The sequence below is a fragment of the Nothoprocta perdicaria genome, unplaced genomic scaffold (assembly GCF_003342845.1).
Source record: "Nothoprocta perdicaria isolate Ctin4 unplaced genomic scaffold, notPer1 scaffold_210, whole genome shotgun sequence".
Taxonomy (NCBI): Eukaryota; Metazoa; Chordata; class Aves; order Tinamiformes; family Tinamidae; genus Nothoprocta; species Nothoprocta perdicaria.
Window position 1 is genome coordinate 378,946 of NW_020455317.1, and position 72,089 is coordinate 451,034.

Here is a 72,089-nt window from a genome sequence, read left to right on the forward strand (position 1 = left end):
TATCATCAGCAAAGAAAAAAACACTTTTTTCATACTCTAATGTATTGTATAAAGGCCTATCATTTTCAGAGAATCACAGAATGTTTGAGGTTGGAAGGGACCTCAAGAGATCATCTAGTCCTGCTCAAGCAGGGACACTTACAGCATGTGGCACAGGATCGCATTCAGGCAGGTTTGGAAGATCTCCAAAGATGACGACTCCACAAATTCTCTGGGCATCCTGTTCCAGGGCTCTGTCACCATCACAGGATAGAAGTTCTTCCTCATGAAATTCCTGTGTTTTAATTTATATATATTACACCTCTTCTTGTTACTGGCCACTACTGAGAAGAAGAGTTTGGCTTCATCATCCCTACATTCTCCCCTCAGGTAATTATACATATTGATAAGATCCTTTCTCAAACTTTGCCTCTCCAGGCAGAAGAGACCCAGCTCATTTAGTCCTTCCTCAAATGATAAATGCTCCAGTCCCTTAATCACCTTTGTTGCTCTATGCTGGACCCTCTCTAGAAGCTCCACATCCCTCTTGACCTGGGGGCCCAGAACTGCACCCAATACTCTGGGTGAGGCTTCACCAGAGCTGAGCAGAGGAACAGGATCCCCTCCCTCGCCCTGCTGGCAACACTCCTCCTGATGCAGCCAGGATCCTATTGGCCTTCTTGGCCACAAGGGCACACTGCTGACTCATGGTCAAATTGTCAAGCAGGACTCCCAAATACCTCTCTACGGAGCTGCTCTCCATAGGTCAGCCTCTAATCTGTCCTGATGCCTGGGGGTTATTCCTCCCCAGGTGCAGGATTCTGCTCTTGCTCTTGTTGAACCTCATGAGGTTCCTCTGTGCCCAACTCTCCAACCTGTCTAGCTCCCTCTGATACACTTTAGTACACTTATGTGCATGAAATTTTATAAACATCATCACAAATAAGGTCTTTGACAAGTCTACTTACAAAAAGTGCCTAAGAAAAATAAGAAAATAAGCACAAGGAAGCATTCTCTAGGAATTCTTACAGGTATTATTACCACTTTTGAAAGTTTACAGACATACAGCACAGACAGGGTCAAACAGTAACTGTTTACTTCATCTAGATAAACAGAGGTGTTGTTCTCATCACTTTCATGTTTTCCAAAAAATATACATCTTTGCTTGTACTTTCCCCTTTACAAGCTTCCAAGTGCATTACAAAACAGCTTGGAACTATAGGTATTCCTATGGGAAACTGCAGAACTGTTTGCACAAATGGTTTAAGAGGACAAGGTAATATAGCAATTAAGAAGTAGAAATGATAATAACAGCAACATTCAAGGCTGTTTTTACTACCTTAATATTCAGTGTTTCTTCTATGTAAGAATATCTAAAGAGTTCTTTAGAGATCAGAGATTAAAGATGCATTTGCATTTATTTTAATGCATTCACATCACTATGTGCGATGCCCTGACATCTGAAAATAAAGAATGACAAAATCAGTCTCCATGCCATACAATCAGCCACCACCTTTCAGACCACCTAAAAACATATCCAATAACAAAACAGCATAAGACAAACTGATGCAAATAAAATAATGAAAAATATGACATGCTCGCTAAAGAGGTTTTGCAGAACATAAAAAATACGCACTAGTTGTTTAAGCATACTGCGTTGTTCTATGACAAAAAATATGGAGCTTAATTCTGCTGCAAGTTCAACAAGCTTGTACTTTAGCACTGAGAGATGGAAAGGAAAGATGATTTGGCCATTTAGTCAGACAATATTGTTTAAGATGCCAGTTGAAAAGATGCTTGTTATATCATAGGAATACAAGCTTTCAATTTCACTGGTTAAGTCTTTAGTACAGAGAAGCATTCATCAGTCAGAAAGAATATAGCTTTATTTGTGGCAATTTGTCATTGTGTGGGCTGTTTTTTTACAGTCATCAGTCATCATTGTACTGAACTTTTCATTAGTTCAGTACTCTAATTACTAAGTGGGTTCTTAATGAAAGCACAGTGGATCAAAATCTAAAAGTTGTAGCCAGGTGATGTTATTTGTAGGTTTGAGTTAATTTTTAGTTAGCTCTTAAAGTTTTGATGATAATAAACCATAGGATTGATGTAGCTAATAGTTCAAGTTACCTCAGTGTAGCTCAATGTATTTAGATGTATACCTGCTCTTTGCAGAAAAGAGAAATGAAAATGTCTGTAAGGGGGCTTAGCCTTTGAAGGTACAGAACTTACTGGCTTTGGTCCACAAGACACTTGGTATAAATTTTGAGATAAGTCATTTATGTGTATTAAATCATGATAGTGAATAGAAATAAATCCAGAAGAAAAAGTCATTAGCAATGCAGTAGGAACCAGATTAAAAATAGATGAAACAAATTAAAAATGGACTATGTGGAAGCTCTTTTTATTTGCAGATTGCTTATTACGTCACCATAGTTTCTTTTTCTCAAAAAAGTATAGACTTTAAGAATATTTTCCTTATTAAAATTCATACAAAAGTTCTACAGGCCAAGATAGAATAATAGGTATTTTTACCATCTCACACTGTCTGCTCTGCATGGAAATTTGCAACCTGTCTGTGATAAAATGTAGAGTACTTAGCTCTTTTGCTTTAATATTCCTTTCAGAGTCAGCACATTAGAAAAGATCACATATATGTATGAGAATTGAAACTCTAAAAAAAAACAAAAAAGAAAGAAGAAAAACACCATCAAATTTATCTGCCAGGTTACACTTAATACAAATGTATATTTGATCATTGATAGTATCAGTGATCATTGTATCAGTATCATTGATAAACTCTTTAGTTGCTCAAATGGTAAAATGTTTCTATATTTTATTTAAAAGTGGAAGTAAAAGGTAAATTCAGTTCTGAGCGCATGGATATTTTCTCCCTGTCATACAGATACTTATGTGCATATGTCAACATTTACGGCTTAGACAGTTATGTGTCCTAGAGCAGAGGTGATCCTTCCTCTACCAGGAAGCTCTAAGCATATACATAAACCCTAGCTCAGGATACTTCCCACTTGTTTTGTCTTCTTCCTGCACATGCAAGAAGAGAGCATTTGTAGTCATATTTCTCAGTTTACTTTGTTAATTCTGACTTTTTGCTTATTTTAGGAGTAAGAAAGGAAGATGCTTTTTGGACCAAATATCATCTATTCAGTATTTAACACTGGGAAAGAGAGGGCAAAACTACAGATGACTGAAACTGGGAATTTCCAGTTTAATGGAAAATTCTGGTATTACGATTATTCTGAATCAGAACAAACTATTTCAAAATTTCCCACAAAACAGAAATTAAAAAACTGTAAAAACAATACAGTTTAAAGAATGTTGAAATGTTTTCTATTTTTTCTTTTTTTTCATATTTTGTACTTTTATTTTGTCTATCATAATTAGACACTATCTCATGTCTGCTCATAATAAATTCCATAATATATCATACCTCATTTTTTCTTTTTTTTTTTTATTTTAATTGTAGAAACAACATATCCGATAGTTCATATATCTTTTATGGGGACAAGAGAATAAATCATTGTTTTGTTTTGGACTATTTTAAGCAGTAGTTGTTTTTAAATCCTAGGAAAACCAATGCTACTGTTGCAAGTATATTAAAAACAGYAGTTACTCTAACTTATTTCATAAAACAAAATTTTGCRGTCAAACATTTAGTTTTCATCTTCCCWAKRMWMWAACAACTTTCTGTGTATCCTAGTTGCCAGCAATAGAGAAATTCTTTGCCTTCTGGTGATGTGAACAGAGCTATTATTCTCACTTTGCAGAACAGGAATACTACTCTTACTACTACCAGCTCACAAGTGCATGGATTAATTCTGACATGTTCTTAACAAGATCTCTTGTTTTTACGACTGTTTCCCATAAGCAGAGACTGTGGATTAAGGTTCTCACAGATCCATTCCCCTTTGGAAACAACCTTTTTTTTTTTTTTCATTTTTTTTTTTCATCAGGGAACACGAGAGATTTTAATTTATTTGACCATCATTTAATCAGGAAACTTGAATTTTGCCTGTTTTGCCCTGTAGAGAAACGACTCTTCTTTTCGGCCTCCTTTCAATTCTACCCGTGCAATGATCATTCAACTCACATGGTTTCACCCTCACAGTTAAATTTGTTCCTGATTTTTCATGTAGTGATGATGCTAATTATACCACCATGAACAAAAGTATCTTGGATTTCCTTTTTTAAACAGTTCGTTAGTTCAAATGAAGGAATAAGATGAATTCTGACTTCATTCTCTAACTTCTTTTAACTTGATAAAGGGAATTTTCCACTATATACCTGACCTTTCATGAACTTCAACATAACATTCCATTTTAATAAAATATCATTCCCTTTTACCCCTTTCTCCAAAGTTCTTCCTAGGAGAGAAAGCTAAACTTCTTCAATAGTGAACATAAAATATTTTGCAAATAATTCACTAGAGACTATATGAGCTAAACAATCATTTTTGTGTTTCATAAAACAATAATAACATTGTAAATAACATTTTTATCTTATCTAGAAGTAAGCAAAAAGATTTATGAAGCAAATAAAAAGAGATAGCTCCAATCCCAAACAGCTTAAGCTGGAGCTAAACAGAGGAGACTAAGGAAAATATGCACTCAGATCATGCTGAATCTCCATGCAAATGTGGTGTCTCCCAGTTTAAAACCTCTTTTTCTGGACGAATATGTCACAAAAATAGTAAGTGGCAGAAGAAATATTATCTCCATTTACAAAGAAGCCAAAGGTAATACTTAGGCCCAAGACTGTATTTAGGTCTGCATAAATCCCATACCATAATGCTATAAGATCTTATGGCAGGGTTTAGTTACCTAAACTGGTGCTGAATGGTGCTGAAGGCCATTTAAGATACCATAAAGTATGCAAGAAATCTGTATGAGGTCAGCAGATATGACACAAGAAATATAGGAAATGTGTATCTTTCTGGAATAGAAGGTGAAGGTCATGCAGGACATCCCACAGCACTACACATTAAATGCCTAGATTTAGCCAAATGAACACTGCCTTTAATGTCTAATTTCATGAACAGGATGTCAAAAAAGAAAAAAAAAAGACACAGAAAATACAGTTCCCACTGGCACCATTCACTGAATTCAGTCAACAGACAGTAAACTAAGGGGCAACTGGTAAGGCGTTGTTCCTATGGAAGGGTCTTCCGCTTTTTCTGCGGGAAGCACTAATGGTAGTGGCGGCAGGGGTGGAAGGGGAGGGGGAACATTACCAAAGATACTCAAGATATATCAATCATCTTTTCACAATCCATAACTGCCTCTGCTTCTGTGCATGTTCTGGGCAGGGAGAATTTCTTTAAAACAACATAATAAAAGTCTCTGTTTCTGGTATGTTCTTATAATGAAGAATAGCCAGCCACTGTGTTCACCAGCCACTGTGTTTATGTCTTCTTTCATTTTATCTTCTACCATGTTCTGAGCCCTAAAAAGGTGAAGTCTATTACAGTGCTTCTACCTTGCTTCCAGAAAACTTGCAAGCTCCTTATAAGGAAAATTAGTTAGAGATAACAAATAGTGAGATATAGGTAGCTGTGATTCAATAGACTGTACACTCTTTCCATATTATAGCTCAGTTTTTTTCCGGCATTATGGTACGTTTGCTACCTTTTTTGGAAGAATTTAAACAATTTAATCAGTAAGAGTTTGGGTAAGAGTCCCTCTTGCATAAAATGGAGTTCTCATTGAAAAGAAACTGACAAATGAGCATAACCACATATTAAGTCTTATAACATGTGAAGGATACCCACATCACCATCTTTTAACTTAGAATAAATATGCATACTCCAGTTAAATAGGTTGTTCTGACCTAGACATSTATTATGAATCTTTTATGGCTTCCAGAAACTCTATAGTTGACAGGTGCATTTATTCAATGGGGCAGAGTTAACAAAGAGGTAACTACGTAGGTTGCAAAGTACCATTAGCAAAAAATATAATTAGCACAATTAGCAACAAAGGGCATAATTAGCGAGAAAGGAATGGACACATATCCACTGGTTATCAGACTCCTATATTGATGATGCTGACTATCAAGGAAAAGAGTGATTTCCAGATAMATACATCCTGAGGAATATCTACTTTTCTAGGAAAAAAAGGACTAATTTAACAGTGAGGAAAGGCACTACACTGTTTAAGTTCAAACAAATAACTATCAAAAAAACACCTCTCTTGAGTCTATCCTGCTTTACTACCTTTTCACAATACCACTTTAAAACGAGAACCTATTTCTATAGGTTCAGTGCATCAGAAACTTAACCTTGATGGGTGGAATAAGTATAGGAGTTCAAAATGGCTCCATGGAAAGAAGCAGGATTAGTTGCTATATAAAGATATCATGATTCTTTTGTGATCATGGATGCCATTTTTATGCTACTCTTAATACTCTTCCTACTTTTGCTAAGTCTTGTAAAACATAGGAGAAAGCAAGCAGTGAGGAAGTAAAAAATGGTTTGAAGCAGAGCCAAGGGAAGTGAGTAATAAATGGATTACAACTTTCAGTCTCTGAGAAAAAGAGGAAATGCGCATATCATCTATAGTCCTGTAAGAATCAGAAATACAGGCAATCAGAGCTTTGATCATTTCTCTTCCATAATTCATCCGGTAGGATGGTCAAATAAGTGATAAATACACTATGAGTTATAGCAAGGTATGTCAAGCTGTGTGAAAAATCAGATCTCAGAAACTGAAAGGGAAGAATAAAATATATCAAGATATTAAAATATAATTTCTGTAATAAAAATGCCTGTAAGAATATACTTTAAATATCGGTACTACTTGAACTAAACAACTTTACCTCAACTCCCCCCTGCAGTGATTTTGCCATCATACTACATTAGGAGAAAGAAATCCTTTCCAAAGAGTAATCAGCTTAGCTAACCATACACCATTTAAAACTACACAGAACAGAGTATTAGCCATTCAAATTAAATATGTCCTTTCTGCCTGGCAAGTACCATACAGTTCAAGGTGGACTTGRAAACTGAGAATGGATCTGGGTCAATGTGATCTCAGTCATCATTTTCAATAACCAAAGTACAGCTAGCACCTCCACATATAACTATCAGTGTGTGGAAAGGGACAGGGACAAAATGCAATGTTCTGAAACAGTTTTTACAGAAATTATCCACTGTTTCTGACATGTATTTGGTCTCTGGAGTTGTAGCCTGGTTTAATCATCTCCTTTGCCACCTTCCAAAATGAAAGGGTAACAAGTACAAATTGTATCCATAAAATAGCATCACAACTTCATTCTCAATGGCTAAGTATTGAAATGCAAGCATACATTATAAATAGAAAAACAGCTGGCTTGGAGCACATTGCAAGCCACTAACACAGTTGAGGGATTTGAATGACATCATAACCCGTGAGAGCATGTTGCTGGCCAGCTGGTGTTATTTATAATATGCTCATAATTGAGGAAAAATAAAAAGGCAAAACTTAGGTATTACAGAATAAGCAAAGTTGAATTCTCTTTCTCTCAGGGTCATTTAAATTGTTATCAAGAATAATTAGGAAGATGACTGATAAAAAAGGGGGAAATCACCTCATAATTATAACAGAACATTTAGGATTAAAGTCATGGAACAGTCCCCCAAACTAGGCTACTTGTATTATTACATTCATAGCACTATAGATTCTGAGAAATGATATAACTTCTCCAGTATGGTTGCTAAAGGGTCATGAAGCTATTTTATATTGCCCTATTTACAAGCAATGTTCAGCAATCCTTTTATTTTTAGCAAATTAAAACCTGCCATTTCAGGGTTAATAGCACAGAAGGATGGAGTTTTTAATTGTTACTCAGCATATAGGTGTGCCAAGTTCAATAACGTAAACATGCATAAGAAAATAGAAAGCTGCGTGTCTCTATTATATAAATAAAATGCCTGTGTCTTTACACATAAATAAAATACATGTACATGAATATGCAGGTATACAAATATACTAACAATACCCTATATACATATATTTGCATATATTTTAAACACACACACACACGTACAGATACACACAGTCATCTGAAAGTTAACCAGAATACATTTTCTTATTTTTCAAGGCAGCATAAGCTTTTTCGTCTTCKAACCCCTCAGTCACTAATGCACATTCTTTTAAAGGGAAAAAAATATGCTTCTGTGCTCTAGTTTTAAAATGCAAAGGTATGATGTTATTTGTCACCATGCCCAAAAAAGTCCTTACTCGGTAACTTTGCCAGAAGAGGGAGAGAGAGAGAAGGCAAATGCTCCCCCAGCTGTTTCCTGTCTACAGTGTCTGTGTAATGTAGATAAATGTGAGGATTTTCTCTAAATCCCTCTTCTGTTTGCTAAATCTCACTGTCACTGCTAAAATCAGAGCAGATAGAGCCTGCGCAATGGAATAAAGTCCTCAATATTGAAATGTGACATTGCTCTCAACATCTCACATCTCTCTGGATTTCTTTTTTCTCATCATTACTGCTAACAAATTCATTTCCAGACTTTGCACTTTTAAGAAGCAATGGAAAAAATCAACAGTCTTTCAACACAATTAGTTAAGTGCTGCTTTTGTGATTTCTTGAAGGTAAATCTTTATTACTATTTCAAATCATTTTTGAGTTTTATTTTACTGTGTATTGTCTGCTTCTGGTTTGGAGAATATTGTGCACTTTTCAATAACATTATTTTAGAACTGAGAATTATTTATAAATTGCTGAACATGCAATTTTATGTGATCTGGAAAATGGCTGTATGTAATAGTTGCAATTACCTAGATAACTGTAAGGGTAAACTATTGCAGATACATGTCTTAAATTTCACTTCTGTTCAGAGAACTTTACGTATTTCAGTTATGACATTATTAAAGGGTCCAATTACATCATTGTCTATATTTTTAATTAATGCTTTTGAAAACAAGAACTTTCAGCTCTTTTCTGCAGGTGCATGTTTTTACAGGAATGTGGGCTTTGTACACATGTTAAGTTTCTGTAGTTTTAGATACACAGTTACAGATAAAATGTTCATACTTTCACATTGAAACTTTTAAGGCATGTTGTCATTGCAGTAATATTTTGGCAGTATTGTTGCATTTACTTTTTTTTTTTTTTTGCTTTCATGTATTAAAAGTAAATGTGAAGTTCAGTTTGTTTTCTACATTAGAACCCAGCTGCAACTCTTGCTGACCTTGCATATTTGTATGGCTTAAGCAATGGTACATAAAGAAAATGGAAATTATCCTACATTTTTTTTCTCCAAGTTCTCCCCTTGCAGGGAGGGCTGTTTCAGGGAAGTTTTAATGTTAAGTTTCATGTTGTGATACTAAAATTTCTACTTCCTAATAGAAATGCTCTTTAGATAAATTTGGCTTCAGTAGGTGCGTTGACCTCTGTTTCTGTCAATTGGCCCTAGGTCAAGTTTCCACTATCAGCAAAACTCTGTCCTTCAAGAACTCCTTTTTTTTTGTTGTTTTTTTCTTTCTTTCTTTCTTTATAATGATTGCAAGCACACTGTTATGCAGCTGACAATTCTTCTGATCTAATTGTTTAGGGCCTAATGAAGTTTTTTTTATAGTGTCTGATACTTAAGCACATGCATTCCATTCCTTAATGTGATTCAAAAGAACATGCTTACAGTTGCAATGGATGAAATTATTCTCTTAATGTGTAAATGGGCATCTCTTCCAATATTCTTGAATGGTGAAGATGGCTTTGTTTTTAAAGAATTGAGCAAGGCATTAAGTGACATTAAAATTAGTATGATAATTCCTCAGCTGGTGCAGAATGCCCAAATTCCTTAAAATCAAATGGAACATACTGATTTACACAAGGCTAGGATGCATGCCAGATTCTTTAATCAAAGTCAACAGTATGTAAAGTTTGATCCATTCCAAAGTATGTATGCTTTATTTACATAATAATAACTAGAGAATGCTTTTATTACATAGTAATTACATACTTCYAACTCTACTATGGCTTGGTAATTTGACCCAACAGCTATATTTTAAAATGTAATTTTAGCCAAACTCTTTTCTATAGCATATATTTTCCATGAAAACACTGCTCAAGATATTTATAATTACTGTAAATKCTATTAAATATTGTTAAACAATGACCAAGCATGTGAAGAATGCATATGTACAACTTGTGCCAACTGAGATTTTGTTAGAATAAAAGTACTTATAAAGAAAACTTCAGATGTAAAAGAAATACAGAGTGTTCATATGTGACATTCTTTTGTGGTGCCACTCTTCTGGACTATTAAAAGAGGAATGCAGCAAAAGCTGGTTATTTTACTGAAAAAAAAAAGGAGGAAATTCCAGCTGTGAAAATATGGTCAGTCATTCTATGTAACTAAAAGAAGTGCTTAACCAGGCTCATCCTGAACCTGTATTCAATTTCCAAACGTAATTAGATGCTTCAGTAAACCCCACCCACATGCCAATGCATTTTTTTTAAACTCTCAACTTTCTAGGCAAAGTGGGGACATTATAAGYACCCTCTCTGTTTGTAAAGAACCTGAAGACATATTGGGTTACATCTTTGTATTTTCTTCAGAATATTTCCCTCAGCCTTAAATGGGAACTTTGATCTTATCACAAAGATATTGAATTAGCTAGTGTTATACTTAATTAAAATGTTGAAGTAAAGTTTACATTTTAATTCATATTTTGGCATTAGCTTTGATGAAACAGCACTTATTTTTTAAATATAATTGATTGGTCCCTAGAAACATATGAGTCTCTTTTCTTCTCCCCAAAGTTTTTACTTGTTTGCAAGTTCTTAACTGTTTTTAAATTTGGGGATAAAGTGTAGAAATTCTCTGTGGTTTATACTGTGCAGCTTTTTTGGCTTACACTAAAGGAAAAACAGTGAAGAATCTGTCTTGTCCTAGTTCAGTGCTGATATTTATCTTAAAATGTAACCCAGCTGAAAAGTTTAAAAAAAACACAAAATTGTTAAATGTCTAAGATTTATGTTTATTTCTGGCTCAAATGTTATACAAGAACAAACTGTTAAATACATAATGTTCTYACATTTATAATGTTTTTTAGCCTCCTGAGGCTGTGTGTCAAACAGCTTTCTGCTTTACCTCTTCAGAACTAGGAACCGGGAACCATCTTGAACTGCAGGTGCATTACATTCATCTTAGAAAATCAAAAATATGGCAAGGGAAGAAAGAAACTGATGTTGTTAAAATATGGAAACATTACAGGAAATAATGCCTTATGTTATCATCATTCATTTATAATCTGATCTTCCTCCTTCTGCCATTGAAGTCATGTCCATGCATTAATGCTTGTTGGCTTTTCTATTGTAAAGTTGGCTAAAGACTCCTGTGAATGGGAAAATAATTGTTCTTTCTCTTTATGATATATCATGGGATTCAGATTTACTCATTATTTTCATGGTGGAAATATGATCAGAAAAAAAAAGGGGGGGGTGGGAAAGGAAGAGGCAATACATTCTTACTTATTTACTGTTTTTTCTCCTCTTCAGCTCTGATTTAAGTTGAAATAGGGGTTATCCACAAGGTGCTAAGGTCCCTTGGCAAGAAAAAAAGGCATTCTTAAAAATTATTGATTTAAACTAGAAAAGGCTTGTTATCACAGTGGCTCAGATCCAATATGAGTAGATAACAAAAAAAAAAAATCACTGTTTTCAAAAGTTCAATGAAAAATATGAGAGAATGATCCCTGAAACCTTAAAGATTTTTACTCATTTCACTCCAATTTGTACTTGTCTACTAAGAAAAAAAAAATCTTTGAGCCAAGGCTAATTGTACATGTAAGAAGGATTTGTAACTTCTCACCTGACTGTGGTACTAACTTTTACGTTGAAATAGGACCAAGTTATATGTAGATCTCTATCTTTTGAAACTAACTTTTTTGTTAAGTGGTCTACTAAAGCAGCTCAAAATATTCATTTGGCCTTTGCCACACTGCTCTGCTATGCAACATAAATGTTTTCCTACTATGTTAATAACAGTATTCAATAAAAATGCTATCTTCTTTGACATATTGTTCATCGTGTTGAACGATATAAATAGACAAAAACAGGAAGCAGACAAGCAGAATAGCTCAGATTTATACCAACAGAACTGGCCCTTCTTTAGCCATATGTCTGAGAAAAAAATTAGTTTGTATACCAAATGTAAGAAAGAAAACAATCATTATCTGAACTAAATGAATATAACAGAGATCATTGAGTCATACTTCCAATAAACACAAATGCAAATCATCAACACGCTTATGAGACGTCCTTTTAATTTCTTGAATTCTTTCAACTGTTATCTCCCTAGGAACAGAGGGCTGGAAGGAAATTCCTGAATCAATGAATTTGATCCCCTACTTTGGAAGTAGGGGATATCTTTATATCCCACCATATCTTTATCAAGCTTTATTTTAAAGCTTTTTTGATTTTGTGCATCCGTTTCCAAGTGTTTGGGGTTTAAAAAGCTCTTTCATATGTAACCTCTAATTTTCTCAGTACAGTAGCATACAGCAGTTATGTTCCCTCGTAGCCTACTTGTTCTCAGACAAAACAATTCAAGGTTGTCTAGTCTTCCTAACCCTAACTATTGTGGTCTTTCCAAGTTCCTTCACCTATCTTATTCTTGCTTAACTCCTTTTTGCAGTAAGAACCATAAATCATGATCTACTTCTAGGAGGTTCTTTAACTACATGTGAATGAGAACCAAGAGTATTCACTAGAGGAAGTCCTCAGTTTACAAAATGTGTGGAATATGTAAGTTGCAATATTATTGTGAGACCTTTCCTGATGTTGTGGTTATTCTTGTTTAACAAATTGCACCACGCACGCTTTCTCAGCTCACAAGGGTGCAGTATCTCATTTTATTTAGGACTCTGCTGAGAAAATCTGACACAGTACTCTTGCTTCTTTGGCAGGTGAAGATGCAYACTGTGTCCTACATTCATTTCTTCTACCTTGGCCTGTGTTTGCTTACCTTAACCAGTTCTGCTGCTGCTGGCCCAGAGACGCTTTGTGGTGCTGAGCTGGTTGATGCTCTTCAGTTCGTGTGTGGAGACAGAGGCTTTTATTTCAGTAAGTCAACTCTTTCTTTCATATAACTGCTAAACTTCTTGTAGTCTTGGGGTTTGCAACTGCTCTCAGCAAATGCAAAAAATAACCAAACTAGGCTTCAAAGTATCACTACTATTCTCTTTCTCTRAGATGTCCATATTTCCAGTGAACATGAAGTCCTAGCAAAGCATAGAGTTGTGCCTGTGTTCAGGCTCTCCAATGTTTTAATGAATTTTCCTTTTCAAATGTGTTACTGTTTTTAACCACTTCCCAGCTGTTGCTATTGCACCTGTTCTATTATAACTTTCTTCTGTCCTGACACTGAAATTAAGGGAATGACTGGACATGCTTACACCTGAGATGTTCATATGGCAGTACTGCATGTACTTATTATGTCAGACTACTTGTAAACATCTTAAGTACACACTGTATCATATTAAACACACAATAAGCTTCAACATCTGGTTTGAAAAAAGAAAATCTGGAAGACAGCAAGTAGAATGTTACAGCATCTAAGAATCCACATACTACATCAGTTAAGTACAGGTGAAGGAAAATTCATTCATGGTGAGATAATAAGGAATAATCCCAGAACAGAAAATAGACAAAATTAAGTCTGAAACAGCACAAATATGTTAGTATTTGAACAAATTTTAGAGCAAGACCTACATTTTGGGGGTAAACATCACAATGTTTTTCCTTTGCTGTGTTTTAGATTGTTCAAAGCTGGAGCAATTAGATGAATTAACTCTTTTATCTTAGTACATTCTTACAAGCAGTGTCAAGATCAAGAAGTACAGAATATGTAAATAATAGAACTCTATTTCTAATTTTCAACTATTTGCTACCCAAATACAACRAAGTTAATGAAGCTTTTAGCTGGGAATATATTCATTCTTTAAAACACATTAAAACATGCAAGARCTTGAGTGATCTGAGCCTCTGAAGCTAGTGTTTACCCTTTATAATAATGTGTCCCAGGTTATTCTTGTTTGAAGATGCCTTTCTTTTATGACCTCAGTTGTCTTTCTAAAAAGGAATATAACTAAGAAAAGAAGATTAGGCTAGTGAGGCTACAAAGACAAATTTTGTCTTTATATTTGTCTTGTGTTTTGGAGTTCTTTTTTCTGTAATGTCTGACTTTTGAAAACATTTTCAATCCTCTTGTTATCMCAATAATTCTTGCCTTCTAAGATATCATTTTTGCTTTTCTGTTTTGGTTCTCCTCCTGCCATCCCTTTTCATTTTTATTCATGGAGAAAGATTTTCTCCTTGCTTGCTATAAAATAGAATCACAGAAATCCACACTTTTGCATCTTTAATTTGGTGAATAGCTAGATTCTCTCTAACTGCAAGTTGTTATCCTTTTCACTATCTTTTTGGCACATTCAATTAAACTTTGTTCTTCTGAAAGTGGGAGCCTTAGTTTCATATATGCTCAACAGTTCATCAGAGAAGCTTTAATTCTATACTTAATACTTCATCTATCACTAATACAATATAGAATGTTGTTTAGCATGCAATTACAGCATGCTGGTACTCAGCAATACTAAAATATTGGGATCTCTCTTTAGGAACTTATGTTTCTAACAATTACCTGATGTTCATTTGAACACTAAAATCTGTTATTTTCAGCAGCAGCTGAGTTACACTTAAGAGGTTATTTCAGTGCCCTACAAACACTTACTTTTACATGGCTGGCATGGATGAAAAAGGAGTCTGTTGTCTCCCTTTCTTGCTCCTACACCAGAAAAYAATGACAGAATAAGCTATATCCTTAGAACTGTGTAGCAACCTTTTTTTTTATATATGCTATGCTACTGTTTTTACTAATCTTAAAAAAAAAAAAATCTTTTTTTTTTTTTTTTATATATAATGTTTGCTGCTCTTGTGGAATTACCACAATTGCTTACCACATGAGAGTAGCTGCAACTACAAATCATACCTAAAGTTATATGTCTTCTTTGTTTTCCTCAAGGTAAAAAAAACCAAGTGTAACCTGCTAGTCACCGGCAATAAATGTGCTTAATTTGAACCTCAGTTATGTTAAAGTTTAATCAGTTTCAAATTTCTACATTCCCTAAACTACATCAGCCTTATTTAAAAACACGAACATGGATTTTGGAAGTTTTAAATGAGCTCATCACTTCTGGAGTCTTGACTTCTGTCTGCAATCAGTATAGACTCCCTCTCTCATTTCCTTTATAGTATGCTTACATTTTCAGTTTTCACCTAAAATTAACATAACTATTGACCCCATTGTACGGAAACTATGCAAGTGAGAACCTATGAAYGGTCCCAAGCTCATTCAGTATCCTAGGAATCCTCTGTCTGATCAGAGTTGTTTTTCTGTTTTGTAATCTCATCAAGGATTTATTAATCAACCATCACCTGATTTCAGAAAGGCTTGAACTGTTGTAATTGCAGTTAACAGACTACAATTTCAATATTTACTGGAATTTTATGCAGTTAATACATGGGCTTTGGGTGCTAAGTAATATGCATTCCACATGTCACCTAACTTGTGATTCATGAGCAATTTAATGTGTTTTAGTCTACTCTCCGTTATTTGTTGGCATTTAATGTAAAATATGAAACCATAGAAAAAATTAAGTCCAGTTTAAAATATTCTGAGWTCCTGAACCTCATATCAAATACAATATTGCAACATATTACTGTTTAAAATGCTATTCCATTTCATTGTGCTTTTTAAGAAGGCCATATCATTTACTCAGGTAATTATTTAGTGAACTATTTTTCTTTTACTGCGAAATGCATGTCAGTTTCAATTCTACTGTGAGCCTCCTATTTCTCACATTCTGGTTCCTTTATAAAAAGTATAATCAGAAGTTATGTTTGCCTTTAATTTGCTCAGTAAATAATTCTGAGGGAAGCTTTATTCTTTCATCATGCTGTATTTCACTAGAGACTTCAACTATAAAGAATACCTTTTGACTGAGGTGGAACTCCTGGTTCARATTCAAGGTCAAAATTTTTAAGTATTCCTTGAGAGCTGTGGGTGGAAATGAAGATAGAATTAACTGTGTTACCTTCTGCTGAAACTCTGCATTCTACAACCACAAAGCTATAGCTATGGCTAGGAAGGAAAAAAAAAAAGTCTTTTATCTAGCTTATGCTGCTTGCAAAAACTGACTTCCTAGTTATAAAAGGAAATTCTTCACAGTTTTTGAAAGGACACACCAACTACTTACCACACACAAAGGAAAATATTGACCTCAAGAGGAAGTCAGAAGCTTTTTCTAAAACTTCCCTCATGAGATAGACTGGCAAAGAACTTTTTTTTTCTTTTCTTTCTCTTTCTTTTTTTTTAGGGGATGATGCCACAAGAATCCCAGTACCTGTACATCTGCTTTTTCCCCTGGTTACATATAATCCCAGCCAGCACTGGCTACTTCTTGGACAGCTTTTACTCTCCCATGATTCACCAGTGCAGATAAGGTTGTGGCCATCTTGTATTTAGTAACCTTACGTTTTTCTTTAGTATGACTTCTGCCATTGAAGTACCTTCTGTGTTATGTTAGGAGAAGCCAACAAAGTGGAAATCTGTCCACGGTTTTCTATTCCTTACAACTGAACCTCTGGAAGAAAACAAGCAGTTTGACATAACTGTCCTCAGCTAATCCTTCTCCAGTTTCAAAAAATCTAGATTTAACAGTCTTGAAGCCTGCCATGTTAAATTGACTTCTAAAGTCTCAAAATGTCTATCATGCCGCTACAAAAAAATGCTGAGGGCAGAAACTGAGGGCAAGTTACAGGGTGCTTATAGAAGTGTTAGCCTGGGAGGGGGAAATTTTTGCTTAAAATACTCTAGTCTTATCACACAAGATTTACTTTGTACATCACTCTGGAAAGGAGACTGTTTCATTTTCTTTATACAACTTGAGTTTGATGGGCCATTTTAGTTCGTGCTGTGTCTTGAGGACTCAGTATCATGAATAAGGAGAACAATAGCAGTTTGCTCTATAGACAAAATGTTATCTTCTTTTTGGTCCAGCTTCTGCTCTTGTTAAAATATGTGCCTTTCTTTGTCAATACACAGACACTAATTTGTTTAACAAAAAAAGTGAATACCAAAAAAAATAGCCTTATTATAACTGTCAGTAGATTGCTTTGCTCATTCCAGTTTCTAAAACCTAAGTTAGATGGCAATCAGTACCTGAGATCATGGTACAGCGTATCAATTTAATGAATTTATAAAACTGCTTTTTTCAGCTAAAAAAAAAGATCTGTGAATCTTAAGTGAATCTTCTGAAGCATAGAACTTGCACAGAACACAAGGAGCTAAATTTAGAGACCTGACACAGTGACTGATACTCTTCAGGGCACTGACAATGACCTAGTAGRTGCTTCCTCATTTCCTCATACCCAAGAATGAATCCTGTAACAGAAAAAGGCTTTACTAGTATACAGCCCTAATGATCCATGTATCAAATCACCCTTTGAGGAGAATCAGTACAATTTTTTACGGTTTATTTTTCCCACTAAGACTATCAGAATCATCCTTGGCAATATCCTCAACTCTAAGCAGCATAAGAATATTAGGTTATAATCACCAAAAAAACAGGAAGAGACAAATTTGGGGTAATCAAATCTGTCATCATATCTCATTGCTTTGTAGCACCAAAGCATAAATGGAGGAATTGCTGCCTTACAGAAGAGGAAATTAAGGGCTTAGCAACAGGCAATTGTGTGTTGCTTCTTCCATTCCCTTTTAGTTTAACAGCTTCTCGTTTACATAAGGAAGACTGCTTTTAAGATGTTTTTAAGGTTTCTAGGCCTGTCAAATCTATCAACATAATTACAATAGAAGGAATTGCATTCAGTTCTTTAACTACTTCATACCTGTAGGGACTATGAATCATTAGCTTCTCTGTGTGTCCCTGATGGAAAGCAATGTTATATTATAAGCCCAGGAAAGTAATGCTGAAAAGCTGAGGAGGCTTATGATGTTAGTGCAAATCTTCTTTGAGAAGAAATTCTGGTCAACTTGGCTATGACCACATTCAAACTAGGAAACTGATTTTCAGTTTCTTGATCTGACTACATGCCCCATTTACGCCAAACTCCACAGTAAGGAGAGGCTTGAGTGTATTCCTCAACRTTCATCTGCAGGTTCCTTACCTCTTCCAGAAAAGCTACCTTTTAAAGAAACCTAGTCTAGGAACAAAAGACCTCCAGGGGCATTGCTCAGGACTGTTGACCCAGTGACTGATACATCTCAGTAAAACAAAGGACTCCTGTGGCTTCAGGAGTGAAATCAATGTATAATCAATAGCACCTGAGGAACAACAGACTAGCGTGCACTCTGTTGCCCCTTGTAGAAATCATTGAGGAAGTTCTTTGAAAATATGCCAGTCTTTCCAAGAATTTTGCACTTGTTTTTACACACTAAGAAGGGATAGGGAATGCACATAAAGGCTTATCTTAATTTGATGAGGTTGATATTCCTAAAGTATCTTTACTCACAGAGAATGAAGTTACTTCAGAAGATGATTCAGGCACCATGCTAGGCTCCTGAATCATCTTCTAGAAAAGCCTGTTTCTCTCTATAGACTACAGAGGGAGTCTGGGAAATCTTTGCCCATAAAACAGACTGAAGTTGGACTCTAGAACAATTCTCTTCTACAACTACTTATCTTGTCTCCAAGGTTTTTATAGTTTTCCAACCAGTTTGCTTTTCATTAGGTGGGACCACAGTAGTAATGACAATAATAAAAAGATTGGAAGCAAACTCTTAATCGAAAGTGCTCACTACCAAAACCAAATGAATACAATTTCTCTGTAAGTTCAATTTATACGCACCATGATTAGCTGTTTGACCTGAAAGAAGGCAATACTTTTTGTGATATTTGCTGTTATCTATGCAGTAGAACAAATTCTGAATTTAGCAAAAAGCTGATATTTGATATCTGGTGACTTAATCACAGTAAATATATGGGTATTTAATGCATTGTTTAGTTTCATTTGACTAAATTCTCTTAAAGAAGCTCTTGACAAGATCAGCATTATTTCTTGGCATAGTTGCCTTTCATCCTTTTTCACTGAACGTTAAATACCAAGAAAAACCCTTCACTAACATCAGTTCTGTCATTTACTTAATATAATTGGCCCAAACCTTTACATATGGTATCTTTCTGTTTTCCTGATACTAATAATGCCTTTATAATATCTAATCAACATCAGCAAAAGTCACAAAGCTAATTATTCAGTTGACAAGACACACACAGTCTATTAACTAAAACCTTCTGGTTTATTTACTTGAGCATCTAAAGCAATCTGTATGGAATATTCATTCAAAGAAAGAAATTCATATAGCCATTTCTCTAAAGCTTACTCAGTGCTTCAAATATTATACATTTGTTTCAAACCTTCTAATCACCAAAAACCAAGTAGAGATTCAAAGCTGAGCTCATTTTAGAGCTTGGCTGAACAAGAATGGGACTTTAAAATATGTGTTTAACAAATGTAAGCATTTCCCTGAGATACAAGTTTAACTGTTGAAGAGTATAATAATAAATGAAAGGAATAGTGGRCAGTTGAAGAAGTCCTGGGTTGTATTAGCAAAAGCATTGCCAGCAGGTCGATGGCAGTAATCCTCCCCCCTCAGCCACATCAAGAAGTACTGGGTCCAGTGATGAGCTCACCAGTACAAGAGACTAGGAGTTACTGGAGCAGATCCTTGTCTCCTGTAGGGGAACAGAGGCCTACAGAGTCTAATCTCTCATATGAGGAAAGGTCTAGAGAACTGAGGCTGTTCAGCCTAAGGGCAGTCTTATAAATGTGTATAAATATCTGAGGGGAGGATGTAAAGAGGATGGGGCAAAATTCGCAGTGATCGCCAGAGAGATGAAAAGGGGCAATGGGCACAAACTGAAACACAGGAAGTTCCATCTCAACACGAGGAAAAACTTCTTTACTGTGAGGGTGACAGAGCATAGGAACAGGCTGCCCAGAAAAAAAAAAAATATTCTAACACTACTTATTAACTATTTCTGTTACCAAACATATCAAGCACATAAGTAACACTCCAAAAGACTTATAAATGGGAACTTCAAAGTGAATACTCCTGCAAATTGTTTTGACTTAAACAGAATGTTTAGTCATCTCAGTCATGTCCTACTAATACTGTGGATAAAAACCTCTATTACACACATTACTGTATTTCTCTAACAACTTTTAACTGCTGTGTGGCTAATATAGAGGTAGAAGAAGCACAGAGTTGTGTGAAAGGTGACAGATAAGATGAAGTATGGCTGTGGCCATGAAAAGATAAGCACATTCTAATTTAGCTGTGATGGTTGTGTGATAATGATTTAGAGCAGATAGGATTTTTTAGACTTGCAATAACTATACTGAAAATTTCTTTTAACAGTCAGCCCCATTTTTTGTAACTCTTAATTAAGTTACATGAAAGATAGTAGAAATATCTATTTGGGGTGAATATGGCACTGAATCATACTTTGAAAGTCCTGTAGAAAAATACAAGACAATAATTCGTTTCCACATCCCCTGAATTCCTGAATTACTAGTCAACAGGTCTTCCATGAAAAAAACTTAGTTTTTCCTATGTATTTCAAGTTTTATGTTTCTTTCCATTAAAGTTTCCAGCCTTTCACAGACATATTTAGTTTGGCAGGAAGAATCTGGTGACTCATATACTGAAGAGATTTGAGAGCAAGCTACTGAAAATGTATCTAATTTCTTCTTGTGTAATTTGGGAGCAAGCTACTGATAGTATGTCTAATTTTCCTAGTTTAATCAGATGTATTATTGGCAAATATATGCCCTGAATAAAAGCCATATTTATTCCTGAAATATATAGCTAAGATTAAACACCATGCATATTTGCTTTTAGAATGCTCCTAGCTTTCTCTAATTGCTTCTGGCATTATACTCTAAATCAATGGGCACTGCATGAAAATATAATCATTYGCATTATATTTAGGATTTAGTATATTAGGATTTAATAATATCAAAGAAGTGGTGATGCCTTTTTTTTTTTTTAGAAGTGTGCTTTTTTTTTTTTCAAAGGATAGAGGTGCATAGAAAAATAGATGATGTTATTATTCCGTGACTCATATGGACAATAAATGTACTAGAAAAAWTTTCAGTTGTATTTTGCATTGATGATTGTATCATTTCCTTCACCTATTTTCAGACAAAAAAAAAGACTTCCACACTCAGTTCTKTTATACATAGACAGTCTGTGATGAGCTTGTATCATATTCCTTAATTCACATACCAACTGACCTGTAAAGGATGAAGACTAAACAGAGGCTGATCCAATACACACAAGGAGATTGTGGTTCAGATTTCTGTCATCTACTTTCAGGCACTTAAATCAGCTGTCTCAGCTAGGAGCCTACTCACTCAAACTCATGCTACAGTCAGTAAAAGGAAGCAAAAATGTTCAGAGCTGTCTTTAAATTCTGAATATCCCTTGGGACATTTTTATTTCTTCACTGATTGTATAAGGAGTCTGGCAATTKGACACTTTAAATTTTCACCTGATTTAAGTGCCTAAATTTTGGTGGGATGAATCTCCTTTAAACTGTATGTCAGTGAACTCCCATGTGGAGAAAAGGATGTAGTATTTCAAATTAAAGCAAATCTGATCTTAGCTGCCATGATACAATACTATTCAGCAAAGACCCAGGGAACTGTGGAGGTAACGCTACTTAGTCTTGTTCCTTTAACCTTCTTTGTGAACTGCCAGGACTTTAGTCAAAGTGTGAATTCTGTTGAACAATGGAGTCCATACTGATACAATAAAGGCAGAAGGGAAGGCAATTTATATTTTCAAATTAAACAGATGCAGATTACAGCTGTGAAAATAGATTAAATTTTCTTGCGGAAAAAAAAAMCCACCACCAACAATCAAATAATGAGCAATGGATTCTGAATGTAAAATCATTATCTCTGAACTAAAACACAGAGGATTGCTCCAGTTCTAATAAATTTATTTATGATATACTATCAGAAAATTATATACACTTCTATACACCAGAAGTAAGTGATAGATTGTTGAGGGGAAGCTACTCTATGTTATGATAGTAAAGGGGAAAAGATATTAATAAAGAAGGAGAAAAGAGTAAGAACCTATTCAATCATTCCTACTAAATTCACAGCCTTGTCCGAGAGCTTTTCTGCATCACATCCCATCAAGAGTCCATGGATGCTGTTCCAAGGTTATCTGTTAACTGCAACTGGCTTTGGCTCAATTCACTGAGGATAATATGAGCTAATTTGAGGAATTCTCCATGTTCGCTAGAGAAAATAATTACCTCTTATCATTGATTTTCCTAGGTCTTTTGGCCATAAGTATCACTATGCCATGAATATTTTCCCTTGAATTCATTCCCACTGATTTCTAACCAGTCATCATTTTTTTCCGAAGAAATACTAGCTGAACTTCCAATATTTTTCCCCTCTGTATTATAAATATAGCAAAGAGGATTTCTCTTATGCAATCAGTARATACTATTTGTGCCTGAATTGGAAGGCACAACTAAATACACTTTAAAAATATACTCATTCTTCATGTCCATTCAAACCAACATGAAGGGCTTGGCTTGTACTGTTTGTTTTTCACGTACACTTACCAATCATGTATGGTGTAAACTATTGAAAAATACTAATTCTTCAGACCTCAGTAAAGTTGAAGTGCCTAAACCGGCCTAACTTTTGTGGCAGCCAGGTGCATACATTTAAAAAAATAAAAAAAAAAAAATGAGGCCTAGTTTTTTTTTTAGAGGTGTCATTCTACTTCCAAAAATGGGTATAAGTCTCAGGGAAAGTCAGTGAAATCTAAGAGACTCCTAAAGGCATACCGGGCAAATTTTCAATGGATTTTAGGCACTGAAGAGGCAGATGGACACCCAAGAGATATTCAAAAGCAATCATGTACCTAATTTGCATTCAGATCAATGATACAGAATCCTTGGAATCATTTCCAATACCATATCTATGTTTTTAGTAGCCTTAGTATCTTTGGAAATAGGAGTCAGGGTCCTTAGCTATTTCTCCAAATTTTGTTTATGGACCTTAATGAGTGCTTGTGAACATCTATCACCACTTAAAGCTCTTTAAAATAAGAATTGGCATAATGACTTGGCTTCCTTTCTGACGTGAAACATACTAATATGCTTAGTATGAAATCTCCTTACTTCTCGCATAAATATGTGAGGCATCAGATGAAAGCTAATAATTTCCCAAGTGAGCTAAAAATAATGAAGTCTGAATTTGAATAAATATTATAAGAGGCATTTTGGAACAGACAGTGATTCATAAGGACTGCGAATGGTACCTTTCCATTAACCTCATTTGCAAGATGCCAAAACCTAAATAAGGACCACAAACAATAAAGACTTAGTAAGAGAAAACCAAAAATCATTGCAGAAAGCCAGGTAAAATGAATACTTTATAATTTTGTCTTCTATATTGAAAAGTATAAGTAAAAATACCGCAAAAGTGTTTAGGGGTTATGTCCATAAAATATTTTATTTTGGAGGTTTATGTATTATGTGAACAGACTAATAGGAACTGCCTCCATTGCAACTCGCACCCAAAACTGCATTCTTTCTAAATGCATTGGAATGTTAAGAGTGAGAGAATCTTCCCATTTTATGCAAAAGTGTTAGTTTGTGTGATTCCAAATAATGCAGGAACCCATGATTAAATGCATTTTTAAATAGGCTCTAAATCAAAGTGYCTAATGAAAGATCTAGTTACTGAAACTGTCTTTCAGTAGCCTAGGTGGACCTAAGAATCTCTTAAAAACAGGCAATGCTGGCCTTAATTTTGTTACTTTATATTGTCTCAGGCAAATCAATTTCACATTATGATAGTTTGTCATTAAATGACTACAGTCTTTTTAATAAAAATTTCATCAGTAGCTTACCAAGGATGAAGGTTTCTTGGGAGAAGGATCAAGTCATTCAGATATTTATTGTCTCTATAAAGTATGGTGTGGTGTAATGCCCTATTGACTTCTAAGATCCAAATACTGAAGACAGTAAAGAATTGGTATTTTTCTCATAAACTCTTCTAGAGTGTTCATCACTGAAATATTTGATTGCAGCACTCAGACAAATACATTATATTCTACAATTTCTCAGGAAATTACCTTTTTCTCAGAGCATTCATAAGTCTTTTTGCCATAGTAATTGCATAGCCAAATGGAGATGACAAAGATTCATTTTGCAAAGTAATTTTAACATTTCTACTAGTACTCTGTGTGTTAAAAAATAGGATACAAATGTCAGCTAATTAAACCTAGAGATACAGTTAAGTAGTACCATCCCTTTACACACAGGAAATAAAAGCTAAAAGGCAAAAGGAGGATTTTTAATATGCGGCTGCAAATGGACTGCTTGTTTCAAAGCATCTTTAGTATACACCCTATCCTACGTAAGTTAATAAAGCACTTCTGACAAGAGAGCTTCAATCAAAAGCAACCTGATGCTCCACTATTTTTCTTCAAAGTTACCCATCTTTCCAAAGAGTTATTAGCCTCTTCCTGCTTTTGTTGGAGCAACAGGAATTACCTCATTCCTGCGAGCTGCAGAACTTCCAAGGCAGGTGCTATGTAGGCAGGAGTAAAGCACTGACCATGTAGAGATGCTACAAGTGGCTAGTGATAAACAGAACTCAGTAGGGGATCTTTGACAACTTTAACTTAAAGCAATGTCTTGACCTATTCAGATTAAAAGCAATCAAGAAAAAAGCCTACATCTKTTATTTTCTTTTGCAGTTAATTTAGGAGTTAATCAAATGCGTTCTAGAAAAGCCCTACATGTGTTCACAGGGTTCATAATGTCTTGTGGTTGTGTAAAAATTAAATATCTCTCAATTTTAGGTGCTCAGCCTACAGCTGGAATAAGTCTCCAACTTGAGCAATGACCACATAATTTAGGTTTATCCACTCATGGTTGAAACTACCAACAGGATATCAAATAGTTCAAATAATTCTGTGATGTCACTGCTAGCAGAKACCTCTGGTTCCTTTCTCAAAAGTCACTATGTAAAAAATAGTGAAAATAATACTTTTGACTTATATGTCAATTTGGGTTTCTTTTCTCCCATTTTTCCTGTTCTGCATGGTTGCAGAGCATGGTTCTGCATACCTTTTGTACGCCACACTCAGAAAAAAAAACACAGGTTCTAGGTTCTAAACAACCTAGGCAGATAAAAATAATTTTGTGGGCTGAGTCCATATTAACCATCCTTAACTAGACTTTTCAGACAAAGGAACTGATAAGTTCTCTTTTTCACATTATTAGTCTATGTTATCTTTTTCAAAAGTATTCATTTAACTGCTTCCCTCTAGCCTCAGGAGATAGAAAACTGTCTAGGAAAACTAAGAACTAATTCTGTCTCAACAGGAGACTATTTTCATGCTGAATATAACTATAATCACAGAAAAATTGAGTCTGTACTACACAGTTGAAATCTAAATGTCATCATCTCTTATTTTTAATCCACACAGAAAATTTACCTTTTCTTTGAATCACCTCTCTCTTTGGTCTGTATTGCATCCTTGTGCTATTTTTAAAAGAGTCATAATGCTATTTTAAAATACTACTTTGAATTTATTTTAGACACATTTAAACTACAGTAATTTAGCTGACAGCTGCTTGATTTCAGTGCAGCCAGTGACAAAGCAAGCAATCCAATGACCTCAAGTTCACTGAGATTTCTGGAAAACAAAAACAGGGGCTTGGAAGGCCACTGCTTTAACACATAGAGAAATATATTGAATACTTTCAAAGATATAAAATTCTTAGAACTGTTGGACAAGCTTCTGTGTGTGAACTCTCCTGTCCAAGTGGCGTTGCTAAATACCACGACTCCAATCAGAAGGCTGACATCATGTTGTTGTGTAACTCATAACCATAGCAATGTCACTTTTTAAAATACCTTATACCATTCAGCAGCTCAAAATTTCAATAGTGTCAGACATTAAAAAAAGCACAATTCAGGAGATTTTTTTTTTTTTTTTTTTTTTTTTTTTTTTTTTTTTTTTTTTTTTTTTTGGAAGGACAAAGAACAACGTAAATCTCGTTAAGCCAATGCTAGTACTGGGAGCTTGGATTCAGAAAACAGACACAGGTTTCATCGACAATATAATTGATAATAATATAGATTGGACCTAAATGTATGTAGTAACAAATAGCTGCCAGGATGCTGAGCAAATGGTCTACGTGGCAGGTCAAGTTTTCATGGTATAGGTCAGGTGCCATGACTATAAGCAGTAGAGAAGAACATGTAAAAAAACCTGGGAATGCAATTCTCTTCTTTTTTTCTTCAGAGCTACCCATCTTTCCAAAAACTTATTAGCTTCTTTCTGCTTTCTTTGCAGCAACGGGAATTACCTCATTCCTGTGAGCTGCAAGACTTCCAAGGCAGGTGCTATGTAGGCAGGAGCAAAGCACTGACCACAAAGAGATGCTACAAGTGGCTGGTGATAAACAGAATTCAGTGTTGCCAGGAACTAGAAACTAGAACTAATATTGACAGGAGAAACATGTCTTCTTTGCTTTAAGTAACACAGGGGTAGGGAACATTTTATAGACTGCCACTTCTAGAATACCAGTTCTATATTGGAGCTGTGAATCAGAGACACTGTATCAGACTGGTTGGTCCTTCATGTAACCAGAGTCACCAGCTGTGGGGTAACGCAGCCACTTTCATCTTCATAATCCATTGAGGACTGACTAATATTGTTTTTCTGTATAGCTATATAAGCTATGAAATAAAGACTCACTATACCTCTTAGATTACATACTATTCAATGAGTTATGAGGCTGGGCTTTCACAAGATAGTGGATGATATGCTTCATAGTACATCATCCTGAATTTTTTGAGGGGGAAATAACAAAATTACTGTCTGATCTTTCAACACTCAGCACTTATAAAGCCACTTAAAGCATACAAGAATTCTGGACACAGATTACTTCCAGCACCAAACACACTCATTTGATTTCTTGACATGCCACACAAGATGATGTTCTTGTTGCTAATGAAGTTCTCATACACACAGAAGATTTGTTTATAAATTTTGCAATCATAAAAAAAAAATAGTGGCATATTGAAATGGRTAAGTCCAATAGTACACAATTATGGGTAACACAGCCCCTTTGCATACACCCTATGAATCCCAAAACAGGAATTCTGAATATGAGAAGACTCATTGGTGCAAGCCCTCTCTCACCTTTTATCTTCCAGAGGACATTATGAGTGTTCTTTTAAACAGGCTGTGGCTAAAGAATAAAGCAGCTAGAAGGGCTATGGCTATTTCTAGCTCTGGCACTAACTAGCTTACATAACCTTGAGAAAATCATTTTATCTGTATTTGTCTTATTTTTACCGTGTGTGAAAATGAGGCAACAATGTTATTCACCTTTTAAATGCTTTTGAAATCCACGGATTCAGGTAACCATTCACATCTTTCCAAATCCTACTTTTTTTTTAGAAGCTCATCCATATTTAGCTCCACCACCAGTTAAAATTTTAAGCAAAATGCCACTTTACCAAAAGTAAGATAAATTGCAGGTCATAGGCTATCAGACTGAGAGAAGAAAAATCAGTAAATACAATAAAAATACACCAGAAATACACCAAAAAATAGACCAATAAAAATCACTCCAGAAGGCATATTACCTACTGTCAGTATATGGCACAGGACTCATAGCTTACACAGGAATAATTCTAGCCAAAACAAGTCAGGCAGTAACACCTCTAGGGGCTGAAAGACATTGCTTTTGATTTCAGTAGAAATAGATGTGGGGCTTAGTATATGCTATGTTGAACAAAAAGAATATGTTGGAAAGAGAAACGTAGCAAAAACGTAAGTTTAGTTTGCAATTTATCTCTAACTATCCTTGCCTTTCACCTTGACGCTCATTTTCTAATATTTTTCTTCATCTGAAGACTATTGTAGAGCTTCATTAATTATAAGCTCTCTCTTCATGTGTGCCTCAGATTGCCCTGTTAATCAAACTGGTGCAGTGTTTCAATCTTCGTTTTACTTTGGGGTGTAAGTTATGAGTCATCACCGTTTGGTTTACTCTGAGCCTCCAGCTCATGTTTTCTCCCGTTCTTCCTGGATGTGTCATAACAACTGAATTGTAACATCCCAGTAAAATGGTAAAGGCCAGCAGACATCTGTCGGTGACACAGTATTGTGCTCTCACTCTAATTCCCTACACATTCCACTTTTCACACCACCCTCCTTGTATCCTTTCCATAAAGTGATACAGCCTAGTAAGCAACTTCCTTTSATTCCCCGCAACATTTTGCCAACACTAACACAGAGATGAGGCAATAAACCAATACAGTCCTCTCATAGAAGAGCCCACTTGCTTTGCATGCGCTCTTCCTAGCTCCCCTTCTACCAATATTGCAACAGGTTAACTTCCCTGYAGTCAGGACCTCCCTGAAAGTAGAATTTGTGTTACTTCCTCCCGGTCAGTACTATGATAAGTAGCTTTAAAGGCATTATTCTTCCAAACTGCTAAGCAATTTTGAATTGAGAAAACCAGTAGCAAAGTTATGTTCTTTCAAATTTAATAGAAACTCTGTTCAAAGGTTTTCAGCATTTCTGGAACATTAGAAAAAATCCCCTAGGCTGAACTTTGAGGTTTCCATTATTAATTTAAAGGAGTAAATGCTCTACTACATTTCTTTAAAAATTTTTTTTTTTTTTTTTTTTTTTTTTGTCATTAGAATTTCATGGAGAGGATAAAAAGGTGAGAATTGGCAGCATGAAGAAAGAGTGTTACAGGCAAGGCAAAAAAAAATCATCTGGAAAAGACATACCAAAAGAAAAAAGAATTTAAGACAGAACATTTAAAAGCTGCTATTGAGGTTCTGTACTTGGCAGCAATCTTCCCTGAACTAGGACTTTGATTCTTTTGAGGGTAAATTGTGTTTGAACCAGGTTTCAAGGACAGTTTTCCTCTCACAAACATAGCCCATGAAGCTGCATCCAGTTTTTCTTATGGCATCTGGCTGGGAAGTTTACTAGCAATTGCATGTCAGTAGTAGCTACGTAAGTAGCAGTGTGTAGTCCTGGCTGAAACCTGGAAATCTGTGGGATTTTAGCTTGTAAATCATTTGTGTATCTGATTCATAATCCACTACATCAAATCCTTCACATTTCTGCAGCATTTTGAATTAAACAAGAAATTAACACTGTTTGTGTTTCTGTCTTCCTACTGACATCAAATGGAATATAAAAACTCCACAAGTCTGTTGCATTGAAGTAGCAGGATTAAATGCTCAGCAGCTGGGATCATAAGTCAATCCTCTCCACAGTATCCATCACATGATCCTCATTTTCTATGATCATTGCTCCTCATTTTTTGCAGCCCCCTTGTGGTTTTTTTTCTGTTTTCTTTTTTTACTTTGCCTCTTCAACTTTATTCACTAAACACACCACTTTTCAGAGAGTCTCCAATGCTCCTTTCAATCTCTCTCTTTAAAAGTACCTACACCAAACCATTGAAGCACAAAGTAGCTACGTTTCGCTTAACTTCAGTCTCCTTAGAACTCAACAGCCAATGCCTTTAAGAGAAATTTAGGCTTACCATTCAGATAGGGAAATGTCCGTGTCAGACTGCTAGTTCTGTTATGCCAGCAGTGACAAAGATGGCAGCCATCTCATTAACCAAAGAGTTGCCAGATGACAATTTATTGACATTATCATGAGGGAGGTATAAAAGYAGTTGTGGAAATGTGATTCTTCAGAAAATTATATTGATAAATATACATACCTGGCTAATAAATTATTTCCCTTTTTCTCTTCCCCTAATTCCATCTTTACATCATGGAAGTGTGAGGGTTATTCCACAAAACCTCTCTAGAGAAGAAGTGGTTACCTTTTACTACAACGTGGTTACTTTTTACTACAGACAAAATCACATTGCTTCTAATCTTATGGTCAGTAATGATTCCATGGTTTTAGCTAATCCTTTTTCTCTAACATTCCTCTACAAGAAAAATAAATAAATAATTAAAAAATGACAACAAAGATGCTATGCATAAATACACAAAAACTGAAGCCAAAACAGTAGGTGTGTTGAAGTTACAACAACTTTTAGGCACAAGTTAACCTTAGAAAGTGCCAGACAATCTAAAATTTAGGTGATGCTACCTGTTCCAAGCATAAGTATGAACAGAAATGTTATGGTATCAAATAGTCATACTTTATACATGTGATTACCAGCCTTTATGTTCTGCTGCACAGCTGATGACAGTCTTTGGGGATATTTAGTTTGCTTTTGTAGAGTTATTTTATTTTCAAAAACTTAGATGTATCACATCTGCAATAAGATAATATGAATTGCCCTGAATGGATTGGGCTGCCCCTCATTGATCCAACTTGAGCTACACCACATGTCATACAGTCCATCCAGAAGAGCTAATCCTTAGTCTTTCGTCTTCAACATCCACAAGCAACCTCATATGATTGTGCCAGATGGCTGAGACAATAATGAATGACTGGTCCATGGACTGTTTTTAACAATTTCTGTAAAAATGAGTCAAAATGAGTCTGAGGAAGATATCAGAGATGGTGCAATAATGTCTAGTTTCTTTTGAATAAAAACAAAGAACAAGTGTCCTATCACTGACATTTTATCTTTAGCCAGTATGATGTATAAATGTGAAAATTTACAATGTGAAATAATAAATGAGGAACGTCTGTTGTATTAGGAAACAAATACAGTTCTCAATAATTACTACCAGCTTGAATACTAAAATGGTAACAGAATGTTTGAATTCTTAAGTACTGCATTTCTTAGCAATTTTACAGCATATCAGCTTGAAAGACATGATAGATACTTGCCAGATGTGATACAGTGGTGGAGGAAAACTATAGCAGAGAGTCTATTTATCCTTAGATCACCTCTCTCTTTCCCTTTCAAACCAAAGATAAATGATTTCAGAATTTCGTAATGATCTTGCAAGATATTAAAAGTTAGAAGAGCTAAAAATTACTATATTAAAATGAGTATTTTTTTTCATTCTAGTGCTAAGAACATAAACCTTTCCTAAGTCCTTCTTAGCAGCACAAAAGACCTAATGCAATGACGTCATCCTGGAGTARGGGAAAGGATAATCTTTCTCGCTGCATTAGCAAAGACAAGGAGTTCAGATAAATATACCACCCATCATGCAAAACTGTTTAATTACACCCAGTCATAAACTCTGTTATAGCAGACAGATGTGACAGATTGTAAAAGCCATGCATTGTTTTTGATATTTCCAGTACCTTTTCTCCCTACAGTAGAGCAATATGTTCCAAGGATTTTTCCACGCTTCATCTCTGCTCTTCACCTTCACTCCACCAGCTGTCACTCTGGTGACATTTCCCAAGCTGAAGCTGACAAAGAGCAGGGTAAAGCTTAAGTGCTTAAGCTGTGGAGATCAGTAGCAATATTTTTAAATATCACATAACACTCTGTTTTGCAGGCAATTTCTAATATTGTTACTTGAATGGACAATAGTGTTTAACACACAACCAGTTACACGGAGATGGTTTCAGTTGATTTAGAAACTGTTAAAAGATCATTTAACTACAGGAGATGGATATTTTCTCCTTAAAATTGTTGATTAGCTACCATAATATTTCATTTAAAGTATAAATGAAGGAAGTCTAAGTGAATAGACACTGAGAAGTTTCTATACAGACAGTTGAAAAACTACTGATAACATACAAAAGAAAACAAAAGGACAGAGTAGAGGACAAACATTTAAGTATTTTACTTCCTCATTTGCATATATTCTCTGCCAATTTGTTTTTCTGATTCTAGAATTGTAATTACTGGTCTAAATTATCCATGATTCTAGTCTAAAAGAAAAGATCAAGAGGAATTATCATAGTGAGGACCCTTTCTGCAATAGTTAAGCTTCCTTCTGAAATTTTATTTCTTGTCTATTATTTGAGCTACTGTAGTCTAAGATCAAAATACCCCTTAGCACTAGCATTTTATTCAGTCTGTAAATAAACTSATCTCACGTCTAAAATTAAACTACTTCAGTCCTCAAGCAACAAAAGGACTTGACACAATTTTCCATAGACCCCCAAAATCTTACCTCAAGACAGTGATTTTAAAGACATTCAAAATTGTCTTTCCAGTTTCCCAGCTGGTGTGGTTAGACTGTTTTTCCATTTTCATGTGTGCCTATAAACTACAGAGGGGGTGAATCTCAACTTCTCTTTGCACCRATAAATTTGGTGGGTATTTTTTTGTTGTCCTTACTGCACTATGTTTCAGGAAGGAAAGTTATCGCCATCCTCTCCGCCCTGACCATGAGGTGACACTGTGATATATGCAGAAGGGGTTTTTGCAGGGAACAGACACAGCAAGCTCATCGAGTTCGTATGGTGTGGCCATACCCTCATATCACGGTGTTCTCACGGCTCTGACTCCCAGGCACCCTGCCTCAGAAGTGTGAAGGAGCCCCCTAGTGTGAAAAAGGAACTGAAGAGACCGTCCATATTTTGCACACGAGTAGCCTCACAAACCCATGAGTGCAAAGCCGCGGTCGGGCTCCAGGCATTGCTGAAATGCACAGGAGCCAGCAGCTGCATTTATAACATCTCCTGGATCTCATCACTGATGTACAAAAGTATACAGATATACTTCAGGCTGGTCTGGATGGGTTTTACACGTAATGCCCCTCCAGAGCTAATGCGATCTAGCTAGAGTGCTGCCATTAGTTGATAAATGAATCCCAAATCTTGAGAGCAAGGCAGAAATAAATTGCAGTTTCCAGGAGTTAAACAATGGGCTTGAATTTTCTAAAGTAAAAGAGACCACAAGAACTATTGATAAAAAGCATTTAAAGAGAAGAAAGTCTTTCTGTAGACCCAACTTAGAGGGTTAATTGTATCTATTATGTGCTGATCACAAACACAGATCTTATGGAGATGTAAGCAGTTTGCTCTGTTGTATAAATAAAACTCAGAAAACTCTAGTGCTTAAATCTGTTAGCTACTGATATTGTTTAGCAGCTCTGTCTCTCTATTATGAGGGATATATCTCTATAAAAGAAACAAATTTCTATGTATGCTACCACAGTGTTCAACTTCTATAAAATTGTCATAATAGATATAAAGACACAAAAAGCCATTCAAAAGGCAATATATGCCACAGTAGTACCTGTGGTATGATCTGAAGACACTGCACAGCAGCTGTTAGAAAAAGATCATACATAGACACAGAGAGAGGGATTCAGTCTTTACACATGTCAATACAATGCAGGTCTTTCCTGCATGAAACCTTTTGCATAACTAAGCTAAAAAGATTGCAAACATGATGCTTATTTTGATTGGATTCATTGTCAAAATTGTGAGATATATATTAAATGTACTTGGTCTACAAATTACATTGTTCCTTGAGTTGTATAGAGAAAATATGATTCAATAGTTTAAGTTTTTAATATTTAGGAATATAAAGTGAACACAGTTGATTGGACAGAATTTTGATGGTGCTTAGAATAGAAAGTAAAAACAAATAGGAAGTTTAAATTAATAACTGCTTATTTAATCAATTACTGTCTAACTGCTAGAAGGATAAGAAAAGAATACCTAAAATGCTGGAATATATTTAGGAAATTTATTAGAGTAGTTCTTAAGTGATATTAGAACACTAGAATTAATGTGTGAGAGGCATAAGCAATAGCATGTGAGGAGAAATTGCAAATAATTATGAGAAATCTCAAGAGAGGCAGTTCAGAGAAACATTTAGAAGCCTAGGAAAGAAAACTTAGGCTCATTGTAGACAAGTGGAATTTTGAAATTGACTTCATTTTACTTCCCACTAGGATTTCATCCCAGATAAAGACCTGCAACTTTTCAGAATTTCACAAATGGGAGTAATAAGAAGTTCTGCAAAATCAGAGCATCATTCTGCTTCAGGCCACTGAGCTGTAAATCTTACATGAACAGCCACTCTCATTAAACTTGCAGAATTTCTCACTTCCGGCCAGGCTGCTCAGCCTCCCTGGGTTATTCTGGCACCTCCATTTCTGGCTAGCAGAAAGGAGTGCAGAGGAATGCAAAATGAAAAACAAGGGAAAAAGTGAATCCAGCTTTCCCAAACCACAGAAAACTTTCATTTGGTTTACATTGACCAAAGCTGCAGTGAGAACAATGGTCATATTTTATCTAAAAATCATTCTGCAGGAAAAGAACAGCTTTMATACAGGAGGACTAAGAGAAATATATCTGCATTCATACTCAATGTATATGTACTAAAAGGGAGGGCGAACTCTTTATGGATTATGGATTGCTAAGAGATCACAACTATTATAACATTTATGCAGTAGCACAGTAGCACTTTTTGGAAGGAAAGTCAGAGGAAGCTTGATATAACAAGCCTATTACTTCTTGTGGTGAAACTCATGTGCCTAAAGACAAAGGCAATATGACAATGGTACAAAAAAAGAACCCTCTAACTGCAGGGTCTGTGATACCTGAAAATGCCTTAATCTCCCCAGGAGACCAGCCTATTCCTCAAATTACATGAAATTAGACTGAGGAAGAAAACAAGAAGATATTATAAGGGCTACAGATAACTGATGTGGAATAATTTATTTTCCATCCTCAGCCTATATATGTCAATACCATCAATACATTTAATTGTAAAAGTTTGGATAATTATTTGAAAATATTTGTGGTCCTATAAAGTCAAACTTTGGGGAACAATACAGTATATCCAAATATCCTTTTCCTATGTGCAACTGGGATCCATGTACTAGAATATTAGATTATTAATTTCAAGTACAGTTGATTAGGTCATATGTAACTACAGACCCAAATATCTAAGGACACAGAACAGAAACATTTGAGCAGTCCCTAATACTATATCCTATGTACCAATAAAATCTTCAGATACAACCCAGAATCTATGCCTTCAGATGATCAAAAGTTTTCTTCAGAATCCTCCAGGCTTTGAGATGCATTAGCAATTAAAGAGGTAAAAATTGTAGGTGCTGAAGACTTGAGAATTAAAAATGTCCATGCTTTCTAAAAAACAAAGAAGGAATAGAAAAGATTCTCTGGAAGGGCATTCTTTATAAGAATTGGTTGCCATATTTTCTCATGTATTTTTTCATTCTGCCACAGAGTTAATGAAACTGAAGAGATATCAGAGTTTCAATAGTTGGAAAATATATATTTAGAGCTTATAACCTACCATAATTAGTTTAATTGTAAGTCTTTTGGTCATAATTCTGAAGGAGAAGAAATCTACATTACTAATAATTCCTTATTCAAAACATGCAGGCTTAAATCTCTGATCCTTGCAGTCTAATGCAGAGGATGTCATGATGCGCAAAACCACTGGCCCAATGTTGGAATATTTTTGCAGACTGAAGTATATTTGAGAGTGTTAGCATTTACAGAGTAATTTGAGTGACTATAGAACTCGACTGCAAGAATAATACAAACGAAAAAGTGTTCAGCATTTCAAGGATACTTATTTATCCTGTTGCTTTTTGACCAAACTCCATTCTTTTGCTTAAACATCCATGGATGCACTAAGCTGAGGCCCAAAGAAATCAGACATACTCCAGGAAGTGGGATATAGAAGCTAGATCAGTTCCAGAAAGAATTAGGATAAAAACTCAATTCTTTTCAGATAACTACTTCAACATAACCACAGCCCTTTTAAACTTTGTAATATTCCTGATAAAACTGAGAAGATACCTAGTAAAATAAAAGGACAATAAGGCCAAATAAAATAAGACACTGAAAAATATATTTGACTGATGCTGAAGTTGTCAATCAAGTCTAAAAAGGTCAGAAAGAAAACATTAAGAAAAGTAAATAATTCTGGTTACTTAAAAAGAAAGGTTCTTTAAATAGAAATGAATTGCCTTGAAAAGGCCATATCAACTTACTTAGTGAGAACTTTAAAAGCTATGACTGGGGAGTATATTCACTCCTGAACAAGTAGGATTGCTTCCTACTTGCTTTATAAACAAACTKTACTGCCTATAAGTACTGCAGTCTTCAGTGATTCCTGCAGAAACTATAGTTTTGATATTTAAGATATTACACTGGAACCACTTTCTGTCCACACCATACCAGATCTGCTTTCATCGTCATCCCCCTGTATCTCTTCAGTAACGGTGTTATTCAGCACTGACTTCCTTTGGTTAATGCTGTTGTTTATAGAACTGAGTCTTCTAGCTTCTCATGCAGTATTATATCTCTAAAGCATGGAGTACAAYACCAATGCAAGTGAAAGGTTAATCAAGAATAACAGTGTATTTTAGCTAAGGTTTTGTTTTTGCTTTGAGACAAAACTCCCTGTCTTGCCCCAGTAGCTTTACCCTAATGTCTATGTATTTCACTTTTTCTTTTAATGGATTCTTTTAATGGACTCTTTAAATGGATTTAACAGGAGCACCATGACCTCAGTTAAGTGTGTTCTTCCAAGATTAGATTTTTACAAGCACTCCTGACTCAAAATATGATTAAGAGAAGACAGGTATATGGTTCARGCATTGGTCTAGTCCTTAGGAGATGCAAATTCAGCTCCTAGTGCTGTCACAGGCTTCTCAAGTGCAAATAATTTATTGATAGATTCTTTAAATTTTACTCAGACTAAGCAGTATCTTTYTCTACAATGAGCTCTCCTAATTTAGGACAAGGTACTGCTTAATGTCAGTGAAGGTAAAAAAACCTTCACTGCCTTTTTTACCTTCACTGACATTAGGCCTGTTTGATAGCCTTTCTGTCTTAATTTTCCTGACAAATGGAATAATCAGAAGTATTGTTAGGCTATTTTCACAAGTGAAAATATCAATCAAAAATTTCCTGGAATATAATTCGCATTTAAAATTTTAGTCGTAAGAAAACTATGTGCAGGATGTCAAAAGCACTGTGTAAGTCATCTTTATGCACTTAAAGTAGACAAGTACTTTCTGGTAATTACAGGAAAGTTTAGCAACTAAAAGTCTAAAAATTGTTTAGAAGGTACTGCTCAAATTACCACATAGGTACAAAACTGAATCTTGTTGTACAAGGTTGGCTGTTTTTTTGCTGGCAAAGACCTACAGCTATCAAGATTAGAATATGGTGCAGAGTAAATCCACTGAAGCTAACTATATTACACACAAACAAATTTAGCGTGAGAGCAAAACGAGCCAGTTGCTGTTCCATATTTTTTTTCTTTTTTTTCTCTCCTGCTTTCTTTTCAGTTGTCACTCTTGCTTCTATTAAGGGAAGAAAAAAATGTCTGTCTTCACAGAAAATATGTCAACAATGGCCTGTTCCCAGCTGCTAACCTTCTTTAAGGACAATTAACATAGAAATAGAAATAAAAGTTATAATCTGTGTGACTATTGATGCTCTCATGGGTAGTATGACAAGTATTGGATGAGTAACTTTCATTGTTATGCAAAAGATATTCAAACACTCTGCCTCTAACCTCTACCTCTGTTTCAGTCAATACTGAAGTTCAGGAATAAGAATAGCATGTTTGTCATTTGTTATGTGCTTTTATTTCTCAGAAGACAGCTGAGGAAGAGTGATGGGTGCCACATACTTAAAATATTCATTATGTAGTGAAAAACAATACATTGCTAGTTATATGTTTAGTGTTATTAACTCTAGGAAATAGTTATTCTGCTTCATTTTACATGAGTATTCTTTGGTTCTTTCCTACTTCAAGGAAACACCTCGCATCCACTGCCTGGAAACCTTTCTAGATACCACTAACATAATATTATTCATTGACCTGTACAGGTAGAAGAAAAAGGAAAGAATTGTCCATTATCAATATGATCCCAAGCCCACTAAGGGCAATGCGAATCTTTTCACTGATTTTAGTAGATTTGGATTAGGGTTTGTGCAAGTAGCTTCTGGCACCTGAGTCATCAGGAAATAATCCTGGCTGTACTAAGAGATTTCTCAGTGACTAGGATTTCACCCCGCTATGCTTCTTTGTTTTTGTTTGTTTGTTTATTTTCACATTGTAATTCATTTTGTAACCCAAGTAATAGGCAGTTTTACATTGGTTATATGATCAGAAGAGTATAAAAGGTCATATTATGATTGATCGCCCTTCCTCCGCATACAAGTGTAAGCAGTAATTGTTTACTGTAAGAGCAAACGTAAGAAGACAAGACTAAGTATTGTCATTGTGGATGGAAGACTGTATTACCATTGTCCTCCTGGATGCACTGTAGTGTGCAATATTCAAATGTAACAATGACCTACTAGTTTCTAATTGTCTTGTCCTAAACTTTGATAAATCTGGCTATTCTCATAATAGTGAATTTCTATCCAGCAAAGCATTTTTCTGGCCAAAGTATATAATTTTTGGCAGCATCGGCCACTTTCCAGGCCTGGAATCTGATGCAGGCTTGTGAATTGTTCTATGTTGGCAAGGTTTTCGCCCTCTGGAGCATTGAACTGGTGTAAAATAATACATTATATTGTTTCCCTCTCTTTCTGCTAGTTTTTTGGGTTTTTTTCCTCAAAAGAAATCTAACCTCTAAAAGCTCTGCTTCCTATCCCAGTGCAGTACTCGTGAAACTACAGGGTTCGCTCTTCACACATTGCAACTGACTTGGAACCTATGGTGTGACGCATAATGGGTCACACACTGAATATACATAATGGTCTCCAAACAGGAAACAACTCCATAAAGAGCACAAAGAAAGAAAAAGGCTATTTGTGAGGAAATATCAGTGAGGGAAAACTGTTACAAACTATTTGGAAATAAATTTAGGGAAAGGGGAGTTTATTTTTAATTATCATACGATGAAAAAACTCTGAAAGCATATTTCTAGTTAAAAAATTACCTCCTTCAGTCCTGTGGCAAACTGTCTGATAAACTCAGACCATGTTAAAAATTAATGCACGTTAAATCTATTATAGAATATACATACACAGATGAATTAATTTCTCTCTAAATAGATTTGTCCTACAGTCTCCTATATATGGCTTTACATAAGTGAAACAGATGTTTTATTCTCTATTTTAAAAGTTATGAATTTTTATTTTCTCTTAAGAGAGATATTTTCTCCTAACTTACAAATATTAATTATTTGGGCAAAATTCTCAGTATAGTCAGAATTTGATAGATTTCCCTTATAGCGATGCTAACTGAGGGCCTAGGTTTTCCCAGCCTTACTCACTCCAAATTTTAGAGGACAAATCTTTAAGAACGAGCAAACATCTTTCTGCCTTAGACTTGGTAATTAATACAATCCAGCATTCTACAAAGCAAAGGCCTAATGCAATTTCTCAATATTAACAAATGCATATGCTTCCATAAAGATTTTACTTGTGCATACTGATAAAGTTTATTCTCATGCATATTAAATTAGACTTTGGAGTTAGAACATCCATTCATTGAGTATTTATAAATGCTAATATATGCTCATTTTGATGAATACAAACAAAAATCAATCTAAGCCTAATTATTTTATAGCACTAACAAAACATAGATGGAAAAAGGAAACTAGATATTAAATTCTATAGCTTTTTATATGTAATCTGTATGCAACTTCTGTGAAAATCAGATTGACTGCTTTATAAAGTTTAAGCCCTGAGATATTTCTGTTATGGTACTTTACAACAGATCTAAGTTTTTTGCCTCTTTTTTTGTTTGTTTGTTAGTTTCTTTAGTTCATAGAAGTATCAAAACACATTTCTTACTGATTGAACATAGACTTGCAATTTTCCAAATCCTAATTAGAAATTCCAGAGTTATTCAAGAAGTGTAACATATAATAGCATACCATTTATCTAACATAACAAGAAGATAAAATGTGGTATCAAAAAACTCTTATTAATAAAACAGCAGATTGGTCAGTATGTTTTTAGGATCAAACATACGTTATCATATTTAATTATTAAAATGGATAAATAGGAAATTGGCTTTGAATTACACAAATGACATACACTTTGTGACTAAGCACAAATCATTTGTAATAGAATTTCTCCTCCATGGGAGGTTGTAATTCTTCACAAAATGTCTAGGTTGCTTGACAATTGAAAATTACACATTTCACCTATAGTCATGTTTCTAACATCAATATTGTCAGCAGAAAAAAAAAAGCAATCAAGTATAAGCAAGGCCTACTGAATTACTCCACTGGCCTTGCATTATTTTTAGGGAAGTGCTGTTAGTACAGAAGCCAGCTGTTTAACTATTGGAATTCTGTAACTTGGCCTGTTTTCAGTGAACTTCAGAACTGTATGACTAAACTTCATATCTGTTTGTAGCACATGGAAAGAAACATTCACATACTTGGTACAGTAGATTAAACAGGAGCCAAAAATTCTATTAAGTAAGCTTTGACCTACATGATATGAAACCTCTTTTGAGCTAACAACGACAAAAAAGGAAAGAAACCTCCAAGGACATCAGTGTACGTCAGCAAGAAGGAATGCCTAGGACTGTTATATGTCCACAGGCAGCACTTTGAAGGTTGAGTAAATATAAGGAACTTTCTGATAACAGCTGGGAGGCAGCACTGAAACGGTGTCAGAATGAAGAGAAAGGCTGTATGGGTGCCCAATATAGTAACATAGCAGGATCAGTCACTATTTTAAGGCCATATCATCAAAAATTTAAGGAACAGAAAACTGATATTAAATGTATAGGACTACCAGCCATTTTTTTACTCATATGTTTTTCAGGCTTGAAATTAACTGCTTTTTAAGTCAGACAAAAGCTCAGGCATGTGCATAATGTTGCCTACAGCCATTAGCCCCATTGCCTGCAAAGAAGTTTGAACATTTACTTAGATCTAAGTGCATATTTTAGTACTCTGATGAAATGAACACATCAAATGAGATGTGTTCTGTGTCCTTCAGAAGCACGTAGGTAAAGTGCTGATAATATCTGTAGAAGTGACAGTATCTCCTCGTAATTCTTTATTGCATCCTTGTCTGTGATAAGAGCTGTAATAGCCAAATTACATGTTAAGAGGACAGCAGCAGTTTAAAATTTGTTAATGATGTCAGATGTCTCTCAAAAGCTGAGTTTAATATTACTGGAAAAAAAATCCTTTTGTGCTTATTTGCTTTGTTTATATTACAGCACTTCAAATAATATCAATTTCTGTATCACATGAATCTCTTTCATACAAATTCTAAGCTTACTTAATTTGCTTTTTCCTTTTTTTTTTTTTCCCTTTGAAACTTTTTGGGATATTTTAAGAGAGACAATTTCAAAAATATCATTAGACCAATACTATTGAGAGAATGAGCATTTAGCATGCCATGTAACCAATGAGTAATTTTGTCTACAAGTGCGTCAAGTTTCATTCTTGATCACAGCACTAATGTGTCCATGATTCCATTCCAAATTCATTACATGCTTCTTAGAGGTTTTTAAAAGAGCTACAAGATGTTGTATCTTACTCTCTAAATGTCTTACTCTATCAGGAAAAAATATATTTTGTATATATCTTTGATTATAGTAAAAATAATTTTCAAGTACTCTGAAATAACCCCTTCATAAGGCATAGATGCTTTCAGAAATACCAGTGACAATCATTAGTCTGTGAACGGTCTCAGAAGAACAGTCTGACCAAAAAGTATCACTAAGAAAAATTAGGGACCCAGAATGGTTCTACAGAGGATTTGCCTTCAATATGTTGACTTCAATAAAGAGCATTTGTTTTCCTAAACCGTTTCCACAAGAGAAAGACATTTGTAGATCTCATACCCATGGAAGGAACATTTCTTCTATCAAGCTCTGTTATTAATCCACTGAAGTTCCCAGTCTTCCAGGGTACTAAATTTTTCTGTTATCTTCATAAATTCTTTTTTTTTCTAAAAATAAATTATTTTCTAGGTAGAAAATTAACAAATGAACTGTCCATCCTTATTTTTACTATTATCAATAGCACTCCAGGGACCCAACTGAACATCAAAACCTGTTAGCTGCTGTGAAGCACCATTTAGAAGAAAAATTCTGAATGGAATCCTGAATTTAGAAGAAAAATCTTTAGAGGATGTTTGCTTGTGGGAAATTGGTAAAAAGCAGGAAAAAAAAAAGGGCAYGATAACTGATTGAATATTGATATACACAATTCAGATGGGTCTATGAGCCAGAGTTACACGGCATATCCAGGTATAGAATTTGACCTTCTATGTTTTAAATGGGAAGCAAATAAAACAAAATGTAGAAAAGCTCACAGTATCCAGAACAAAAATGTCACTCCACATTTCATTATAGCTGCTAGCTTTTAGAAGAGTATTAGGATAAAAGAACCTTATTAATAGGCTTCAGACTAATCTCCAGGGAGAAGTTTGTAATTTATATTACACCTCAGTGAATGACAATGATGATCCTTTTTTTTTCTTTATCTTCATATTTATATTCTTCAGTGATACATAGAACAAAATACAAATGTACATGCACATACACAAAAATATTACCGTAATATAATCTTGTTTACTGCTCTGGTTAGTCTTAATGAAAAAAATAATTTAGTAGAAAATGTACAGTATAGAGGTCCTCAGCGGATTACAATGTACCAAGTAAGCACGTTTTTCTTTAATTTATAGTCCCTGGAAAAAAAGATATTTAAAAAACCAATTGTCTGAGTTTACAAAACTCTCAGGGATAATTAGTTCTTAGCTGACTGTATTGCTGGCTAAAATGTTAGACATATTTTACCACTAGAGGTCTTTGTACTTACGGATGTCCTGTGGCCTCAAGGGTTCTTCATCAGTGAATTTATGTATTAATCAGGGAATTGCAAACTGTAATATTGTCCCCTAACAGACAATTGCAGGACAGGTATATGAATATCAACTTAGAATCTTCTTTATAAGCATAGTAGACAAGAATATCCCAAAGAAAAAATGAAATTTTCATCTTTGTTGATGTTCTTATTCTTTAACTAGCTTGAGTAATTTCTTAAAAGCCTCTGGCCAAATTCCCAAACTCTGTAAATAATAGATTTTAGTCTATGATAAAACTAAACTAAAATAAAATAAAACAGAAAGAAACAGAAAGAAAAAAAATTGAACTGACTAAATAGAGTTACTTCATTTTTTTTGGCTCATGGGACACTTTTCTTTCCCTTTTCCATATTTTGGAGGCTTTATTCAATGTGGAGCATTCCCTAAATGGAAACATTYAATGTTGAAATGTCAAAACAAAACATTTAAGCTTTTCAGAGTTTATTGTTTGAAACCAAACTCTACCTGAATTTAAAAATAGGTGCAGTAAATCAACAACTACATTTTTTTTGGTGAATTTACTGTTCATTCATTTCTAGTATCGTAATAGGGCAATTACACATTCAGCTGAGTTGCACAGAAACTATAAACCAAGGAAATAATGGTCTGTAATATTTATAAAACAATGAAAACAACAGCTACTAATGAAATCAAAAAGACTAAGAAAAACAGAGTAGAAGAGTTCTACGGATGAAAATGTCACTATTTTTCAGAGCCGCATGAGAAATGTAAGACATTCACCAGTTAAGTATTTTCTACAGCTGCTCAGTGAAAGCACAAAACACAGGAAAGGTAAACCATCTAATGTCAGTCTCATTTCCCATGTTGTATAGATCTGTACAATATATATATATATATTTATCTTTATCTGTTCCGTAAGTCATATTCCCACTTTCGCTGCATTTTATTGGTTACTACATTACCTTATTTCCTGCTTTCTGATAGCTTTTGATTTTTCAGCTCTTACAGTCTGTATAGCAGTATACCTTATTTATTACTCTTTGTGAACACATTTTAACTTCACATGGATAATGAAGATAGCCTTCTTTCAATTAGAAGACTTGCCTAGAAACATTAGCATTATTGAGAAAGGAAATACTTCACAGGCACAATCTACAATCTATATATCAGCAATCTCAACAACCTGTYTTCATCCAATAGTTAAAGGACAAGTTTCCTAAGTTAGACTTCTAAATGCCTGATTTCAGCTTCTTCCTTAACCCTTTTCAATGGCAAGACAGTTCAAGAAAATCCTTCTCTCTAAGAAGATGAGACATGATTTTGCTCCAACGGTTAAACAACCATTGACAGACATGGTAACTGGCCATTTATCAGGAACAACCTTTAAAGACGCAACTGAAGACAGGACCTTACAGTAGAGTCATAGAAGYTGTATCTCTAACTGTCATTGCCAATTCAGATACAACAATGTAATTTGCTGTGATTGCTTCTGAGGTCTCTGCATTTGCTTCCTAGCATAAAATTTTCCCTTTTTGTTTTGCACAGGTAAGCCTACGGGGTACGGATCCAGCAGTAGACGCTTACACCACAAGGGAATAGTGGATGAATGCTGCTTCCAAAGCTGTGACCTGAGGAGGCTGGAGATGTACTGTGCTCCAATCAAGCCACCTAAATCTGCACGCTCTGTACGTGCTCAGCGCCACACTGATATGCCAAAAGCACAAAAGGTAGGCCAGGCTGGAAAAAAAACAAAACATCAACAACGAAAAATAAACAAACCGAAAAAATCCTCTCTTTTAGGGAGAAAGAATTCTGTCAAGGCTGGTTAAATAAACAAAAACTAATTTTTCCTGGATAACAGTGGCTGTAGTAGAAAACATGTAGAAAATGGAGTGTTTATGTCCATCTTCCCTCTTAGAATACTCAACATAAATTTGAATTGTTAAGCTAGTACCTGTGAGGCTTTACACTCTTTCTGAATATTAACTGACYGGTATTCACATTATCTCATCATGAATAGCACAAATCATTGCTTTGCAGAGAAAATCCAACACTCACTGATTAAAAACTGACCTGTTCAGAACCTTCTTGTTCATCTTCCTATGTCAAGAAGAGGAAACGAATGACCAGGAAGAAGAGCACAGCTTTTGCTATTCATGTTTAATGCATAAATGAACATATGCTTTTCTTTTTCCCTTAACCAGTATTTTGACTTTTTTTTTATTTACCAAACCAAATTAACTTAATAGTGAAATTATTCCATATTTTATAATAACTAGTTAATGTACAATGTGCATATTTTTATGCACTTCAAATATTCCATGGCATTTTTTGTATAATCCTGGAGTTCAGAATCTATTTTTTGTCTCTGTGATGCTTGATGCTGCACCTATAGGCATTTACACAAATCTCATCTGCCTTCAACAGAGTTCAGATAGACTGTCTTTAGGCTTGGCTAAAGACGACAAGCTCATTRCCCACTCTCTTTTATTTGAACTCTAAAGCTTTCTTCATATAAAATTCACTTAAGGATAATGAAAGGGAACAGAATTCGATTTTTTAAAAATCATATCAAAGAAAAAAACCACTATTAAAGAGAAATATATTGTAAAAGGAGAGCACTGATCAGAAAGAGAAGAAAAAAATGTTTCTTAGTGGGAAGCTGAAAAATCGATAAGAAAACTGATGGGAAAAACAAATTGAATTTTTCCTTGATATCTGTACATGGAGAGGATGAGGCTGAGAAAACAAAAATACAGTATGGGAAGGAGAACTAAAAATTTAGTTTTGTGATAGACAAGATGAAAATGCAGAGGAGTGAGAAAGGGAATGCATTAAGAAGTTAATGTAAAGGAAAGGGAATTATAACAAGATGAGCATTTTCTATAGCTAAAGGTTTAAAGACACAAACAAAGCTCTGCTTAGTTGCAGCCACAATTCATTCATTTGTTCCCCCGACACCATCCCATTTATCTATATTTTCTACAGTCATTAAGAAAAAAAAAATGGAGATTAACATAATTCCAGCGGCTTTTTATGCAACAAATATATGTAGAGTTGACACCACATATGTGGAGTGGCACACCTTTGGACTTGACACCTTATTTTAAACCTCATTTTAAACTGACACTATTCTCATTTTTTCCAGTCAGCTGTACATACCTGAATTAAGGAAAGCAATGCTGTGTTCAAATATTTTATTTTTATGTGCTCTCTTAGTATGAATGCACTTAACTAATCCATAGTGTTGATATGTTTCTCTTCTAATTAAAAAAAAATTAAAACAAAATATTAAAATTATTGAAACAAGTTTATCTGCTTTAAAATATCTTGCTTCTCCAGTCGTATCATTTTTCCAAAGAAGTTAATGGCAATATTTCCAAGCATCACCTATTCTGTCATTCTTACTTTTTTCTTGAATTTGCAGTTCACATAATTTAGAATGTAGTTTGGAGGTTTTTTTTAGGAGTATCTAACAAGAAGTATACGTTTTGCTTAGTGACCACTGAAACTAAATATAATTAACAATTCAATAGAATAAATTCCATATTGAGACACCTTTTATTCTGCTGATTTCAACAGCAATTTTATTCAGTGTGTCCATGAGACAGAAAGAGCCAGGCTACAACTCTTCTTCAAATTCAGTGCTATAAGGAACAAGAGCAAATTTAAATAAATAGGAAATAAAGAGAATAAATAGTCTAAATCCATGGTAGGAAGTAAATATCATTTTAAAAAGAAAAAAATACCTTCTGAAAATGAGTATTTTACTCAGAAATATTCTTCAATATCTATGCTCTTTCTTCCTCCCATTAAAGAAAAAAAAATTACTGCTAATCCTTATAGGTTTGTATTTCTACACTGCACACAAGCTAGAATGATGAGGGCCAGGAATGTGGAATGATTCATTTAATGAATGTAATTAATTAAAAGTTCATGAATTCCAAATGCCAATCTTGTGATGGAGATCAGCCTCAGGAGCTAATTTTAATCCAATTACAGAGACTGTACATGTACAGTCAAGCACAACAGTCAACAAACTAAACATTTCCCTTGCTATAGAACCATTGCTTTTCCAATTATAAGACCTTTATGCACAGGAATGAGCCAAGAGCACATACCTTAACTCCATCCTCATGCGAATGCTCAGGTCCCATCACCTCTTTCGTTGCTCTTTTGCCCTCAGCCCAGGACAAAATTACCTTAGACTAGAGCAGTAAGTCGTATTTGAACTAACTGCTCAAACAGGAAATGGCATCACAGCACAATACTATAGCTACGGTCTGACCATAACAAGTTCTCTAGTGAATTGATGGGATAACTCAGAGTACTTTCCTAGGCAGATTTCAGCACTGTGGACCTTGAGAAAGCTGTGAACGACAGTAATACCATTCCTATTAGCTCCAGCAGGCAAACTTCTTTCTCAGGCATCTACCAAACTCTCATCAAAGAGAGTGTCCTATCACACTAAACTTATGATTACAGTTTTAAACTGAGAGAAACCGGAGCAAGAAAGGGAATCTTAAGTTCTAGCTTTTGTGTCCCATCTACTTTTCCTTTCCCTTTTCCTGAGAAATGCTATTAAAAGTCTACTTATCTTTAAATGAAAGAAGATGTAACAGCAATTGGGAAAATGGCTGAACAGAACTTTGAAGAATTCTGAAGAGCAAAATTCTCTGTTCAAGGAATGAAACTGCTCTTTCCACAGCAATTTCCAAAACAGAGGCAAAGACCTTTTTGAATGGAGCACTTTTATAGCACAAAGTTAGTAATTTAAGATTACAGTGCACCGGGAAAAGGAAGGGAACTGTTAAAGCTGTTTTTAAAATCCAATAAGTAAAGAGGAAATGTAATGCCATGCTGTCCTCATGTATCCTGAGTAAAAGGATCAGGGGAGTAGACATAATTTTGCTCTTCCTTAGATTTCTAGTCCTTATTTTTCTTTAGGCCCCATATGCAGATATATGCACAAATGTATACCAACAAAGTATGTGGATTCTCACAGAAAGAGCAGATGATAGCCAAAATTTTGTCTAATATTTGAAATTTAAATGAATACTAAGTGGAAGCAAGAGAATGAGGGAGGTGATGTTTACTGTAAGAAAATACCAGTAAGAAAACAGATATTGCATAACTTCTTATGCATTTTTTGTGAGATTGGCAGTGTCTTTTCTCATTGGCTCTGTAACAACTCACAGATACATTTATAGGTCAAAATATGCATTAATGGTACTAATCTTAATTTCTAATTCATCCATGCCACATTGTGAAAGTCAATGAGAGCACATTTAGGTGTAGCAGCAGAATTTGGCCCTTTCAGTTCAGAAATTTACTCTCTCCCCTTGCTCACTTTCCAGCCTTGTTTTTCAGTTACTGACCACACTGCCTAGTGAACTTAAAAGCTTTTCACATAGACTCTAGAGAGTTTGTAGCTAAGTTATAATGTCTGTTATTACAAACATTAGACTTTTCATTTATTAGCAGCAAAGCCAAGGGACATTTAATGCCAATATGAGGTTTGAATATCCATCCTAATAGCATAAGAATGCTGCTACATACTTCCCAGTACCCTTCATCCTAGTTAAATGACCTTTACTATCACTGAGGTAGCTGTTATCCTTGTGTTAATGCGATACTGTCTCAAAAAATCCTTGATGAAAATGACATTGGCAGAAGTTTGCACTTCTCTGTTCATAAACTGACTTATACAAAGCTGACTTTCAGCCGACTGAAAGTAACTGTCATCTTAAATGCTTACTTTGTCCAGGTCTGTAATGTGAGCTCAGACACTCTGATACCTAAACAAGCATCATAGATAACAAGCTTGTTTTTAATTACCATTTTTTTCCAAGAATTAAGGAAAAAAAGGCAAGCTTTTATACGCCTGCTCAAAAGCAGATCTGAGGATCTGATTCAGGCATTCACACTTTGTTTTCAATTGCAAAAGATTGTGTTATATGGGTCAAAGCACTTTCTGGAGTGCATGTTACTGCCATCACCACCACTGCCACTTCTTTATATTTATGGACTTGAAGACTTATTCTAGAAGAGAAACTGTTTTGAAAGTAACCTGCTACATTCCCTGAGTTTCAAAGGGAACCCGTAGTTAGGACAGCTCTTTTGCTGTCTACCCACCAGCAGTAAAAGCTGTAACTTAAAATTCTGTTTCACTTTAATATATGCTGTGTTTTCATGACTAAACCATTACAAAGTTAGACAATAACTTTAGAAGTAATAACTTATCTTTTTATTTGGGAAACATATGGCTCATTTTAAATATATGTATCTTCAGRAAGCCACAGCAGTGAAAAATGGCTGTCATTTCATAAGCTTCTTATTTTCATTTTATAGATGCCTTTAAGAATTTGTTGTCTTACAGCAAACAAGCTGTAACAACAAACTCTTTCTCCATATGCTGGTAAATTCTTCTCAGGAGAACCTTGGGCAACACTGATAAAGTTCTTATTTTGCATTATTGCCATGAGGAACCACTGAGCCAATGAGTAAAGAAACTCTTGTTTTCTTAGTGCATTGTTGCCAGTATAATTTATAGTATTAGGCAGGATCCTTAATAACGGAAGCCCCACATGACTTGCTTTACTAGTGATTCCAGAAAGTGGAATCAGTGAAAGTTGAAAGATTCAATCAGAATGAGTACTTGGAAATGAAAACTAAACTACAGTTCAGGATAAACTGGAGCCAGGAAAGATAATTTTGAAAAATTTGGAATAGAGGGGGAGGGAATAGCAAATTTTTTTTTTTTTTTTTTTTTTTTTGTGAATGAGCAGTATCACTNTATCACTGTTTTTTTATTCAATTTGTATTATAAAAGACATCCTATAGAGGTTTTAGTATAATTTAATGAAGGCAAGCCAGCATTCTATTGAATTGATCTCTGGAAACACCACTAGATGATTAATCTCTTCATCTTCATTTAATATTGCATTTCAGACTAAGAAAGTCTACTAACAAAGAAATCTCTTCATCATGAATATTCATGAATATTTTACTATTAAAAGATCTGGCTCTCCTGTGATGAAAAATCTTAATTTGGCTCAATGCTGATGATTTGTTGGTGGCATCATTTTATCAACAGCTAGTATCACCTGCTTTTTTTTTTTTATTTTGACGATAATAATTCCTCTCATATTCTGACCAAAATTTGTGAAAATGAATGAGTTCTATGTCAACACAAGTTTTGTTGTCCATCCAGTTTAACCAATCAGATTCTGATTTATTTGGTTAGTTTAAAACAATAATATTTATAAATATATATACATAGACTATTTGGATATTTATAAATATACTTTTTAAAGAATAGTATCCTATAAAAAAATTAAGAGCTAATATAATTAGCACCAAATCAAGCTTCTAATTCCTTTCTGTGCATTATAAAAGCAGGTAAAAATTTCATCGTTTCCTAAATTTTAGAATTTAATTTTCTTTAAGGTGAAAAGGCAATGCCATGGCACAGCTGCATGTGCATGCCTAACCTTTCTCAATAACAGATTTTTGGTTTTGATTTTTCTGATGACAATAGACAGGGTTTCAGTAAACAAATTCTTTCTGAAGAGGATTATAAATATTGTGTATCACTTTTCCTTCTAGTCTGGTGTAGAATGGGCAAAGATTTGTGTCTAGATAATATTAACCAGCATAGTAAATGAGGAAATCAAATGGACAGATCTATGCCACAACCATCACTGCTGTTGGAAAAGGGACAGTGTGTGGAAGAGAGGGAAGTGAGGATATTATTCATTCCAAAACCTTTTTGATTTGCCTGACACATAACTTTGTCTGTTTATGAAAACACAACTGATTTGACAGCAGCTTCTCCAAACATCCAGCACTTTTTGTCATGCTAACAGCCTTATCTCATAAAAGACTCACTTGTTTAACATGCAATTTGTAAAATGTAGACAACACAGCCCCATTCAGTAATTCTAAAAACCTCTGCTCACTGGCTACCAAAACCCATAAGGGTCCATAAACCCCTCAGTCACAACTTGAAAGTTCACTGAGCTACCAAAGTAGCTAAGCCCAAACAAGTTCCACTACGCAGAGATTTCCTCTGTCTAAATGCACCCAAAATATAATTTCAGTATGGTAGGCTTTCTCTGAATATCCTTTGTGTGCAAAAATGTAATTATGTTGGAACTACTCAGATCAACAATAGCAGCAATCAAAGTGTTTCTGCCTAAGAGAACTGGGAATTCAGAGTACAGGAGTTTTGCATAGTCAAGTTCTCTGTGGTCTGGCAGAAGAGATCTAATAATTCTACCACGCAGGATAACTATTTTCCCACTAATACAAGTTGTATTATCAAACACATATTAAAATCTATGAAGAATAATATTTTTTTTTCTGCAATTCCAGGAAGTTCATTTGAAGAATACAAGTAGAGGGAACACAGGAAACAGAAACTACAGAATGTAAGAACATGCCATCCACAAGAGTGAAGAATGAATGTGCCATCTGCAGGATACTTTGCTGTAAATAAATTATTTGTTAAACATTGGAAGACTTAAAGAAAATTATCATTTAACAAGCTTGATGCAATCTCAACCAATGGGCATTCTCCCAGTGAACAATGCAACTAAACATTCCAATATTAAGTTTTTAGAGAAAAGAACATTTTAACCAGCCCAGAACTTAAAAACATATATATATATATATATATATATACACAGATATATATATATATCTGTGGTTGATATATTTTGGTAACCTGTTTTAAATGTCCTGCACAAAAACTCTTAAAAGTCCTGTGCCCCTCAAAAGCCTACAAATTTATGGGCCTTTGATGGATCCAATTGCACTAAATTAACCTATGAATGCTGGCTGCTGGAGTCATTCATCAGCCATGTCTAAGTGTTTTTTTGTTGTTTTTTTTTTTTTTATTTGCACTTCTATACAAGCAACAGGCTGTTTGTTTTACAGTGTCTGATAACATTGTTTGTCTACCCCTTCATATTTGCACAGTTTGACATTCCCCATAGCAGCAGCAGTAAGGTAACATAAACAATTTTAAACATCCATTAATTCCATCTGTGGCATTTTGACAGAATATGGATTAGAGATACAGTCATTCTAGGACAGTATTTTTTTTCTTTCTCTTGCAAAGATGCAATTTATCACAATTTGTGAGACAAATGATTTTTAAAAACAATTCAAGCATACATAGACTCTCAAACCGTTAATAATTCTTCCAGGTAATTGTTTTGCAACAGTATAGGTAACTTCTTTCTTCCTCCATATAATGCAGTATGTAAAATTTATCATATCAATAATACACATATATCAAGCAGTATGTAAAAATCTGTTTTATAGTACAACGGTGCTATTTTATAGTTTGTTACATGAAAGGGTCTGGCCAAAACTGTAGGAGGTAAAAGCAAATATGGAAATACTAAGCCAAAGATGAAATTAAGAATATTCAGCTTTGTTTTAAAATGAACTTAAACGGCTTTAGATTCCAATAGAAAAAAAACCTTCCTCTTCTTCAAAAGAAAATCCAGATATACTTATTTCATTTTAGAGGTTTAGATGATGGTGTATTGCAGTTATTTGGAACATGGGTTCATAGCTGCATGGGCTCAGAGGAGACTATTTAAAAATCATCCTTCAAATTATTTCATAGCCTCACTCTTTCTGAAGTATCAGCCTTCTACACTTTTGTAATAGAAGGCTTAATCTTATACTCTGCCATTTCAAATTTTCCACAATTTGATGAGACTAAATCAAGTATTAATGAGGCCACTGTGTGTGCAACTGTAAATCAGTAAAGTAATATAATTATCAGATTACAATGTAAAAATATTGTTCAGAAGAGGGTGAAATATCCTTCAAAATGCTGCTTACAATAGCCTTTCATGCACTCTTATACAAGGTTTCTGGATAATTTCTGCCATGTCATCTTGATATGGAGTGCATTGTTTCTACCTTGAAAAACACTGTTTCCTATGCTCCATTTTTGTATGCTATTTCAAAGCTAGAACTGAGCATACAACAAAAGGATTAAGCAACCAAAAGCATCCCAAGTAGAGCAATGAATTTTTACCTAGAAGAGGGGAGAGAAGACAGTGGAGAATGCACTTTCCATCTGTCCAGAGCTGCAGTGTGGTTCCGCTTGTCCTTCTCCTGCCGTCACACTGCCCATGGCAAACTCCGACAAGGGAAGAAGCATTGCTTTGTCAGCCACAAAGACGCATAAGGGGAGTACTGTAAAATACAGCAATTAGAGGGAACAGGGAAAAGTGAGATCAGATCTGTAAAGGCTCAGTTCTGCTAACCCTTACCTTCTACCAAATTACTGATTCCTCAGTTGTTCCATTCCTTTAGAAAATACAGGTTTTGTATTTTTTTTCCAAGAAAAATGCAGTGTGTTCTCATGCAGTTCTTTAAACTCTCTTCTTTCTCTACAATGCATGTTTATAAGAAAAACAGGCTGTCATTATACTATTATGCCATCATAAATGGAGAATGGTAAATGACTAAGGAGAATGTGTCACAGCTGTAACTGACAAAGGTAGATATGCTGAAAAAAAAAAAAAAAAAAACAGGAAGAAGGTACAGAGAAGCAGTTGGAGAAACTAAGCTAAACTATTTACCACCAATTCATTGAACAGAGGTAGCAATTCTGACCTGTTACAACTCTCACAGGAGATTTTTGGTACGGAAGGGTTGGTAGAGATATTTTCACTTGAATAGCCATTAGGAATTTTGAAGGGCACTCCAAGAATACATCATTCTTTTGATCTGTCATAAATGTAATACATATTTCCATTTTGTGTCCCATGACTCCTGTCCCTTACCTGCTCCCAAGATCTGGGGAAAAGAATAAGAAAAAGCATGAGCCCAAAAAGCAATTTACAGATCTCTGTGGATGGCAAGTTTCTTCAGAGAAAACATTTTGTTGATGCAATGCTAACCAGCTTTTCTAAAAATTTAGACACAATTGTATTATTTAAATTGCACAAATTAAATTCAAATTTTGTTCCTAACTTGAGGTTCATGTAATCACATTACATTCCACTGTGTTTTTCCCTTGGCTACCATAATCAGGAAGTGTCTCTGGTAGCCAACATTGTCTAGGATCAGAATTTGATAAGTGTCCAGACAAATTATAATTCTTGGAAAGAAAATTAAATAAATAATGAGTGGCTAAAAGTTTTGAAAGAAACATCTTGTTTTACAAGAGAAGGAACAGGATTGAAATACAGAGATTAGATCCATCACTATACAGGCAGGAAATGCATGGGTAGAGAATGCATATTTACATGACAATTCTCCAGACCTATGGCAGGGAGCACATAATGTACTAGTCAGTGCAAAAGAGAAGGATTGCATTAGCTTAATAATGTAAATAAATCCATTACTTTAGGAAGAAAAAGTATTGAGTCAAACTTCTCTCTATCCCAAAGTACAAAGGAATCTGGCTTGAAAACCTTCTTAGAGAAATTCAAGGGTTCAACTAGATTTTAGAAAGCACTCCAGAGTTTTAGGAACAGAGTGCTCACTGGATGTCATTTATTCTCCTAAATCATTTACACAAAAAAAAGAAAACAGTCCCCCTCTCTCAATATCATATAAAACACATGATGGAAGCCACGGATTTTTGCATTCCAGAATTCTTATAAAACTCCCTGTTATTTCACAGARTGTCACTGACACTCAGAAGAAGAAAAGTGAATTAAGTATCATTAAACAGAGTCTCCTTCTCTGGAGATCTTCCAAACCCGCCTGGATGCTGCCCTGTGCCCCGTGCTCTGGGTGCCCCTGCTGGAGCAGGGGGTTGGACTACATGATCTCTAGGGGTCCCTTCCAACCTTAACCATTCTGAGATTCTGTGTGATTCTGTGATTTTCTGTAAATTCATAAAAGTCTTCAGATCTAAATCCACTGATGTTAATATATCTCTTTCTTCAAGGTAGCAACACATAAGTCTCATYTCCACAGAAACCATAATTAGTCATTAAGACTTTTAAATGGGAGATGTATAAATTCTATAGTTGCCAAAAGGTACTCATAAACCTACATTTACAAGTGTGTAGAAGGCTTATATGAGGCATATTTGTTCCATTAAAAAAAGAGAGATAAAAGAAAACCAAACAACAGGATACTGCAATCTGTCCCTGTATGTGCAAGAGAGTAGGAATGCTTTGCACAAAACAGACTACAATCTCAATAGCTCTGTTAGAATTAAAGGGTAAATTTGTGGTAAACTTTCCTTACAAAAGYAAATTCCAGTCATAACTAGCAGCTATGTTCACCTGCCCCGTGAGCTGGTTGTTGACTCAGTATCAATGGTTAAAGTTAATTAAGGAAGATGCTATGCCAAGCCCATGTCTTCTTGGCTCTCTATCTCAACAAGCAAGTGATAAGAGAAGCTCACCAAGAGCATGTACTATATTTGCTTACCTTTTACTGATTTGGCCAATAATGCCAAAGTGGTGCTATTGTTTTGTTTAAGAAAGTACTTGACTAAAATATAAAAGAAAGCATAAATATTTTTTTAAAGTATGGAAATTACAATTATATAGGTAAGGTTATTAAAAAAAAAAAGAAATAAAACTAGCCATAACTTTTCAACTTTTTGTCACTCAACTATAGCAAAATATGTGTTAATTGATGGAGATGGAGGAGTAAGAATCAAAATGCCACAAAAAGCTGTGATTTGAAATGCAATTGTAATTCTAACTAATTAATACAGATTCAAAGAAGAAAAGCATTTAAAGTCATGAGACAATGGATGTGACTGCAAGCCATTCATATTAATGCAATCCCACTTCAAATACTTGCAAACTGCATGCTAAGATGAAATTAATGTTGAGTTTCACTTGAAGTCAGTGGCATGATATGACCAAGATTTTCATTTAGTAAAACTTATTTTTACCTGATAATTTTCTTACTCATGACATGCCTCAATGAAGAGCAAAAGATTCTTAATATGAAACTGATGTTACTTTTAATTCTTATTGGTTCTGAATTGTGAGAAAAAGTTGAAATTTATGGCTAACAGTCTGTGAATTTTTTTTAGTTTTTTGTGGTCACTATGAACATCCTAATGTGCAGAATTATACATTTCATTGTTTTGTTTTCAAATGATGGTAAATTAAGCCCAAATAGAGATTCTTTGAAGCTATAGGCTAGATAGAATACTTATGTTCTGATGAAGTTATAATCAATATATTTAAAATGTTTTATTTTTAGTCTTAAAAGGAATAGTAATAATTTATTTGGGGGCTCAACCTATACTGGTCCCACTTTTAAAGATACTGTTCAATAAAAACAAGTCTTCCAGATTCCAAACTTCTATTCAAAATCAGCATTCATTCATCCCACCCTTCCCAATCCAGCCAATTAAGTTAAAAATCTATTGCAACATAAGTTTTATTATTAGTTTGTTTTGGGGGGTTGCTGTGTTTCACTTCACTTAGTTCTGTTTTTAAGGCAGGTAAAGGAGGAAGGCATGAAGCACCCAAGCAGTTAAGATTTTTCTTTCTGGCTGCAAACCACAAAAAATAAAGAATATGCCTTGATGAGATTACTAATTATCTAGTTCATATGTGGAAATAGGATTAAGTAAAGCAACTGGGTTGAAGTTCAGTTTTGAAAGAGTAAAAAAATTCATTAACACAAACTTTTACTCATTTTAATCATACATTATATATTTTGCTTGTCACAACATTGTAATATTCTACTGGACTATCACTGTCCAAACACACAGTATCTGATATATATAAATCTTCTTTGATTTTTTTACATGAAAGGTGTTGTGAGAATATCTGAAACTTGATTACATATAGTACAGTATAGAGATACCAGTCTAGCAGAGACCTAAACAAGAAGGACCTCACAAATGCTTGCATTACACAAGGAAGTCTCATACTAGTTGCATAAAGGGTGTGTATATATGTGTGCGCATGTGTGTGTGTATATCGCTTCCTTCTTTTTCTTCTCAAATAAAGCTTGACCTTCTTGCTTTTTTACACATTTTACACATTTTTTGGATTATATTCAATAATCCAATTGGAATCTAATTTTAAAGGAACAATATGGGTGCCACAAATTAAATGCTACATTCATACTTAGAGATAACCTGATTTTTAAAACATATGAGAGTTCTCTATTGTCATCCAAAATCAGACAAAACTATTTATGTGTTTAAAATTCAGAATCTTGCTTTATTTTGTTCTTTTTCAGATAACTTCTTATAAGTGAGATTTAAAAAATGTAAGCGTCCCTCTTGCGGTAAGAATAATGGGTTACACAAAGAGAGCAGAAGGAGGATTTGTCAGTTAATAATGTCACTTCAACTATTTATAGATCTAAATGCTCATTTAAATAGACTTCATGCCATATATTACCCATACTACTTCAGAAGTGGAAAAGACTTAGTACAGCTTCTGACCAAAATGTACATCAATATGAAACATTTTTACAACAAATATTAAATTATTATTTTTGATCTCCATTTTTCAACCACTTTTTATTTTGCCAGCTTGGCTCACAAAAGTCATAAGAATCATCGACTTGATACTCCTGCTGCTAGCCATTCTTTCCCACAAATATTCAAAAATGTACATCTACTTTCAATATTTTCATAGTTACTTGATTGAAATTCTTCTTAACAAACAGCATCAATATAGCTGAGAGATTAATTTTTTTCCATGCTTTAATTAAATTGAAGACATTTCTGTACTTTGCATTCACTCCATCTCATTCCCTTAAAGCAACAACAAAATACTCTATCTATCTGGGTTGATAGGATCATGCTTCGTACACTTTCCTGCTAAAGAAAAAGGTTTAACCAGATGACTAAAATTAGAACTGATTTTATGAAAGTAGTTTTAAGTAGTCAAGTATTTAACTCTGTAGGTTATAAAATCAAATGAATGTCCCTTTATCTTTGGTTTACTTGCACTGATCTGGTTTATCGTGTAAAAAAGTCCCCCTCAATGATGTGCAAAAGCCAAGGATCCAAGGCCAATATATTAATGTGTTATAAATGAAAGGATTACAATGACCTTATTCTGTGCCCAGGAATGAATTCTCTTGTTCTATTTAAATTTTATTGTAGATAAAATTTTAAATCAGCATTGATAAATATAAAAAACATGTAGGAATTATGATGCTCTTCATTATTGCCACTTAGGCAATATAATGTTTGAATATAATAAAGTACATGCAAGCTACACAGTAGGTAAAATTTAACTCTTAGTTTATAACCACTTCTAAGGAATTAGTTTGACTGAATTATATGAAAATTCAGTGTAAAGTGAAAAAATAATTTTGGTAGGTGTATAATCATAATAGTCAGCTGGTTAAACTAAGTCTTATCAAACTTGAGCCAAAGTGCGCCAGTAAAAGAATATTTGTACTTCATAACGTTCTGAACAACTTTCTGATCTGATACTTCATGTGCTTTTGTCAGAATGTGATGATTTTGTTTATTTTCTTAATTCTTGGAGTCTTTGGAGTTGAATATTAAGCATATTCATGAAGCCTCAGCATTGTAAGAAACAAAGTCAAAACAGAAAAAGCAGCAGCACGTRCTGCTGATAATTAAATTATATCAGGGCATTCTCTCCTCCCAAGCTGTCTGTAAAGCCACCCAAAAGTGCTAAATGAAGAGATTAATAGCACTTGTTTTTTTCAGTAGGTCATTCTTTCAAATAGAAGTATTAGCTGTCCTCTCTTTCATTACTGTTGGGCTTCACTTCAATTGATATCTTGATGAAAACTTGGGTTTACATGATGCAGGCATGAATGTGGATAGATGAATTTCTGATTTCACTACTGAATAATGCTAGTATTAACATTTCAACTCATTATAACCAAACAGTGACAAGTCTTAAATGTTCATTCAAAACCATGTAAACTCTCTTATTAAAGATCTAACTGGATTTATTCTTTCTTTTTTATTTTCTTGTGCTTACTCATAATGCAATGTCACTACTTGATGACAAGTAATATTTCATACTGTGTATGTAACATCGTGTTGCAGAATCCCCCAAATACCTCAACAATGTCTTTGTTGCGCTATTCTCCCCATTTAGCACTTATAGGCTTTTCTAGTAACAATAAATCCAAGAAGGAGCTCCTAATATGTACAAATATAAAAAATTATCAAGAATTTTTGCTAGTTTGCAGTTCATGTAATGCCACCTTGACAATTCTCTTCCCCTCTCTCTACAAGCTGTCTAAAACAGTAAATGTTGTTCCATAAATAATAGTGTATCCATGCTTTATATGCATTCATGGTAGGTAAAGGTTGGAAAAGGTAGTTGACTAATTTTCACTTTTATCTACTTTGATTTCAGTAAAGGGCTTTGTCACTCTGTATACATAAAGGCTAAGGCACCCTTTGGTTTGTAGAATGTAATGAAATGTTTGCAACCCTCTTGGTATCAGGTCCAAAATGTGAAGCATTACTGTTAAGAGGGTATCTTTCTAATGTATTTGTATGTATAGTTTACACCTCTGTGAGGTCTAATAAAGGATTATGGTTAATAACATACGTGTTGAAAATTCCTCCTTCACATGGATTTTTTCAGTAATTTACATTTTCTTTTCACTTTTCTGGCATATATATTTCAATCTTTCAGAATAAACCAAGCCCAGGATCCTTAACAGGAATACTATTGAAGTAGGATAGACATTGAAATTTAACTACTGGCTCATGAGCCTGGACAAAATGAAGTGTCATCAGAAGGAGTTATAGAATCTATAGACAAAATGAAGAGTCATAAATGATCAAAGTGTGTTCATCTACAGATGAAGTTAGCTGAACAGCTATTAAAATAATGCATAGAGGGAAAGAAAAATTATGGAGATATAAGCTCTGAGCTTTTTATTATTATTAGATAATGAGATTTTGGGATGACAGCAATTTCCAAACATCAGCTCAGGATTGGTAGAGATCAAAAAGTGAATCTTCAAAGGAGACAAAATAAAACAGAAAACATCATTATGCTATTGTGTAATGGCATGACTCAACTGTAGTTTGTACAGTGAGTGAAATTCTGGTTGTCCAAACCCTCCAACTATGGAAGAACGAAAAAAAGATATGACAGAAGAAGATAATTGATGTCATGGGGTAATTTTCATACAATGAATTGGCTAAAACTGGTCAGTGTGGAAAAGAGAGCTAAGAGAGATTGTAATGTTCCTACAGTAGGTTACAGGTACACAAAGAGAAGCAGAGAACAGGATGAAGACATGGGAGCTAATACAACAGGTTGGGAATATCAAACGGAAGCTATAATAGGATAGTTCAAAGCAAACAAAAGAAAGTAGTTCTTCACACAATATATCATCAAGTTCAAGATCATCAAGATCATAAGATCAAGCTGCAGCTACATATCCTAGAAGTTCAAAAATACACCTAGAGTTCAAAAGACAGCTAGAAAATTCATGGAGATAAGAAAATATATCACGGTCTATTAAATACAAAGGATCATAGTATAATTTAGTTTGGAGAGAACTCATCAAGGTCATATAGATCAACTCTTGCTCAAACCTGGTCCAGTTAGATAAGGCTTTATGCAGACAAGTTATATCCAAGGATGAGATCCATAACATCTCTTGACAACCTGTTCCAATATTTGATCATATTTAATTGGAATTTCCAGTATTCCCAATTCTGTTCATTTCCTCTTGCTGCTCTGCAGACTTATGATATGAGTCTGGCATCATCTTTTCTATATACTTCCCTTACATAGTTCATACATTAATAATATCTTCTCTTATCCTTCTATTCTTTATGCTGAAAAGGCCCATTTGTCTCAGCCTCTTTTTGTAGGCCACATGCCAATCTCCTAATGATTATGATGACCCCTCCATTGGACTTAGTATGTCAATATCTTCCTTGTAATGGGAAGCCTGAAACTGGACATATTGCTCAATGTGATCTCACAACTACCAGCTGCAGAGGAAGAATCACTTGCCTAGACTTGTTGACTACACTGTTCATAACACAGTCTGGTATGGAGCTGGACTTCACAAGGGCACAATGCTGATTCACATTTAACTTACTGTCCACAAGGTTACTTYGCTCTTCTTCTGCACAGCAGAGTTTTAGCCAATCACTCCACAGCATCTAACGCTATACAGGATTATTTCATCCTGGGTACAGAATGTTGCATTTGGCTTTTTTAGGACTTCATGAGGTTTCTATCAGGCCATTTCTCCAGTCTGTCAAGATTCCTCTGAATAGCAGCTCTGCCCTCTAGCATATCAACCAAATCAGCCTCATCTATGAACTTGCTGGGAGTACTCTCTGAAACATTGCCAAGGTTATTATTAAAGCCATTAAACAGTATTGGCTGCTGATATGATCCTTGAGGTACACATCTAGCAACTAACTGCCAATTGAATATCATACTGCTAATCACAACCCTTAGAGGGTGACAGTCCAGCCAATTTTTGACCAGCTTATTGWCCACATACCCCATCCTCCTCTGACTAATCTGACTACAAAGATACTACACAGGAGACTAGGTCAAAAGCCTTGCAAAGTCAAGATGTACGCTTCTTTCCACTTGTCCACTTGTCCACACAATTAATCATCTCAACAAGGAAGGCAATCAGGCTAGTTAGGCACTATTTGTCCTTGGTAAATCTGTGCTTGCTGTTCCTGTTCACCTTAGAGTCCTTAATGCACTTGGCTTCCAGGAGGTTTTGCTATATAACCTTGTCAGAGACTGAGGTTAGTCGTCTTGGATGAACAATATGGTTTGCCTTTTATTTTTAAGTCGCCAAAACATGCGACAGGTGTCATGTCCTTTCTAAGATAATAGCCTCATAATGAACTCCACAGTTCCCTCAGGACCCTAATTTATAAGTCAACTGGTTCAAAGATCTTTTGCATCTCCATTCATCCTAAGTGCTCCTTAATTCTGTCCTCCTTTGTTGTGGGAAATGCTTTGCTCAGTCTCTGCTGGTAGACTCATGGATTTGGGAGGTCTACAGATACATCTTACTACAAATGAAGCTCTGGCTCAGGAATTCTCTGAATTATAAATCAATGGCGAGTGAGAAATTATCGCTACATACACATTGTTCTAGTGTTTTTCTCTAGACATACACTTTGTCTCGAGTGTGAAACTATTTCTTAGACTGCTTTCCCCATCGTATCTCTAACTCTCTAAACAACTTCTTATATTATTATCCCACTGGCACAGCAGCCATCCGAGGCTCTTTTTAAGCACATTGTCCTTAAAGTAACATCCTTTACAGCCAATTCTCTGTTTTATATTCAATTACTCATAACTAGCAATTTTTAAACCTACACTGTCTTAATAAAATACTTCAGAAATTTATAGAAATTTCTGCTAAAAAATATTCACCCAACAATATTAAGCCTTTTCTTTCCAACTCTCTGATGAGATGCACGTAATAGAAACCACAACAAATTGTGGATTTGGCAACACTGAGTAACATTCTAAAATTCATTCCTTTGTAATATTATTCACATTTTTTAAAGGCTTTGGATTATATACATTGTATCTTTCAGGAAAAACACATAGTTGTTAATAAATAAAACTGTATAGTAAGATATGCTAACATTACCAAAATTAAAAACCAAGAGGTATTCAGAAAAAAAAGTCTAAAAAATGATCAATAGATCAGTAAAATCAAAGCTTTAGAGTGCAGAACCTTTCCTCAAATGTGCATCACCTAAGATGCAGGTAATTTAACTATTTAAGGAATCTTTCATTCAAAGAGTTCTTGTGAAAAAGCCAAGCCTCAATATTGACTTGATGGAAAATAATGCTATTTATTACTATAAATTTAAATGGGTTTCAGACCATGACTAAAGAAAAGAATCAATCCACAAATCAATTACTTTGGAGGGCTGGGAATTCTGGAAATTTAGTAGAAGTATGGAGTATGAACAACAGCTGCTATACATGTCAGACGAGTTTTTTCTTTAGTTCATTACTGCAAAATTGACATTGTATCTGTATAAGTAAACATGTATTTCTTCTTGGGAAACTTATTCAGCTTTGTGGRTTTTTTTCACCTGTATTAGTATTAGGCGCTTGATTAAAAATATTCAGACAGTATTGTATTGCTTTTATCTTAACATCTTATATTTTAACTTAGTATCTCCTGAAAATACTTTTTAGATACTGTTGATCAGGAGTGATTCTAAGCCAATCTTTCACGTTAGTGAAAGAAGTCATCTCTGAGAAGTGTATTTTACCAACTCGGAGAATGTCAGACCTATTAACATTCATAACAGGTTGCACATGTTTCACTGTGTTCCAGTGGTACACAAATTATCTTCTGCTTTTGAGAAAAGAAGTAATTCGTCAGCACTATATTTTGACAACCCAAATGTCAAGAAGCTATTGGATGGAACAGGAAGAGAAATGTTAGTCAAAGTGAGATAAAACAAAGATGAAAGTAGGAGTTTCAYATTACTTCTGGGTTGGTTTTGTTTGTTTAGGGGATAATGGAGTGCTTAGATTTAACCTTTGATCCAACAACCATATCAGTCAAAATATAGCATTTCTATAGTCCGCCAGGACAGTCCTTAGCATGCTGTCTATCCAGTAAATTATGTTGTCTTTTTCTTTTTTTTTTTTTTTTTTCATCTGTTCCATAGATCACATATTCTTGACACATTATCCAAGCTGTACTTGGATAAGCAGCAAATACTCTTACGGTCTTTCCCACAAAGGAAAGACTGAAAAATCTACTGATTTGGGGCATTCTCTCAAGAAGTAGGAGATAAATATTGAATATTTGAATGCACTCGGGCTAAATATGGAATCAAATCAGATCTCTCATCCACTCATAATGACATGACCTTGCACTTTAAAAACAAAGCAGCARTATCAGCATTCTTTTGGCACTTGAAACTATACCATTACATATGCCCAAAGGCTTCTTATGAGGTCTTAATTTAAACATTTAGAAAGCTGGATTCAAGATCTTCGTGTGACTTACAGGTGGGAAAGCTATTTCATCAGGTGGAAACAATTCTGCACACACATCCCTAATCACTTAAGGGATCACTTAAGGATCTTTTAGGGTAACAGAAAACAATGTATGGAGAAATCAGGTATTTTTACTGTTATCAACCATAGTGAAGTTCCTCTTTAGATCTCTTTCTTGATGAATTTTGCTGTAGGCCTTAGCACTATCTTTATATATTTCCTATAATTCTTTCAAAAAGTTCATGGTTCTGCTACATTATAGAAATACCATCTGTTACATGTGTTTGCATTTGGATTTGACTGAAAGGGTCCCAGCTGTAGTCTCAACCAGAATCTGTATTCATATTGAGCAAAAGATACTTTTCCTCATTTCACATTTCTCAAACACCTGCTTGTCTTACTGCATTTCTTGCAGGTCTTCATTTATATACAGCTATRACAAAAAGGATTTAGAGTTGAGAATACCAGTTACTTGTCTTAATAGCATTTACCTTTTTCATTCAATATTTAACTTTTTCAGTTCAAATACTGCATGTTCTCTGCTAAGCCAGCCAGCCAGTTAGTATTAAGACATTTCCAACTACTATTAATTTCATTTTTTTTCTCCTTCTATCTCTATGCTATCTGTAAGCATATCAACAACATAACCTTACAAGTGACCTTGCAACATGCTAAYCCAAGGACTCCAGTGAGTAAAGGGATTTCATCAACATCTCACAAGCTTACATTACATTAACAAATATGAAACTTGCTGCTCTTCTGGGCAATCACTAGTTTGAGTTTTCTATCCTGCTAAAGCTCCCCTTTCTGTAGAATGCTGTAGAACACCRGTGGTCATCTAGTCTGTGCCTGAAACTATCCCAAAATCTTGGGGGATAAAGTCAACCCATCTTCTTAACTGTTCCATTCTGTGGTGGATTTGGAAACTTCCTGGGCATCAAATACAGAAATTTTGTCTGGTGTGGTTTGTATTTCAGTATTTTGCATTCCTATTGACTCTCAATGTGGAGGTAGGTTGATTCTTTAAAAATGTTTGCTTCAAGGACCAATGCAGTACTATAATTACCATTGCAAAAATTCTGTCCTTAGCCATGATATTGCAAGGTACTTAAATTGGTGTCTAAGCATGGTGTCTAAGCATAAGTTGTCCCCTTTAAATCAATGTTTCTCATTAATAAAATATCATTAAACCTATCACAATCTCCACGAGTACTTCTTCATGTAATGTAAAGCTATATATGTACCGTATATATGTTTCTTCACAGTATTCCTATTGGTGCCTTCACAGAAGATTATACAATGTRTTTTCTTCTTTGTGATTTCTCTTTCTGGACAGTCTTTTTACTCCAGTCACTGACACTTTTCAATAATAAGAAGTATGCTTAATCTTTTAGTACGTTTTAAATTCCTGCATGCTTTTCAAATATACAAGAAAGTGTACATTTCACATAGTTTCTGATTCTTTCAGAGTAAAAAATCCTTGATCTGGTTGCTTTGCTAATTACTATTTTATATAGGCTGTCCTACCTCTTTTCCCTTTGCTTTCCTTCCTCCTTCATTCCACTCCCCTATCTACTCAAAACCCCTTAAAATCACATATCCTTGCTCTAAATTTTGAAAGAGGATTTTAAAAGGGCAGGGGAAGGTTTTTTACTGTTTCCTAACAACCTACAGACTGTTAACTTCCTTACAGTCCCTGGCTTGCTTTATGCAGTTAGATCTTTTTGTCAAAAAAAGAAGCTTTACTAGGTAATGCCATCATAATGAAGCAGCTGCTATTGCCATGGGGTAAATTTTGCTCCTTTCAATTTAACTACAATGGCAAGACAATATATCCAACATAAGCATGTTCCATAAATAAGTATTTAAGTTTTCTTCTGAAAGTCCTTTTCCAATGTTTCCACAAGTCATGACTCCGGAAGAGATCATTTATTCCATATTTTATTTGAAAATCTATATATCTTCTGTTTGGAGGTAAGCAGATATAAAGATATGGAGCATTTTCCTGAAAATCACTGACATTTTTGGATACCAAGAGTTATTTAAGATATTTTGGTTCTGCTCTTTTATCACCACAAATTTTCCACAACCAGGCAAATCCCTAAAGTTCTCATACTCATGGCTATCTTGGTAGGAAATTAAAATTGACAATATTAGCATTTGAAGAAAATGTTTCAAAATTTCACACATTGTGACTGTAGAGAACTAAGGTCTCAAAAAATAAGGGATCAGAAAAAAATTCCCACCTCTGTGTTATTTCCGTTTAAAAAGTGCATTTTCTTGAAAATACAATCACATTTACTTGATCCTAAATCCTATTTACAGATTCTGACCGGCTGAAAATAATTCAGGAGACTGTAAAGTCTATATACATATTAGAATTATATGGACATATGTAACACAAGCTTATGTAGATGAGGGATTTTTCAGCTTCCCAAAACAATTTTAAAAACTTAATGCCCAAAAGGTAAAAATCGAACAGTTCATGAATCGGTCAGGAAAAGAGTGCAATAATGAAAGAAAACTTTCATTTAGAATCTCTCTTCTATGCTACAAATATTCTGTTCAATACCTGGCTAAAAGCAATATCGAATAATTTCAAATACTGAAAGGATTTTTCTCCTCTCCAACTTGCTCTGTAACCAAGAAAGGTCCAATGTTAGAGTATACACACAAATTACAAATACCATTCAGAAAGAGAATAAATCTAAAAAGTTTTAACTTCAAAAGTTTCAGAAACCTGAAAGACCAAATACAAAAATGTAAAAGCTGATACATAACAGTAATTATATAATACCCTATGATGAAGGCCCCTCTGAAAGTCTTGGTTTAGAAATGTGTCATAAATTACTGAAGCCTGAACACATTATCAAGGTGGTATGCCATATAATTTGAACATAACATAAAAAAGTGACAGTAACGAGTACAGATAATTATGTTATGAGATCATGAATGAATAATTCTTTCTACTTATGGAACATCTTAAAGTGTTTTTCAGAAGAAAGTGAAACAGTTATCACCATTTTGCATTAGCGGAAAGTGAGAGACAGAATTTTAACTAACTTCAAAAATATACAGCTAGCTGGTAACAGAAGTAAGAACATCACCTAATAATTCCAACTCTGTTTTTATATCTACTGTTAAGAACATATATCTTACTAGAGACATATCGTGCTAGATTTCTAGATTTAGAAAATMAAGCACCTAGTGTTGAACAGATCTGGTTAGAAACTACTGAACTCAATTGAAATTAATGCCAAGGCATTTGAATTGTTTATGATGTCTTTTTCCAGTTCCAAATAATTTATCTGTCTTTATATGTCACAGGACAATACTACTTCAATGCATTTAAGTAAATTTGCTGCCTACTTCTTTAAGCTTACACTGTCTTTTTATAGTTCATAGCCCCTACTCTTTCAAATTCTGTTTCTGCCAATCAAAAATTTAACCTCTGTATTAAAATATATACAGAAAGTCAACCCAGACTTCACAGGGTTAGTCATTTGAACATGGTGTTATATTAACACATTACATTAACACATGGGAGTATATTTATCCCACATTTAACACAAGCCCTCCAAAAGAAAAAAGAGAAACAGATACAAGTTCAGAAAGTAAAAACATGTATAGCTCTTCGGATTGCAATCTAGTCTATATATAGTAAATCTAGCAGATTTTTTTTTCCTTCCACCAAAATATACTGTCAGTGCTCTCCTAATAAAAACATACATAAAAATTCAGCTGCTGGAAGAGATTATAAAAGGTTTTCATATCTTTAATTATCTCGTGATACATTCATATGTAGCTGGAAAAAAAAGGCAAGAATTTACATAAGCAGGAATGTAATAATGAATTAGGAAAAAATCAGTAACTTCTGCTTTCTTTAACATTTGCTTTATGGACTACAGTACAGATATTGCCTCCAGGCAAAGGGTAGAAGCTTCAGAAAAGAAAAAAAGCAAGCAAGCAAGCAAGCAAACAAACAAAACCCTAATTCAAGAAGATAACATACTAAATCTTTTTAATCATTACTAATAGAGACTCCCTTCTTTACCACTAAGTGCTTGTTAAAATTTAAGATTAATGCCATTAGTCTCTGGAGAGTAAAATCAAATTCATATAAGAGAAAAGACTTTTTAGGCAATTTAATACTTAGATGAAAAGGCAATTTAATAATTACTTCTCAGACAATAAATGCAGAAAACTATAAGCTGAATATTCATTAACACTCCTTATGACATCCACAAAGTTATATTTACACTTAATCAAATGAGATTCAGAAAGAGAGTAGATAAAACACATAAAAATCTTGCTGGATTTTATTAACTGCATTGTCCAACAGGTAGGTGATATTAATAAATATTAATCAAAATATTAAATTGTAGGAGTTTTTGTGTTTTCAGGGCTTAATAAGGTAGAGAGCTTAGCGAAAGTAGATGATATAGTATAGTATAAGGCATAGAGCTTAGGGCATGGCGCTCGGAAGATCTCGTGATGTCACGGGAGTTAGGTGCATAATTAATTTAGGCAGTTTACTGATAACCCCATGTCATACAAGGCGAAAAGTAGAAATTAGTCTCCTGATTGGGCAGTAGGTGAGTTTGCACATTTCAAATGGAGTATATAGGCAGACTGAACTGCGCAATAAACGCCATTCGCCACATCCCCCACATTGGTGTCTGTGCTCTACGGCGCTGCGGCGCRGACAAYCCCAGGTCAGTCCAGCTAGCGAACGAGGCTTGCCRACCCCCTTCGGCAACATTAAACATTTAGCAGAATGTTAAATAACTGATTTAAAATGTGTATTCTGCATGCTGCTTCTTAATTTTACTGAGCATATGTTAAAATCTGCTTTTACCATGTAATTTTGAATTCAGTACATACACACCCCTCTGACAAAGCTATCTCATTTGTTGAAAAATATTAACATATCACAGCTGTGGCTCAACTATTGTTACCGCCTTTGATCTTTAAAAATAATAATAAATTTCCTTTAAACCTGATATATATTGAAGATGCCAAATATTATATCTTACAATCAAGGAACTATTTACTTTATGCAGAAACCATAGCTGAAATACGAAGCAGGACCAGATTTCAGATTCATTCCATATCTTTTTTGTGACTACAATTGCTTTAGATCTTGTCTCAGGTGTAGATTCTTAGGAGATATGTATTAACATCTACGTTAAAAATCTATGCTAAATATATCTCCTAAGAATCTTCTGCTGTCCATAAACATTTTTTTAAATACTTATTTTTACTTCATATCTTTCAATAACAATCATGGAAATTATGGAAAGTCTATTTGATAGCAGTAGAAATCCTAAAAGTTTGTGTAAATGCATTACAGTGCCTCTCCTCATTTATCTTTGCAAATCTTTCTTTGCTTGCTTGCTTTCAGTTTGGCCTTCTCATTTTGCTCCCTTCAGATTTGCTCTATAGTATTACTTTCCTAACTTGCTGAGCTCGTGTTGCCCTAGCTTGCTCAGTTTTGTGAAACATATTCAGGTTTGATTTTTTTGACAGACACAGAACATTGAGAAGATCTGGGGACGGCTTAGACCGTTCTGGCTTTAGTACAGCTGAATGTATGACAGTTCAAATGTCATACCACCCATACTTGCTATGTGTAGGGATTGACAGCAGAACTGAGTATTTGTACTACTATACATTTCTTCTCTTAGAAAAAATAGTTTAGCTATGGGTCTGAGCAAGAGCCTTATCCAAGATCTAATGGAACCTTTCCTTTGATATTAATGGGACTAGTGAATATTTTTAGGTTGGTTGGAGTTTTTGGTTTGTTGTATGAGAAAAAGAGTAAGCATGCCTATTTTGAAAAGTAAGCTTTTTTTTTTTTTAGTGCAACAGCCTTAAAATACTTGAGTAAAAATAAAGGTGGAAGAAAAATTGTCTACATCATTATGAATGTATTCATGTCTTTCAGAGGGAAAAAAACAAGCTTCTTAGTTTGGGCTTTTTGTTTAAACATTGATTACCTGAACAGTTTATTGTTTTGTGTATGTTACCCAATAGATGTTCAACTTCCACATACAACAGTTGGTCAAGCCACTCAGATAAGAAGAATTCTGTAAGTTTGTGCACAAGAATAAAATGCAAACCCATCCTTCTTGATATTATTTTAAAACTCATGAGTTTTAAAACTCCAAGGTTCATGCACCAAACAACTCTGTCAGACAATTTTATGTGCCAGATATATTAGAGGAAATGAGATGCTAGRAAGGAAGAACATTAGAAAAAGGAAAAAAAAAAACTGATAGCTTTACTTCATGAAAACGCAAATGTATTCTTCAGTATAGGAAAAACTGAAGGCCAAATGTTGCAGGTCTTAAATTGAGGAAAACTCCCACTGCAGTCAAGAGTTCTGAWTGATTTGAAATCACAGATTTTGGCTCAATACAACAGGAGAAAGAAAGCTCAAATGACAGTTTTGTTGCCTAAGATTTTTACATGGTAATACACTACCACCACATTCCCCACAATAAAAAAAAAGCTCATAAATTCATTGATTAGGCAAAAAGAAAAAAAGGAATAGTGATTTTACTAGTAGCTGTGAGAGGGAGGGGGAAGTCCAAAACAAAGCTGTATTTGACAAATGAAAGTACTCTTTAAAAAATACTGTGAAGAAGCAAAGCACATGGCAGAAATCAAGAACTAAAAAACCAATAATTCCTTTCCTAATTTTTCTTAATTAAAAATAAGAAATTATTTCTAAGAGAATTTCTAAGAATTTATCATTCTTAGAAAACTAGGAATTAAGAAAAGTAAGGACAGGAAAGTCCACCACAGGGATGGAAACATGCTTTGGACTTCAACAGACTTGGCAAGAAATAACTGTTTTGGTATGGTTGAGTCAGTTACTTCCAAGCAGTAATCAAGGACTTCCTGTGCTTCAGCACAAGCAAGAGCACAAAAAATAAGAAAAAAAAGAAAACTAACTATCTGGTAAATATCTTACAATTAATTCAAGAATCTGGAAACAAAGGTTGTTATTGTTAATATCCTTCCTGTGTCTCCTGACAACATTTGCAGGGGATGTGCTTTACTGACCTCATTTCAGATTCTGCTAGAATACTGGAGAATGTACCAACAGCAAAAAGGAATGGAGTTCATATAGCTACATTTTCAAATAAACAATAAAGTACTGATGCAGTATCCCTAATTCTGAGTGTTTAAGAAACCACAAGTCCTTTATTGATTTTYTAAAGTTTTTTTATTGTTTTTACTCCCTGCAATTTTATAAAAGGATATTCAAATGATTCCCTTAAAGCACATTGCAATGGAAATTGTTTATCTTATGTTTCCATTTGTCCGTTAAAGATTTGCAAGAAACAGACTGAAAGCCTCTTACCATTTCTGTAAGATGAGATTCTAAGATGCTTTACCTGAATGAGACATTTCCTGAGTGAAAAAAAAGAACTAAATACAAATTAAAGACAGAGTAAATATCTTAAGATTTAATCTTTGCTGCCATATTGCCCTCAGCTAATGCTTTTTGTCTGGATCTTTCATTTGGAATTTACATTTATCCCTCCCTGACTATTATCTATTGAAAGATGCAGATAGGACAGTATTTCAGACTACAGTCTTATAGTGTTTAAAATGACAGGGAAATATTTATCCTAAGAACATATAGACAATTCAGGGGGCGGTAATTTTGAGGAAGGGAAGCTAATAAAAAAATATAGTATGACTGGAAACAAGATTATCTAATTAGGGAAAAGCACAGAGAGGTTCTGTCAGTGGTTGATCAGGAATTTAAAGCATGTGAATAAAAAAGCAATTCCATAAATATTCTTTAATGATGACAATTTTTAAAGGCCAACAGGAAAGAATATGACACAYGTAAAAACAACTGTGGCCTAAATATAATAAAGTTATTTGAAATAAGGCAAAATATATTAATGAGAGAGTTAGAATAAACTTCATTWTGGTATTAGATAAATATAAACAATGGTGTTGTTTACCCCACTTCAAAAATAATTCYTGTTTTCCAGTTACCTGACATATGGGGAGTGGCTGAGAGCGCCGCGAGGGTTTAACCTTGAGAGGAGAAGGATCAAGGGGATCTTATCATTGCATAAATGATAAGTATATTGTATTAGACTGGTTAGATAAGTAGATTGTAGCAGACTGTATAAATAGCTCATGTGTGGGAGTAAAGAAGATCGGCCAGACTCTCAGCAGTATCCTGTGACAGGACAGAGTCAGTAGGCACAAATTTAAATACAGGAAATTGCACTCAAATAAACCAAGAACTTATTATGATAGAGGTCAAACACTGGAACAGAATGCTGAGGGAAGTTATGAAGTCTCCACCCTTGGAGCAGAAATATTTAAAATTTGATTGGACTCGGGCCTGAGCAACCTGCTCT

At 34.6% G+C, this 72,089-nt stretch overlaps 1 protein-coding gene across 1 annotated transcript; it reads left to right on the forward strand.

The window, feature by feature from the left end:
• The first annotated feature begins 8,267 nt into the window (after window positions 1–8,267).
• IGF1 (insulin like growth factor 1) lies at window positions 8,268–51,271 on the forward strand. The gene is made up of 4 exons (XM_026038510.1): window positions 8,268–8,576; window positions 12,897–13,053; window positions 44,288–44,469; window positions 51,119–51,271. The coding sequence occupies exons 1-4, from the start codon at window positions 8,514–8,516 to the stop codon at window positions 51,176–51,178; spliced, it is 462 nt and encodes a 153-aa protein (XP_025894295.1). The 5' UTR covers window positions 8,268–8,513; the 3' UTR covers window positions 51,179–51,271.
• The last annotated feature ends 20,818 nt before the right edge of the window (window positions 51,272–72,089 follow it).